We start from the raw sequence: 72,089 nt of genomic DNA, 5'->3' as shown, positions 1-72,089 counted from the left end.
TGAAATTAGATTGAACTACTAACATAGTGAGAGATTTCATACATTAGTATAACAGAGAATTTAAGTCAAAAGTTATCTTTATACTAATTAGTGATATGAATCTTTGGAGACAAGGTGACATATATATTAAGATCAACTAATTTTTCTCCCCAATTACACTTCTCTCAAGAAACAAGAAAAATCACAGGAGCTCTAGAAAAGAAGGTGTGTGTGTGTATGTGTGTGTGTCTGCTGTCTGTAAAGCATGTCTGACTCTTTGTGACCTCGTGGACTGTAGCCCGCCAGGCTCCTCTGTCCATGGGTTTTCCCAAGCAAGAATTCTGGAGTGGGTTGCCATTTTCTCCTCCAGGGGATCTTCCTGACCCAGGGATCGAATCCGCAGCTCTTGATCTCCTACATTGACGGGTAGATACTTTATCACTGTGTCACCTGGGAATGCCTTGAAACATAGAACACTGTCCCCCAATTTCAGGTCTTTGAAATGTGCTCATTTCTCGGGAATCACCTTTAGATGCTTTACTTAAAGACAGAAAGTATGTTTTCTTCTTTTCCCTGTGCAAAACCATGGGAAGTTGTAAAATCAAGTTCATGTGGGCATCAGACAGGCCATAACAAGGAGCAGCTATATAAAATCCCCAGGGTTCGCCACAGAAAATAGGGACAAGCCAAGAATATTTGTTAGTGCCAAGGCCATAGATGCAATGAAATAGTGAGATACAAGACGAAAGGCTAAATCTAAAAGTCTGAAGTCAGGTCAGTATTAAATGAACACATAGGCCTATCTAGAACAGGGATAACTCAAAGTGAGTAGTTTCTGGAAGTTCTGAAGGTAGGGTATCTCTTCCTTCTAGGCCTGAATTTGTGTGAACATGGAATAATTTTACAATAGTTGATAAAATCTAATATTTGTTGAGAAATAGGAAACAGATTATATCATACCATAGGTTTTCCATGTTTGCTAAATTTCCTATATTGTCATTACTTTTTTGGTTGTCTATGGAAATCTAGAAATTCTTTTATATACAATGCCTTTAGGGTATTGGGAATTTTCTTATAAATTCCAGACATTTCCATAATAATACTTCAGATACCATAGCTTCTGCCACATGTACTCTGCAAGACACCCATACCACTGGGCACAGTTTCTCTCTGGCGCCCCTGGAAATCCATCAGAAAATGACCATAAGGACAGGCGGTCTACAAGCCGCTTCTAATATATTCATCCACTGTATCTTTTTACATGCTCTATACCTTGATGAGTATGCATAAAGTACAATATATGAATGCCTATTCCATAGGTTAAGTATTGACTGTAAATCATAGCAAGCAAGCACGAAATCTATCCCAATCACTTTTCTGCCTAACTCAGTGGGCATTGGTTATTTTAAAACAAGAATCAATAGGAGTGACAGATTTCAATGCTATTGCTAGGAATATATATTACTACAAAAACACCCATGTTATACTTGACCCTGTGTCTTAGAAGGCAGAAAATCAATATCCTTATATCCCTACTAGGATTAAATTCTCTTCTTGGAATATGCTAATTAAAAGTCAACCGGAGTGCTAACAGTTTCTGCATAATTAATACAATTTATAAAAGGCAAAATAAATTATAATGAGCAAGCACTTTTGTTGGAACATTAGTACCAAATCACATCCCCAACAGAAGAATTACTTCTTGTAACCCAAGAAGCCAAAACTATGTCAGGCTGTTCTCTTTTTTTGTGTTACTATTACCTATTAATTATAAAAAGATAATGTGTGTGTGTGTGTGTGTATTTAAAACACACAAGCTCACACTGTGGAGGATTGTGAGGTGCCTTTGTCCCTGGATAATGTGTAGGTAGAAAAACAATTTAAAGCAATAGAATGCGTTCTTTAATGTCAGTACAGCTTTCAGTGTGAGTTAAGCTTAATGATTTTTGAGGGGAGAAATAAATGGGTTGAGTTCCATCAGATGTCTACTCAATTTCACACTGTAGATAGTGTTTTAAGAGAAAATTTACTATGGAAGTTAGCAAAGCAGTTACTCTGCAAATACAGAACTATTGTCTTTTTTAAAGATGCATATACAATTTGGCCTTGGCCTCAGAGAAAAGGTATCACAATATTAGGGGAAAGATCCACTAGTACAGAAATACCCAAGTCTAGAAGAAATGGGGGAAAATTAAGATATGCTAAATACTGTCATGTGTGATTTTTAAAACCCTAGATATTTATGACATAAAATGAAAATCCAAACAATCCATCTTGGTCTTTCTTAGCTATTCCCAACTGATCAATACTCTTGATGGATTTTTTTTATTATTTAAAAAAATAGTCTCATAGATCAACCAAACAGCCAACTGCCTTTTCTAAAGGAAATTATGTTCAGCACTTTCAGCAAAACTATCCTTACCAAATTCTGCACCAGTTCAGTTATCTTTATTTTTTATTAGAGTTGACTGAGAATCTTTCTTCCTTTATACTGCAGCTTTGAAAGAGTATAGTTTTCACCCTTTAAACACTAGTTTTTTGCATGCAATTTGAAGCTGCATACATTTTCCTCTTGAGAAATTTATGCAACTCAACCTTGATTTTTTTCCCCCTTCCTTCAAAACAGCAATTTATGAACAAATTAAATTGGTTCTAATGCATTCAACAAAACAACTGAATTGAAGATCTAGCAGTACCATGCTCAAATCTGAGCAACAAACATAAGAAATGAACAAAAGAGACAAACATCCTTGCCCTCAAAAACAGCTTAGACATACTTTTACATACAGTGTCCCTTTCCACTTGAGTGACAACCGCTGGAAGAGGATGGTGTGTCTGTGTCTAAAAAGTCTCCCCTACTCATTAAGCAAGCATTGTCATTGTAGGCTTGGCCCTACCTGGAAAAGGCATTCTACGTGATTTCAAATCACAAGGTAACAATATAGAAAAGGTAAAATAAACATCCTAACCAAAAACAAAATCTGCAATCTCAATGAACTATTTTAAAAGAACTTTAAATTTCTATATTCAACTGCAAATTGTGAGATGTAATTAGAAAGTGAACTTGTGAAAATATTAGATAGAAGGTAGATATCTATACTTTAAATGCTTTAAATGTATATGCCCCACTACAGTACTATCTCTAAAACAAATGACCCAACCAAAAAATGGGCCAAAGATCTAAACAGACATTTCTCCAAAGAAGACATACAGATAGCTAACTAACACATGAAAAGATGCTCAACATCACTCATTATCAGAGAAATGCAAATCAAAACCACAATGAGGTACCATTACACACCAGTCAGGATGACTGCTATCCAAAAGTCTACAAGCAATAAATGCTGGAGAGGGTGTGGAGAAAAGGGAACCCTCTTACACTGTTGGTGGGAATGCAAACTAGTACAGCCACTATGGAAAACAGTGTGGAGATTCCTTAAAAAACTGGAAATAGAACTGCCATGTGACCCAGCAATCCCACTCCTGGGCATACACACCAAGGAAACCAGATCTGAAAGAGACACGTGCACCCCAATGTTCATCGCAGCACTGTCTATAATAGCTAGGACATGGAAGCAACCTAGATGCCCATCAGCAGACGAATGGATAAGGAAGCTGTGGTACATATACACCATGGAATATTACTCAGCTGTTAAAAAGAATTCATTTGAATCAGTTCTAATGAGGTGGATGAAACTGGAGCCCATTATACAGAGTGAAGTAAGCCAGAAAGATAAAGACCAATACAGTTTACTAACGCATATATATGGAATTTAGAAAGATGGTAACGATAACCCTATATGCAAAACAGAAAAAGAGACACAGATGTACAGAACAGACTTTTGGACTCTGTGGGAGAAGGCAAGGGTGGGATGTTCTGAGAGAATAGCATTGAAACAAGTATACTATCAAGGGTGAAACAGATCACCAGCCCAGGTTGGATGCATGAGACAAGTGCTCAGGCCTGGTGCACTGGGAAGACCCAGAGGGATGGGATGGGGAGGGAGGCGGGAGGGGGGATCGGGATGGGGAACACATGTAAATCCATGGCTGATTCATGTCAATGTATGGCAAAAACCACTACAATACTGTAAAGTAATTGGCCTCCAACTAATAAAAATAAATGAAAAATAAAATAAAATAAAATAAAATTTCTACTTTAAAATAAAAAAAAATAAAATATTGTGTCTGTTCTTTCTTTACAGCTCATATTGAATTGGCCGGTCACTCTGTCTGATCGCCCTGCCTCAGGCAAATCCATTATCCAGCTGATAGCAGCTGGAGAAAGGGCCTGTTGGGTCAGAATCTGAGAGCTCTCCCACGTCCTGAGATGCTTCCCTTCATCACCTCTTTTCCTTGACAGTAACAGCCAGAGTGGCTTCCCAGGTGGCGCTAGTGGTAAAGAACCCGCCTGCCAATGCAGGAGACATAAGAGGTGTAGGTTCCATCCCTGGGTGGGAAGATCCCCTGGAAGAGGGCATGGTAATCCACTCCAGTGTTCTTGCCCGGAGGATCCCATGGACAGAGGGACACGACAGAGTGGCGAACCTTCAGAGAGGGTCCTCTTGCCTTATTACTTATTTTTGCATGGGGAAAGGGGCCTTCTCTGATTTGGGGAGTGATGGAAAAGGGCTGGGGTACTCATATAGACTTGGACTGAAAGCTTCTAGGCTTTCAGTTTTCACATGTCAATATACATACTGCCCTTTGCCTGAATTTATTCTTTCCATTTGCATTTTGCCCCTCCCCCCTTTCTTAATCATTTTGCTACCAGGATCCACAAGTTTTGCTTTCTATTATGTAGTACTTGATTATTTAATTGATTTTCACTAACCACGACCTGCATAATTTCCCCACCATTTTTTTTAAGACTCTCAAGTTCTATGCATCAAATATCCTGACTTAAATAAGGAAGAAATCTTTGTTATCTAGTTCAGCTTTTTAATTGTATACACAGGGAGAAACAGACACAAAGGTAAACGCGAGTGTGGAAGATGTGTGTGTGTGTATTAGTCAGTCATGTCTGACTCTGTGATCCCTTGGACGGCAGCCAGCAGGCTCCACTGTCCATGGAATTCTCCAGGCAAGAATACTGGAGTGGGTTGCCATTCCCTTCTCTAGGGGATCTTCCAGACCCAGGGATCAAACACAAGTCTCCTGCATTGCAGGCGGATTCTTTACCATCTGAGCCACCAGAGGTAAATGACATAAAAGCAAAAACCACCCCCTTCCCCTCCAGGGAGACTCCCAGGCTGACTCCTCTGCGCTGCCTGGGCGGAGGAGGCCACACAGGGGCCGCTAGAAGTCCTTCATGAACCGCGCTTCAGGGATCAATGGACAGAGGACCAATTTTCAACAGAACAGTGTGAAACATGAAGAGACGTACCACACCATTTAAGGACAATTACACGCTGCAGTTGTGAGTGTGTGGTCTCGATTCTTTTGAGATCAGCTCTTTTCTCTGAACAGTAGATTAAGTCCATATCCCAAAGGACTTCCTCCATTGCCCCAAGGCCAGGTCCCAGACAAGCCGGGACAGCTCCTGCCCCCCAGAACCCGCTGAAGTTACTCAAATTAGCCAATCCCAAGCCAGTCTTCCTCCTCCCCAGCCCCCTTTACCCCACGAAGTCAAAGTGAAAGTGTTAGTGTCTGCCTCTTTGTGACCCCATGGACTGTAGCCCACCACGATCCTCCATGCATAGGGTTCTCCAGGTCAGAATCCTAGAGTGGGTTGTCATTTCCTTCTCCAGGGGATCTTCCTGACCCAGGGATTGAACCCGGGTCGCCTGCATTGTAGGCATGTTCTTTACTGTCTGAGCTACTGGGGAAGCCCATATGTTTGCCTAATTCCTCACAAATAAAGAAGGTCAAAGTTGTGCAAGAATTTTATTTCTAGACTATTTCACAGCCTCTGGGCTAATCATGCCATCTGGTGGACAAATTAAATAAATGCAAGGAAGATTTCTTGGTACCTGTGTGTGTGTGATCAGTAAGGAAAAGAAGTAAGGAAAGTAGTAAAGGGATTAAAGTCTAGTAAATAAAGCAGCATATTCAATTGAAACTATGAAAAGATCAGTTTCTAAGTAATGGCATTCAGTTCAGTTCAGTTCAGTTCAGTTCAGTTCAGTCGCTCAGTCATGTCCAACTCTTTGTGACCCCATGGACTGCAGCACGCCAGACCTCCCTGTCCATCACTAGCTCCTGGAATTTACCCAAACTCATGTCCATTGAGTCAGTGATGTCACTCAACCGTCTCATCCTCTGTTGTCCCCTTCTCCTTCTGCCCTCAATCTTTCCCAGCATCAGGGTCTTTTCAAATGAGTCAGTTCTTCCCATCAGGTGGCCAAAGTGTTGGAGTTTCAGCTTCAGCATCGGTCCTTCCAATGAACACCCAGGACTGATCTCCTTTAGGATGGACTGGTTGGATCTCTTTGCAGTCCCACGGACTCTCAAGAGTCTTCTCCAACACCACAGTTCAAAAGCATCAATTCTTCGGTGCTCAGCTTTCTTTAGAGTCCAACTCTCACATTCATACACGACTACGGGAAAAACCATAGCTTTGACTACACGGACCTTTGTTGACAAAGTAATGTCTCTGCTTTTTAACATGCTGCGTAGGTTGGTCATAACTTTTCTTCCAAGGAGCAAGTGGCTTTTAATTTCATGTCTGCAGTCACCATCTACAGTGATTTTGGAACCCCAAAAAATTAAGTCTGTCACTGTTTTCATTGCTTCCTCATCTATTTGCCATGAAGTGATGGGACCGGAGGCCGTGATCTTAGTTTCAAACTCACCCCAAATGTATCTAACAAGTTCTACTAGGCAGTGCCACACCCCTTGTGGTCAGTCATGCAGATAAACTTAAGAAAACTGCATCAATTTCTGAGTCTGATTTAATTTGCATTCACAAGAGAAGATTACAAGGAGTATATTAATAATCTCATTTTTTTTAATGAGAAATAAAATTCTATGGCTTGAAACAAATTAGGCATTCTACAGTAGGTAATTCTTCTGGCTTATCAACCCTTTGAATATTGTTTCATTTATTGGAATTTTGGTTAGATGGCACATAAAAACCCATGGTCTTCTGTTTCTTTTGCAATTCTTAGAATCTATTTTACATACGTAGAACTTCTGCAAACCACTCAAGCATCTATGACTTCCCTTTGGACATAAGCTACAATATGAAGCCAACATGAAGGTTTCTAGGGAACAAAGGCACCAGCTTGTGGAAAAGGAAGATAAAGGGGAAAACGTGACACGGCTGTTGGCTTTGGCTGAGCAGGGCTTGGAGGCCAGTGGGTGGGAGGAAACTGCACTGTGGATTCTCGTCTCCGTCTCCGTCCCCTCAGGGTGTGGGTCGTTGTGTTTTGGCTAATAGTCCACAGCTATGTCTCTGCCAAATATATTTTTCACTGTCTGTGGCGTGTCTTCTCCTTCTTTTTAGCTACAGAGTAGAAGTTCTTCATCAGTTTGAGTAAGTTGCCCTCTGTTCCTCGTCTGTGGAGTGTTTCCATCATGGATAAATGCTGGCTTTTGCCAAAGACTTTTCCTGCATCTATTGATACGATCATAAGATTTTTCTTCTTAGGCCTGGTGATATGACAGATGACATTAATTGGCGTTCCAATGTTGAATCAACCAAAGGCTGTAGAGCTTCAAAATAAATCTATTTTGTGCTTCTGTAGATTAAAGAGCAGATTTAACCAATAAAATGGAAAGATTACATTTAAGAACATTGTGGCTATTGCTAATTAGATTGCCTGGAGTCAGAGAGTAACAAAATTTAAGGTCAAAAGAATTTTAAGATGAAATCTCATAAATACATAAATATATATGGCTGAATTTTACCTAGACTTGACACTCCAATTTTGTTAATTATTTACACTTGAAACTTAAAATCTAAGTGATTTAATTAACATAAAATTGTTTTCTAAAGAAAACCCAAAGATTGATTTCATTCACACATTTCGTTTTATGTTTAAAGTGCTTTCTTTTTGTATTTTTTACATGTAGAAATATACACTGCATTTTCAACCTAGTACATGCTTTTTCCCTACCTGCTCTTCATTGATATGAAATTTACTGTAAACTATCTCCTTCCTTGAAACAAAATATTCTGCTTAAATTTAGGAATCAACCTAAGGAAAGATTTGGTTGGAATTGTAATAATCTGTTTCAAATTTCGATAGACAAGGATTGGACAAATGATGTTTTCAACCAAAGAGTATTCTTTGTATTTCATATTTTTCCGTATCTTTTTTCCCTCAAAATTTCTGATCATATTTATTCAAAAATTTTTTCTTAAATTCCTACAAAATGCAATGCCTTTGTCAATAATTCATTTTCTAGTGGACTCTTCTCAGGCAGCCCTTGAGAGTGACTGCTATAGTCATAGCTAACGGAGGCACCGAAATTCTGAAATTCTTTCATTCATGTAATTTCATATCTACTCTGTATTTCTTTTTATTTTTTGCTATTATTGAAAACTGTTTCTCTTCCCAAATCTCTTATTCAAGAAACAGAATCACAATTCCTTCTATTCATCCAATCCATTTCTCTATATCCTTCAGACTCCTCGTTTGCACACATGGCAGCCTAGTCAGCTGAGATCCAAGACCGCTGACTTAAGATCTTCACAAGGCCTTCCCCACCCTTTTGTCCTTCTTCTGAATTCATAGCACAGTTTTAACCATGGATGAGAACAACGGTCCAGTTTTGCTTTGAGTGTAACAAGGGGTCTACATTTCAGCAGAATTTTTATTTTTATTTGGGCATTTTCAATTCTGTGCTCCTCTCTAGGGATACCAGTTTTCCTGATCTTGAGTAATCTTATCTCTTTCCCATATTCCACCATGGGACTCTTTCCTTTTTTTTTTTTTTTTTTTTAATGAATTCATGGTGAATGCTTCACTCCTTTCTTTCAAATAACAAATTCAGTTTTGAACTGTATGTTATGAGCAGTGACCACCATGTTACTTAATCCAGTGCCTCTTCTTTAGCCCTCATCTCGTATGATCTCTTAGGAGCTCGGAACACTTTGACAGCTCCATTGTTCTGGAAACACTTTCCTCTCCTAGCTTCAACGACATCGTATCCTTCTGCTTTCTGCTATCTCTCTCTTGCTATTTCTTACCCTCTGTTGGTTAGACGTCACCTGATCTTTGATGTCAGAGGTCATCAAGAATCAGATCAAGACTCTTATTTTTTTTCCCTATTCATTTTTATTTAAAAAACTCCAAATCTACTCTAAAGAAAAAAGTGTAGTAATAACTTAATGGTTCAAGTTGGTTAGCTTTTAGTTTATTTCTTCCTCTGGTGCACTTGTAGTTTAAGTGTGTTAAAGAAAAACCGGATGCACTGACACCAGCAACACCCAAAGCAAACTGTGTTCTAACAGGTGACTCTGACGAGCCCACGGGGGCAGGGTCTGTAGATTCAGGTTCAGAGTCCAGTTTGGAGACCGTGCGGGCGAAGTTCCCTTCTGCCAGCGCCCAGATCTCTACAAGACGTGCTCCCTGCAGAGCTGCGCTGAAGGACTCCTCAGCCCGCGCCACCGTAAATGCAGCTTCCTTGTTGACCTGGGCAGTCCTCCCCAAAAAGAAGGCCATTCCCCAACTAAGCCAAGACATAATGAAGCTTTGGAAATGAGCTGTGAGTGGAGAAGCAACTTCAAGTTAAATGGAAAATACATCTCTTGGATGGTCTGTGATCAGTTTTTTTTAAATAATGAAACTTATAGGAACTTAAAAAAATTAGAAAATAAAAAGATTTCATTAGACAAACTTGCTCTCTACTCAGTCCGAAAGAGTAGGAAAATAGCATTGAAAATATTCTCAGCAACAAAAGCTGGTGTTGGTCCCTGGGTTAGATGCACCACAGTAGACACGGCCAGAGCCCCATCTGACCCCTCACGTTCCACTTCCGCGTGCCCTGGGCCTCACTCCTTGCTGCCCGCACCTATTCCCTAGAGGGGGAAATGCCAACCCACTCCACTATTCTTGCCTGGGAAATTCCATGCACAGAGGAGCCCGGGGGAGAGGGGGCGGTGTGGGGCGACAGTCCCAGGGGTTGCAAAGAGTCGGACTGGGCACTCAGTACGTCTCTGCCTGAGGGGCTCATCCCACTGCTGGAGCCTGACTAGCGTGCAGACAACAAGCCAGAGGTCCTGGGGGATCGACACTCTTGGGAGCAGCCCTCAGCCCGTGATTGCTGATTTCGATTGTGTCCTAGTGGGGATAAATGAAGGTCTCTTTGTTCACGGTGGTGACTGGCTCCCCCACACCCCTGCAGGTGTTTCCTTCACTTCCCAAATAAATCCAAATACTGTTCTCAGAGTCTATTTCTGGACAGATATAAATTATATGAACTATAATGTCTGCATGGCTTTAAAAATATTTATGCTCATTTAGTAAAATCATGCATCTTCTCACATCTTTAGATAATTCTTTAAATCTGTAAAAATTATAAATTAAATATCTTTATTAGAGTCCCCTTAGGCACCCTAAATAAATTCTGTCCTGTAAATAATTGATATGATTTTTACTTTGATTTCCTTGGAAGGAAAAGCAACATAAACTAAACTATACTTTTCTATGGATAAACAACCAAAACCAAATTTATGTCTTCTACTATAATTTAATATTATAGAAGAGCATAGAGATTACAATATTGAGCAGTTTCATTTAAATAAGGCAAATATAGTATAAAGCAGCATAAAGAGCAGTGGAAAAACCAATAGAAAAGCACAGAGAACTCACTGCTTACACACATTAAGGAATGTATTAAATTTCTTCTTTGTTTTACATTTAAAATCAGTCACTGTATTAATGGGCATCTGAGTTTAGGTGAGGAAATGGCCATACCACATTGAGATGACTCGGATAAATTGCTACTCAAATGTCACATTCTGATTTTAACCTAAAAAAGAGGTTGGCAAACTCTGGCCCCTGGGCCAAATTCTTTGTTTTTGTCAATAAAGTTCTATTGGAACACAGCTATGCCCATTTGTTTACATGTTGTCTCTGATGTTTTCACATTACGGTAGGAGGGTGGAGTATTGTGACAGAGACCAGATGGTCCTCAAAGTCTAACAGATTACTTTCAGAGTTTTACATGAAAAACTTGCAAACTAATAGTAGAAATATCTATGCATCCAAACCTGCTTACCATTCTTTCATTCTTTATCTTCTTTTTTGTATATAAAGAACAAGCCCACTTTCGTATTTAATATGTACAAATTTCATATCTCAATACAATGGGTAAAATAACCTTTGGAAGCCAATTAAACTTGCATTTGCAATGATTTACGAGGCAGCTGAACTCTTCATTTATTTACGGAGACTCACTGTTAGGCTTCCCCGGTGGCTCAGGGGTAAATAATCCGCCTTCAATGCAGGAGTCACAGGAGACGCAGATTGGATCCATGGGGGGGAAGATCCCCTGGAGGAGGGCAAGTCAACCCACTCCAGTATTCTTGCCTGGAGAATTCCACGGACCGAGGAGCCTGCCAGGCTACAGTTCATGGGGTCATGAAGAGTCAGACAGGATTGAAGCGACCTAGCACACAGGCATGCACCTACCACTGCCCTTAACTCTTCAGTCATCTATACAATATCAGCAAATAAAAAAGTGTTCTGTCTTTGAAACAATGTCTTACCTCAATCAAAAGCACTTTTGAAATGTTTTATAGTGGTTGAAAATTTAAACAAATAGTTTCTGATAACTGGTCATTTTGAACTATTAGAAATTTAAGTAATAGCCCATATCAAGTTATACTTGATATTTTTATTCACACATTGTTTTGCTTTCCATACAAAATGCCTGGTTTTACACTGATGGAATGCTATTTTCACCCACATAGAATTAAATGTGCTTTTTCAACTGTAATTATCTGCTAACCTGGTTGTCACAGTTTTCAAACACATCTATCTTGTCAATTTTACGGCCCTTAGAGTAGGAATCAACATTGGTAAAAAAAAAAAAAGAATATTTTGGTTTTATTTATTTAAATAGGATATTAAATAACTTTTAACTGATTTAAGGAATTATTGTGTTCCCAATCAAGCTCTTATACTAGCTGAACTTTCTTAGTTCCATTATTAAGGAAGTATTTTTTGCTATTATCTGGTTTAATTTTATGCATTGCTTAGTCACTTACAGTTCAGTTCAGTTCAGTTCAGTCAGTCAGTCGTGTCCGACTCTTTGCGACCCCATGAACCACAGCACGCCAGGCCTCCCTGTCCATCACCAGCTCCCTGAGCTTACTCAAACCCATGTCCATCGAGTCGGTGATGCCATCCAGTCATCTCATCCTCTGTTGTCCCCTTCTCCTTCTGCCCCCAATCCCTCCCAGCATCAGGGTCTTTTCCAATGAGTCAGCTCTTCGCATCAGGTGGCCAAAGTATTGGAGTTTCAACTTCAGCATCAGTACTTCCAGTGAACACCCAGGACTGATCTCCTTTAGGATGGACTGGTTGGATCTCCTTGCAGTCCAAGGGACTCTCAAGAGTCTTCTCCAACACCACAGTTCAAAAGCATCAATTTTTCAGCACTCAGCTTTCTTCACAGTCCAACTGTCACATCCATACATGACCACTGGAAAATCATAGCCTTGACTAGACGGACATTTGTTGGCAAAGTAATGTCTCTGCTTTTTAATATGCTATCTAGGGTGATCATAACTTTCCTTCCAAGGAGCAAGCATCTTTTGATTTCATGGCTGCAACCACCATCTACAGTGATTTTGGAGCCCAAAAAATAAAGTCTGACACTGTTTCCACTGCCTCCCCATCCATTTCCCATGAAGTGATGGGACCAGATGCCATGATCTTAGTTTTCTGAATGTTAAGCTTTAAACCAACTTTTTCACTCTTTTCACTTTCATCAAGAGGCTCTTTAGTTCTTCACTTTCTGCCATAAGGGTGGTGTCATCTGCATATCTGAGGTTATTGATATTTCTCCCTGCAATCTTGATTACAAAGACAAATTAAAAGTTAAAGTCTTAGATTTTATATCTAATACAGGAATACACTTTCTACGGAAGCATGGTTTTGTATTGAGAGTTCTTTATACATCAGCATTTTATAATAAAATATTATTTTAATAATTATTTTTCAAAAATTTTAAATAAAAAATGTCCTGAATGATAACTTAGCCATCCCTTATTCATCATGACCATTTAACAGACCCTTTTGAAAAATTGCTATAACTTTTTTATAGTTTTAAATATTAAAATATGCTTTAAAGAAATGTTTAGTAAGCTTACTTCATGACCTTTCCAAGGCATGGTTCCCAGGTCCTTGTAAAAGACATTCTTAGATTGTATAAATGGCAAGAAGTTTTAAAAAGATTTATATCTCAAAGGGTTAGTCAAAGAATTTACAATTATAAATTTTTTTAAATGAATGTTGTCAGAGAAGGAAGGTCAGGGTCTCACTGAGCATCAGGAGGAAGTCTATCTAAAGTATAGTCAGACTGAGGGAAACTTAAGACAGCTTCATCAGGTATAAGGTGTAATGGGTGCTGGCCCCGTCCAGGTGTGAGAATTCTTTGTGAATACCTTCTCAGTTTGAATTCTCAGAGCTTTATGATAGGCCAGAATAATTGAGTGACTTGCAGCAAGTTTTCTGCCATCAAACAGTAGAACTTCTACCCTAGAAGATCAAATTTCTCTTTTTGCTATCCCCCTTGCCCACTGTCCCCAGAAAGGGAATTAAAGGTAGAGTCACCACATTTGAAAACTTGAGGGACTTCCTTGGTGGCCGTGATGAAGTCTCCGTCCACTACAGCTACAGCCCTCGTAGCTCAGTCGGTAAAGAATCTGCCTACATCATGGAAGCAACCTGGATGCCCATCAGCAGATGAATGGATAAGGAAGCTGTGGTACATATACACCATGGAATATTACTCAGCCGTTAAAAAGAATTCATTTGAATCAGTTCTAATGAGATGGATGAAACTGGAGCCCATTATACAGAGTGAAGTAAGCCAGAAAGATAAAGACCAATACAGCATACTAACACATATATATGGAATTTAGAAAGATGGTAACGATAGCCCTATATGCAAAACAGAAAAGAGACACAGATGTACAGAACAGACTTTTGAACTCTGTGGGAGAAGGTGAGGGTGGGATGCTTCGAAAGAACAGCATGTATATTATCTGTGGTGAAACAGATCACCAGCCCAGGTGGGATGCAAGAGTCAAGTGCTCGGACCTGGTGGGCTGGGAAGACCCAGAGGAATCGGGTGGAGAGGGAGGTGGGAGGGGGGATTGGGATGGGGAATACGTGTAACTCTATGGCTGATTCATATCAATGTATGACAAAACCCACTGAAAAATAAAAAAGAAAAATAAAAATAAAGGTGTTATAAACAGCAAAAAAAAAAAAAAAAAGAATCTGCCTACAGTGCAGGAGACCCAGGTTCGATTCCTGGAAGATCCTGTGGAGAAGGGAATGGCAACCCACCCCCGTATTCTGGCCTGAAGAATTCCATAGACAGAGGAGCCCAGCGGCTGCAGGCCACGAGCTCGCAAGATTTGGACAGGACTTAGTGACCAAACCAGCACCACCCCTACAAGGGGATCTGGCTCCATCCCTCGTCGGGGAACCAAGATCCTGTGTGCTGTGAGGCACAACTCCCCCCACCCCCAATTTTTTAACATAAATAAAAAGTAAATAAAAAGAAAAACTTGATATGTTTTGTTAAGCTCTGACTTTGATATTTAAATATTTGATGGCCCAATACGAAATTCAAGTGTGATTGCCTTGTCTTCTGCTGACATCTGCTGGCACTTTCATGAAACTATACTTCTTTGCCTTTTTAATTTTTTTTTTTTTTAAGTCCTGGAAAAAAGACAGCCAGGTGTCCACTCTCAGGCCTGACAGAGTAACTCCAGTAACCTATGTGTCTGTCCAAACAAAACTTGGCATTCTGTCGATGAAGATGACAGGGAGGTCTACTCAGCGCTCCGCGGTGACCTAGATGGAAGAAAACCCCCGCAGAGGGGGTGTGTGTGTACACACGGCTGACTCACTCTGCTGTAGACGCTAACACAGCATTGTAAAGCGACTCTCCTCCAATCGCAATTAATTCAAGCAAACAAAGAAAAAAGATGACAGGACCTATTCTCCTTATACCTCCAAGACCTTGAGGAATTCAAATTCACCTGTGACAATTTCAGTTTGGAATGAAAAATATTTGAACCAGAGCTGAGTTCACTGTCTCAATTTTAAGTGATTCAATCTGAAAAAAAAAGTTCAGAGCCCACGATCTGCTTGGCCAACCATCCTACCCCTGGGGGGACCCCAGGCCACCCTCTGAGTGAAGCAGGCAGGGAGCATCGCAGGCAAAATGCTTTGGCTTTGCGGCTACGAGGGGCAGCGATGACATTCTGAGAGGCCTGGTGATGAAGAGGGGAGGTAGAATATGGCAATTCCATGCTGGAGAGGATAGAATGGTGTGAACTGTGTTACACAGTGCAAAGAAAGTGTAGCTGGAAAGATTACTCTGAAGTCTCGCTGCTTTTTTCCAAACGCAGGAGTGGCGCGGATACAATGAGTGAATAACCATGCTGTCCACATCTTTTTCTAAGGTCTAGTTCCGCCCTGTGCCTAGCTACAGCTAGCCAGACTAAATGACCACGTTGAGATCTGCCGGGAAGGCAACAAGAGATCACTACTCTTATTTAAAAAAATGACTGAAGCAGAAGTGCTGTTTCGTATCTTTTTTAAATCTCCCCTCTTTTTTGAATAGTTCTATGTGTTTGTTTATTTGGCTGTGCCAGCTCATAGCTTCTGCACGTGGGATCTAGCTCCACAGCCAGGAATCAAGCCGATGCCCCCTGCTTTGGGATCGCAGAGTCTGAGCCAGTGGACCACCAGGAAGTCCCACGAAATCCCCTCTTAACAGGCTTGTCTGGTCAGTGAGTAAAGCAGACGCCCTGGAGGTTAGGAGCATGGAGAATCAATGGGCGGGATCTTTGATTGCTCCCGCTCTATGGAATGGGAAAAAGGATGAACAAGTCAAAGTGACCTGTGACTTCACAGATCTGGCTAAGGTCTTCTTTTCCGTGCACACTTGAAGCCCAGCCAGGCCCACTTTGCATTCTTTCAGATGGAACTCTGTAGACATTTACTATTTTCCCACTGGGGTGTTTGAATACATGGCCATTTGTCATAATTAGACGAGGAAGGACTTGGAAATGATAAACATTAAGAGCCAGTTAGTGCGCTACATTGATGATATTATCATAATTGCTCCTCGGAGAATTAAGGAGCAGGAGTTAAGAACTGTAGTCACCTGCTTGACAAACAGAGGCTGGCTGATAAATTCTGCTACAATTCCAAGCTCATTGAAAATCCTGGGAAATACGAGGGTTAGAGCAGCCCGGGACATTACCGTTTGGTGGTTAAAGGTGCAGCCCTCTTCTCGGGGCTTTATTTTATTAATGAGAACACTGATCCTTGACATCTTAGGTACAGAGATAATTAAAGGCTGGAAAGAGATGAAAATTCAAGTTTTCTGACTTTCAGTTCATTTTTTCCAACTACTCCAAAAATGAGTTTCTAATTTGTCTAAATATGAAATGTTTTAATCATATAGAAGATGATTTAACAAATTTCCATTCACCCATCATTCAGATAAACAAACCTTAACATTGCTTTTTCCATTTGCTTAATGGTCAAGAAATGTAATTGGCATCTTCACTGTACACGGGGCAGCGGTGTTCACTGCGGCCATCCGTCAGACGTTAGCCCCATAGACCTTACCGCGGGGAGTTTAGGCATTTTACCACTTCCTGCAATAGTTACCAGTGTCCCATGATGCACGGGAGAATTATTGAGAGTAAATTCTAAGACCTCCCATCAGAAGTAGAAAAGTTTTCTTTCCTTTCCTCCTTTCTTTTTACTGTATCTACGTGAGATGATGGATGCTAGTAATCATTTCACCATGTGCATAAGTCAAGCCATCATGCTGTAAACCTTAGCGAAGGATATATGCCAATTATTTTTCAACAAAACTGGGAAAAAAAGAAGCGTCAGTTTCCGTGTTTTGTTGAAATGCTACTTCGACTGCTTCCTGGGTCAAGAAGGAAGTTATTAGTCCTGAAATTGGTGTGTGTCCTGCTCACCCGTTATTTTCACTTTTCTGTTACATATAAAAGAATTCTCAAAAAAAAAAAAAAAAAAAAAAAGAATTCTCACTCTCAGCTCCAGTCATCCAGTGAGATACTGATCTTTTCCTCTGCCATCACCTGTGTCTGAACTACTTGAGCTTTGTAGAAAGTTCTGATATTCGGTAAAAAAGGCAAGTCCTTCCTCCTCATGCTAATTCTTGTGCTTCAGATGACAGGTGTTCATGGTTCTTTGTTCCATTATCAGAAGTTTGAGATCAGGCTATGAAGTTTTGAAAAATAAACTCAAAACATCTGTTGAGAATTTGATTGAAACGTCTTTGAATGTAAAGATTACTTAAGACAGCCTTTCGTTTTAAGACACCGATGAGTCTTCTTTTAGGTGAGCAAACATTGCTGAAGACGACTTGATGGTGTTTTATTTAAAATATACAACTCAGTGGTCACAAGAGTGTTTGGTATGAAATGTAGTTTTATTATACTATTCTATTTTGGTCTTACTAAAACAGTTAGAATACATGTATATTTGAGAGTTAGGAGTCTCTTTCTTTTCTTATTCTGTGATGAAATTATACCACCTGTTTCTTGAGGGTGTAAAAAACCCACCTACAAAAATACCAAGACCCGATGTACGTCTCCACTATAGATAGGACAGCAAAGTTATTGTGGCAACTGATTTAATGTTTTCACTTTCTTCTATTTTTATACTTCTTCTTGAGAGTATTATGGTAATATGTTCTTCAAAATTATTAACATTAGTTTTGCTTTGAATTTTATTATTATTTTTTAAATCTCTATAGAATCTGTATTTGAGGCCCTGTTTCATCTTAAGTGTTAACATGTACTTCTATCCATTTATTGATCATTTTGCCAGAGGTTTGTTTTCTTTATTTAGAATATGAGGAGAATACATCATTTGGCGAGATAATTTCTTTTTTCAGTACTAAACTTATATCAGCAGTATAGAAGTCAAGGATTTTTGGAGGTAAAAGTTTTCATAATACTTACGTGAAAAGTATATAATACTTATTTCTTTTATCAAAACCTCATATTGAAGCTTTGACCTTTAGACACAGGCTGATGACATACATTTCAGACTTCTCCATTTTAGATATATTCTTTATACCTTGAAAATAAAAGGATATTTTCCAAAATGCTCTTCTAACTATATTTAGTTGAAATTAAAAATTGGATTCACTCTTTTCTGGTTGCATGTTTTGTCTAGAGGAAAAAAAAAATCCTGAGGCAACTTTACTTGTTGAATAAATTACAGAGAGAAGAGGAGTTGTTGCCACTTTCTTATTTTTTTTCCCTTGTAGCCCACCAGGCTCCTCTGTCCATGGGATTCTCCAGGCAAGAATACTGGAGTGGGTAGCTATTCCCTTCTGCAGGGGATCTTCCTGACCCAGGGATCAAACCCAGTCTCCTGAATTACAGGCAGATTCTTTATAGTCTGAGCCACCAAGGAAGCCAAACATCTATTCAAATAGCAGAGATCTTTCTATGAATACATTAAATGCTCAGATAATGAGCTCTTTGGGTCAACTGGATACTTTCAGTTCAGTTCAGTCGCTCAGTCGTGTCCAACTCTGTGACCCCATGGACTGCAGCACACTAGGCCTCCGTGTCCATCACCAGTTCTCAGAGTTTACTCAAACTCATGTCCATTGAGTCAGTGATGCCATCCAACCATCTCATCCTCTGTCGTTCCTTCTCCTCCCACTTTCAATCTTTCCCATTATCAGGGTATTTTCCAATGAGTCAGTTCTTCGCATCAGGTGGCCGAAGTGTTGGAGCTTCAGCTTCAACATCAGTCCTTCTAATGAACATTCAAGTCTGATTTCCTTTAGGATGGACTGGTTGGATCTCCTTGCTGTCCAAGGGACTGTCAAGAGTCTTCTCCAACACCAAAATTCAAACGTATCAATTCTTTGGTGCTCAGCTTTCTTTATAGTCTAACTCTCTCATCCATACATGACTATTGGAAAAACCATAGCCTTGACTAGACAGACCTTTGTTGACAAAGTAATGTCTCTGCTTTTTAATATGCTGTCTAGGTTGGTCATAACTTTTCTTCCAAGGAGTAAGTATCTTTTAATTTCATGGCTGCAGTGATTTTGGAGCCCAAAAATAAAGTCTCTCACTGTTTCCACTGTTTCTCCATCTATTTGCCATAAAGTGATGGGACTGGACGCCATGATCTTTGTTTTCTGAATGTTGAGCTTTAAGCCAACTTCTTCACTCTCCTCTTTCACTTTCAACAAGAGGCTCGTTAGTTCTTCTTCACTTTCTGCCATAAGAGTGATGTCATCTGCATATTGAGGTAATTGATATTTCTCCCAGCAATCTTGATTCCAATTTGTGCTTCATCCAGCCCAGCATTTCTCATGATATTTCATTAAATGTTGTGGTAGAGCAAAACATTGTGTACAATAAATGTGTACATTCATTCCCTCAAAAAACTACCCAGTTTATTGATGGCTATACAGAGAATAGAACTGAGTGATGTCAGACTTCTCTATTTAACTTTATTGGCTGATAAGCCAGAGACTCAGCTATAACTGTTTATTAGAATTACTGGGGATGCTTTAAAAACTATTCTGATTACAATCCCAGAAGTTCTCATTTAGTTTGTCTGGGTGGCTCCTTGCATTGTATCAAAAAAAAAAAAAAAAGCTCCCCCAGGGAAAACTGAGTTGAATGAACAGACAGGGTCATGACCCAGAGTTTAAAAACTACCAAAGGCAAAATAAGGTTCAAACACCTGAAGTGCTGAATTCAAGCCAAGTAATCTCTCTCTAATAGAATACTGTAGAAAACTGTGTTTTACTAAAAAGTGAGAAAGAATGCCACCAAGTCCTTGTCAATATAATGCGTGAAGAGTAATCAAATAATGTCACTATATTTTAAAAATTCTGGCTTTGCCTCCTCATGATACACCCATGTATGGCCTTGGAATTCAACATGCTAAAGTCTTGCTTAGGGCCTTCTATAATAATGAATGAATTAACTTTTGTTTTATATAATTGCTCCTGATTTTATGCCATTTTTATATGTGTGTGGTTTATGTGGAATCTGCTCTTTGCATTAAATTATTCTGTACCATTTTCCTCTGTACCATTTCTCTACAGAACCGGGAATAAGAAATGACACATGTTATACCATAGAGAAAAACAGTCCTAAATTTCACTATACTATAGTTATCTAAACCTTGGAGCATTACCTTTGTACAGTTAAGTGCATGACACAGCAATGTACTAGGCATCACTGCATACCTCTCATTTGTGAAGAACAGCATCATCCTTGGCCCAGAAGAGGTCACTGTCCAGTGAGAGAGTCAGTTTGCCAAGCATATCAATGCCATGTCATGTATTCAGTATTATCCATGTCAGGAAACATATGTTAATTGCATTCTTACTGTTGTTCAGTCAATAAGTCATGTCTGACTCTTTGCCACCCCATAGACTGCAGCATGTCAGGCTTCCCTATCCTTCATTATCTCCCAGAGTTTGCTCAAACTCATGTCCATTGAGTCATGCAAGCATCCAACCATCTCATTCTCTGTTACCCTTTTCTCTTGCCTTCAACATTCCCCAGCATCAGGGTATTTTACAATGAGTTGGCTCTTCACATGAGGTGGCCAAAGTATTGAGCTTCTAATATTCAGGGTTGATTTCCTTTAAGATTGACTAGTTTGATCTTCTTGCTGTCTAAGAGACTCTCCAGAGTCTTCTCCAGCAGCACAATTTGAAAGCATCAGTTCTTCAGCACTCAGCCTTCTTTACTCGTCCAACTCTCACATCCATACATGACGACTGGAAAAGTCATTGCTTTGACTCTGTGTACCTTAGCTGGCAAATAGATGTCTCTGCTTTTTAATATGCTATCTAGGTTTATCATAGCTTTTCTTCCAGTTATATTCTTGACACTCACATAATTAGTCCTGGTCAAAATGGTAGTCCTATAGGTCATTCTCATCTTTGTAGAGATAATGGTCTAATTGAATATAAAAAGTATCTATTATTGAAAGAAACATTATTTTAGAAAAAAAAAATCATATAAACAAGGATATATATGTAAGACAGAATTAAGATTCATAGCTTGGTTGATGATCTCCCCAGCCAGTTGAGCAAGAACTTTCTCTTCTGCTGCAGATGAACAAGCATCCAGAAAACCATCAGGCTGGTAATGATTGTATACTGAGCACAGCAGCAGGGTCATCAATGGAGAATACGGTGGAAATGCACGTAGTCCAGGGAAGGGGAAGGCAATGGCACCCCACTCCAGTACTCTTGCCTGGAAAATTCCATGGATGGAGGTGCCTGGTAGGCTACAGTTCATGGGGTCACAAAGAGTCAGACACGACTGAGCGACTTCATTTTGTTTCGTTCTATAGTTCCTTTTGGAGAAGGAGATGGCAACCCACTCCAGTGTTTTTGCCTGGAGAATCCCAAGGATGGAGGGACTTGGTGGGCTGCAGTCTATGGGGTTGCAAAGAGTCAGACACGACTAAGCAACACACACACACACACACACACACACACAGTCCAGAGAAGCAGTAGTTTATGAGGATCACTAGATCAAGAGGAAACAATTTGCCAAGGCTTGACATCATAAAAATTGATGGAATGGTTCAGAAGACAGCCTGCACAAAAAGAATTCATTCTGAGTTTGGAGCGATGTGCTGCACTGCCATTTTTGATTAACCACATCATCCTATCAAACATGTAATTGAGTTTCCAAAGAGCCATAGTTAATAGTTTCTCTATTTCTGCATCTCTGTTGTCATGGCAACAAATGTAGAAAACCCACTGAGTGATCAGTCACCTGAAATGAAGGATAGAAAGTCGGATATGAGTTTCTCTATTTTCCTCTGCTCGAGAAGAAGCAGTCAGAAGCCCATTAAATGGGGTCCTATTAAATACTGGTCTTTCCCTAATTTTTGTGACTCACTCTTAGTTTAAGACTTCAGATAATCTGTCAAAGTAGATGTGCAGATTTTCTGCCAAAGTGGAAGTTTTCCATGTGGTTCTAGTTGCAAAGTATACTCTTTTAATTATATTTATTAAATCTTTCCCTCCTTTATTTACAAAATATTCAACTCAATTATTTGTCTCCATGTATTTTATCATTAGTGATTCTACTTTTAAAAATATCTATTAATAAATTTGAAAATTTGGGGGTTTTTTTAGTAATAGAAGCAATTATAGGCATCTTTACCCCAAACCCAATGGCCGTGGTATCTAAAATAGATACTACTTTTTGGATGAATGGATGAATCCACCATGAACTTTTGGATTCCAACATTTTATTTTGCATCCAGGAGTTCCTGCCTATAGAATGGAGTGAAAGTAAAGTCTATCCATGTTATAAGCTATAATTAATACATCTGGTAAATAATTAATATATCTGGTAAAATGACTATAATAAGCATGGAAAATCCCCCAATTTTAGCAGCATAGTGGCAGGGTAATATTTATGAAATCTTTACCAGCACTCAATATTTTGTGACTACTGTTTGTCTCAGATTGACTCTCTGATCATTGAATCAAATCATTGTATTACTTCAGAAGTGCAACCGAGAACAAAGTAGTCATTACATTGCTTTAATTTTCCAGATTGTTATTTTTTATTTAAAAAATTACAAACAGTAAAATTTACTCTTTACTATATACAGTTCTCTGGGTTTTGACAAAGGCATAGAGTATCGCATCCACCACTACTGTCTCTACACAAAATAGTTTGATCAACTCTTTTGGAGACCATCCCCTCCCACTTGCAACTATTGAGAATCACTCATCTGATCTCTGTCTCCAATAATTTTGCCTTTTCCTACAATTCATGCATAACTTCTTTCACTTAACAAAATGCATTGGAGAGTCATCTATGTTGTTACAGGAACCAATAGCTTGTCTTTCTTACAGAGAGTATACAATGCGATATATACCACAGTCGATTTATCCATTCACAGGTTGAAGGACGTTTGGGTTGTTTCTTGTTTTTTGGTGATAAGAAATAGAATTGCTATAAATAAACATTTGCCTGTAAGATTTATACAAACTTTCCTTTTAGACAAATAACTGAGAGTGGAATTTACTGAGTTTTATAGGAAGTCTATGCCTAAGAAAAGGTCAAATTGTTTTCTCATAGAACTGCACTATTTTGCATTTCCATCAGCAATGCAGGAGAGTTAGAGTTGATCTGCATTCTGGTAAGCAATTGGAATTGCCAATTTTTTTTTTTTTTTCATTCTGGTAAGTCTGAAGTGATATCCATTGTGGTTTTGACGGGGCTTTTACTAATGAATCATTATGTTGAGCATATTTCCATGTGCTTATTTGCCATCTTTGATGAAGTATCTGCTTAGATCTTTTGCCCGTTCTTTAACATCAGGTTTCTTCTTTATCTTATTGCTGGATTCTGAGGGTTCTTATATAATCTGAAAACAAGTGCTTTGTCGGAAACATGATTTTTCTCCCAGTCTATGCTTGTCTTCTCTTCTTCACTGTGTTTTCACAGACTTAAGGTTTTTAATGCTTCCAATTTTTCTTTTATGAATTTCACTGAAAGCTTTTTAACTAACCCAATACATTTTTTCTTCTATATTTTACATATATATATATAAAGTTGTGAGCTATGGGGTCAGGATTGTGCACGTGGGCGGCATCACTAACTGTCTGTTGTTGTGTAGTTGCCAAGTCATGTCCGACTCTTTGCAACCTCATGGGCTAAGCACTCCAGGCTTCCCTGCCCCTCACCATCTCCCGGAGTTTGCCCAAGTTTATGTCCACTGAACCACTTCCTTAAAAGATGATCATCTCTCAATCAACTTATCCTTGAATCTTTGTCAAAACTGATTTACTATATTTATGTGGGTTTACTTTTATATTCTGTTCCAATAATCCACATGTCTGGCTTTTAACCGATAGCACACTGTCTTAATTACTGTAGCTTTATACTAGGTCTTATAATTGGGTTGCATGAAATCAGTCAAAATGCTTTTGATTGACAATAATTATGCCCTCAGAAGCCTGGGAGACTCAGGGCAAAAAACTTACAGCATTGACCCAAAAGTCTGCAATAAAGTGTGTTTCTGTTCTTAGAAAACAAAAACAACTTAAATTTCAGTGATTTTCGTAAGTTCTAAGTGTCACAAGTAAATAGTACCATTTAGCCAGGTCCCACAAAACTACTCGCACATGATTTCATTAGGTGTGTGCGTTATTGTGAGGACTTGTGAATGTATAAGTCAATCAACAAATAACCCAGCTCCTCGTGGACCCTGACGTATACCAGGTCCTAGACTGACACTTGCCTCGTAGTGCTCAGTTAGGAAACTCTGGTCTTGGAGTTACGGGGTGAAAGGTAAGAATAAAATGTAAAGCAAAATGATACGAAGTTGTTCTTATTTAAAAAGAAAAAAACCCACAGAAATGTTCTTTGCTTTAGAAGTCAAGAAAAGAGTAAACAGAGACTAAACAATAAAACTATAAAACAACTCTATACAGTTGGCATTCACCCATTTTTGTCATCTTACTTCCTGGAGGCATTCAACTTTTCAATACAAAGTTATGGTAACAAAACAACTGGAGTATTAGTGGATAGTGTGTGTGTGTGTGTGTGTGTGTGTGTGTGTGTGTGTGTGAGCTGGTCAGTTGTGTCCGACTCTTTGCGACCCCACAGACTGTAGCCTGCCAGGCTCCTCTATTCATGAGATTCTCTAGGCAAGAATACTAGAGTAGGTAGCCATTCTTGTCTCCAGGGATCGAACCCAGGTCTCCTGAATTGCAGGCAGATTCTTTACCATATGAGCCACTAGGGAAACCCTGGGGAAAGTAAATAGAAACCAAATTTAATAAAGGAATAAAACAACTCTATATAGTTGGCTTTCTCACATTTTTGTCAACTTACGTCCAGGAGACATTTAAATTTTCAATGCGAAGTCATTGTAACAAAAATCAAGCACAGTTGAATGATCATGATAAATAATCTGTTCAAACGAAATTTTAATTTATGACACAGTTACTGAATGCATTTGCTGTAATTATGCAAAGATCAATCCATAGCATTTGAGAGGGGCTGAGTAATGCTGACTTTCAAAGTTATCCATAAATCACTGAAATAAAGGACATGAGCTAAAGTTAAATTGTTTGAACAAAGTTGTACTTTTAGTTATGCAAGTTATTCCCTCAGCTCTGTGATCTGGGCAAAGGGAATTAACGTAAAGTATGAATTATGCCAGGCTTCCCCGGTGGCGCTAGTGGTGAAGAACCCACCTGCCAATGCAAGAGACGTAAGAGACGCTGGTTTGATCCCTGGGTCGGGAAGATCCCCTGGAGGAGGAAATGGCAACCCATTCCAGTATTCTTGCCTCGAGAATCCCATGGACAGAGGAGCCTGGTGGGCTGCAGTCCATAGAGTTGCAAAGAGTCAGACACGACTGAAGCAACTTAGCATGCACAAATAAATTATGTCGTAGCCCTGGAGTGGGTTGCCCTGCCCTAGAGGATCTTCCCAACACAGGGATCGAACCCACTTCTCTTAGGTCTCCTGCATTGACAGGTGAGCTCTTTACCTCTAGTGCCACCTGGGAAGTCCTTTAAGCACTTGAATAAATCAAAGACAATTTGGATAGGTATGGTTTCACTTCTATTTCTATTTATGTTTAAATGATTTGACAAATGGAAATATAGGAGCTGAGACAGAAATACTGTGTTTACTACCTGTGGAAACGTAAATTTGCGGTAAAATATTCCCAAGGGACCTCAATGGTAAAATACTGTCAAGATTGCAGAGTTGCTGAGAGAAAATTTGAAATTTTGGGTCAGTTCCAAGTACAAGTTCCAAATGTATGAGATATCTCTGCAGCCAAGATTATTTGGTCTGCCTGGGAATACAGAACCAACCTCAACAAACATAACATTCATTGTCTTGATCCACATGGGTTACTGGTTGTCTCAAAAATTTCCAACTCTCATAAATGTCTCCATAATTCACATGAGTAACCTTTATTCTTACTGTATTTCAGCCTTTAAGACACCAAGATCACGCATGTGCTAAATACAGGAGACAGCCAGGAAAACTCACAAGGGTCAGGGACAATTCACGGATAAAATTTGTATAAAACTTCTTTTCCTGATATAGTTATGTCTCTTCTTTCTAGATTAATATTATATTTTCTAATAAAGTCTGGTCATTTTATAAGAAAGGTGATGTTCTTTGCACTTAGGAAATAAAACTATAAAACCTGAGTATAATTGAAAAATGTTTTATTTTTTTGGCTTTCAGGGACCTTCGCTTCATAAAGTACTGCTAGAATTTAAAGTACTGCTAGAATTTATGGACCACAGCCAATTTAATTTTTTATTTATTTATTTTTAATTGAAGGATAATCGCTTTACAATATTGGGTTGGTTTCTGTCGCGTATCAGCATGAATCCACCGTAGGTTTGCATATGTTCCCTCCCTCGTAAACCTCCCTCCCACCTCCCACCCCATCCCACCCCTCGGGGTTGACACAGAGCCCCGGGCCGAGCTCCGTGAGCCGTACAGCGGACTCCTCCTGACCATCTATGTTACATACAATGCATATGTTTCCTTGCTACTCTCTCCATCCATCTGACCCTCTCTTCCCTCCCGCTCCCTGTGTCTATGAAATCTGTTCTTTATGCTTGTCTCTTGATTGCTGCCCGGCAAACTGGTTCATCAGTACCAATTTGTATGTTAATATATGTTGTATATGCTAATATATGTTGCATATGTTAATATGCATGTAACATATGTTACATATGTTAATATATGATATTTGTTTATCTCTTGCTGACTGACTTCACTTCATATAATAAGGCTCTAGGTTCTTCCACCTCATTAGCACTGACTCGAATGTGTTCCTTTTTAATGACTGAGTAATATTCTGTTGTTTATAATTAAAAACATGGTAAGGTATGCCTCTGGGCTTCCCAGGTGGTGCCAGTGATAAAGAATCCACCTGTCGATGCAGGAGATACACGAGATGTAGGCTCTATCCCTGGGCTGGGAAGATCCCTTGGAGTAGGTAATGGCAACTCACTCTAGTATTCTTGCCTGGAAAATTCCATGGACAGAGGAGCCTGGTGGGCAGTAGCCCATTGGGTCACAAAGAGGTGGACCCGACTAAGCGACTGAGTGACTGAGTGCCCACATACACACACAGATACGCATCTAGATGGACCAGAGCTACTTTTTAAAAGACAATTTTAAGTTATTCTTAATAGGATGGTTCAGAATACTGAGTGGAAATTGCAAGACTGTTTAAATATCCAATGAACTGCAGAATTTAAGTCACAACAGTGCTCCTCATAAATGGTTCGTTAGTTTGAGAGTATGCAGGTATGGTTTGCTGGGCTGTCTATCATTCCTATGTGGAGTTTAAATAACATATCAACATAGCCACTATCACTACTTTATCAAGGAAGTGTCTTTTGCAAAGTCAGGTTTTTTTCTACAAGATATTCCATGTGAGAGTGAAGGTCAGAAAGATTTAATGTACATCTATTCTTGTATTTGTGAAAGGAAAACTAAAATAGGGACCTAGAGATGAGAAACTTCGCAGGAAATTGGGAAAATCAACTCTGATATTTCTGTAAAAATATTTATTAAATTTGTATCCACATGATGCTGGAGATTTGGATTAGGAAAACAGCAGATATGTTTGGATGGACATTAAATATCACTGTTGTTGATCTTCAGAGACATTAAAAATGGCACTGCAGAAACAATTAATTGAATCACTGCATATAAGATTGGTAGAAGCCACAATTCCTTCTAAATAAAAATGCAAGGATCAAAAGGCCAATCTGTCAGCCCTGTCATTCTCTTCTCTAACTCTCTGCTCCAAAATACAGAACATTTCTTCATCTGATTTATTGAAATAGAGAAACAGCATATGTACTACTTTATTTTTTACAGAGACAGAATACTACCACATGATACTGAAAATGATTTGAACTTGGTAAGTCTTTATGCAATGAAATCAACCATATAAATATATATTAACTTACCAAATTTCACAATGAAATTTCTTTCTTTATAAGAGGAGGGACTTCTGTCTTTTTAATTTACTGATGTATTTCAATGCACCAAGAAATGTCCCTGATAGTTGTGGTGGTTATTCGGTTGCTCAGTCATGTCCAACTCTTTGTGACCCTGTGGACTGCAGCACGACAGGCTTCCTGTCCTTCACCATCTTCTGGAGCTTGCTCAAACTCATGTCCATTGAGTCGGTGATGCCATCCAACCATCTCATCCTCTGCTGTCCCCTTCTCCTCCTGCCTTCAATCTTTCCCAGCATCAGAGTCTTTTCTAATGAGTCAGCGCTTTGCATCAGGTGGTCAAAGTATTGGAGCTTCAGTTTCAGCATCAGTCCTTTTAATGAATATTCAGGACTGATTTCCTTTAGAATGGACTGGTTGGATCTCCTTGCGGTCCAAGGGACTCTCAAGAGTCTTCAACACCACAATTCAAAAGCATTAATTCTTCAGCGCTCAGCTTTCTTTATAGTCCAGCTCTCACAACCATACATGACTACTGGAAAAACCATAACTTTGGCTAGATGGACCTTTGTCAGCAAAGTAATGTCTGCTTTTTAATACACCATCTAGGTTTGTCATAGCTTTTTGTCCAAGGAGCAAGCGCCTTTTATTTTCATGGCTGCAGTCACCATCTGCAGTGATTTTGAAGCCCAAGACACCTGTGACTTTCCATAAATTTTACTGAATTAGTGAAACAACAAATACATAAACAAACTTGAATCTCTATATCTATCTCCAATGAACTCATTCCCCTGTCATCATCTTACATAACATAGGATAGAAAAGAATCAAACATTCTAAAGAGAGGATACCATTTATAATATCCCTTTATTATTGTCTTCAGCAATAGATTTTTCAAGTTGGATTTTATATTCAGTATTCAAGTTTATACTGCTGTATCATAAATCTTTCCCAAGTCTTTGAATTTCATCAATAAGATAGTCAACATCTGTTTGTCTTGTGGCAGGATTAGAAAAGACCATTCGGAAAAAATTTACTTTGTCCCCACAGGGCTGGTAGCTGAGCATGACTGTACCTTCCACTATCATCTGTGCTTTAATCTTTGGAGCAATCTGTGTATAAATGCAAATATCATTAAAAAGAAAGTTTACAAATAAATACTGTTCTACCTCCTAGATGAGTACATGACTATCATTAGCTTGAGGTAAATTGCAGGCAATTTAAAACTGTCAGGGATAATTTTTAAGAAGCAGCTTACTACAGAAAAAAAGCAGCCTGTTCTAAACACATATTAACGCTCTTGCTAGTCCATGATTCACAATTATCAAACTCATAAAATAACGCAAGTGTACTAGAATACATTAAAGAAGGTTGTATGACATTTTGTTTACATTTTTATGTCAATCTAAACAGACTTATCCGGGAGAGAGGTAAAATGAACTAGAGAATGGAAAAGTAGGAATAACCTTCTGGTATTCTAACTTTCACTCTTTGAGTGATTACCATACAACTTGAGTTTTTCAACAAGGTCACTGTTTTGCAGCGAAACATGGTTTCCTTGTAAATTCTACAGAGGAAAATTCTACCTTTAATGTGTGCACAGCTCCTAAAACAATACTGGGCGGGTGACGTCAGATCACATAACACTCTTGGGTCATTGTGGATACTACAGGACAGAGTGGTACTGAGACTTGGGGAAAGCAGAGGGCATTCACACATTATTTAAAATGCAGTATGAAAATCATAACCCCCATATCACACGCACACACAAACTTACCTTTTGCAGTTCTTGATCTCTTTCAAAACTTTTCGGGATATGTTTAAGTCTTGGTGGGAAATACCAGAAGCAGACATTGGTGAACTCAGGCTAAATCAAAAATTAACACTTTAAAAGTATTCTTAAAGTTTTATCTACTTCTTTAGTAATTTTATGAGTATTCTTAAAGCCCTACCTAATTTCTTAATTATCCCAGAAGTATTTTAATTACCCATGCCATCAGGCTGCCAAGGGGCTGACTGGCCCTTGAAGAGGAAGATGGATATAATACTAGCAACACTCTCAACTTTACCATTAATATCTATAACTTAGTACCTTAATAATAATTAACCAACCGTTATCAGGTAACTTAAAGATCACTTTTTCTTATGTTACGTACTCTCCAGAAACCCAACTGCATAGCCTAACTTACAAGAAAAATGCTAGGAAAAATTAAATTTCTCTTGATTAAGTGCCATCAAAATCAGAAAAGCAATTATAACCAATTAGTTTTATCTTAATTTTTTTTTAAATAGAGAGCCTGGTGGGATATAATTCATGGGATCAGTAAGAGTCAGACACAATTAAGCATGCACAAAGGCAAGGCAACTATTAAATTAATCTATTAGGCCCTAGGCCTTTAAAAAAGAGAACTTAATGGAAAAGTTTTTAAGATCTAAATGTTTTGTAGCACTTAGATAAAATAAAATGTGTATGATGATTATTGCATGTAACTTTTGAATTATCTCAAAGTGTTAGACAGGTAATAGATTCAAGAAAAAATACTCAGCAAAGAAAGAATAGATACATTAAAATATCACCAAAAAAATGCACTAATAGATTCCTTACCTCTGCGTCAAATACAAGCTTAAAGTTATCTTTTTTCTTTAAAACTTTATATAAGTATTTTGCAAGTTCCATGTATCTGTCAATCTGTACCTCAAAGCCATAGGTTCCCTGTAGTTTTAAAAAAACATCAAAAGCTTTATTCAAGTAAGTGCCTTTAAATTAAACTAAAGAAGCTCTTGAAATGTATTAAATTTATTTAAATGTACTTATTTAAATAAATGTGACTGTTATCTTACTAACAGTAGGTATCATCTATTCTCACTGCATTCTTATTTCTATCTTCTCAATCTGCTTTTACTCCCTACTGTCTGTGGAGCTTGAGGCAAGTTACATAGCCTTGTTAAGCTTCTGTTGCCTAGATCTACAAATGTTTGATAAATATTTTGACATGAGTTTTTAAAATAATTTTACTTATTTATTTATCTGTTTTTGGCTGTGCTGTTCTCCCTCGCTGGGAGGGCTTTTTCTTTAGCTGTGGTGACTCAGGGCTACTTTCTAGTTGTGGGGTGCAGACTCCTCTTGTTGTAGCACATGGACTCTAGGGTGGGTGTGCTCTAGGATCCGTGGTTCCAGGGTGCGTGTGCTCCAGTGTGCGTGTGCTCCAGGGTGCGTGTGCTCCAGGGTGAGTGGGTGTGCTCCGGGGTGCGTGTGCTCCGGGGTGCGTGTGCTCCAGGGTGCGTGCGCTCCACGGTGCGTGCGCTCCGGGGTGCGTGCGCTCCGGGGTGCGTGCGCTCCGGGGTGCGTGGGCTCCAGGGTGCGTGGGCTCCAGGGTGCGTGTGCTCCGGGGTGCGTGTGCTCCGGGGTGCGTGGGCTCCGGGGTGCGTGCGCTCCGGGGTGCGTGCGCTCCACGGTGCGTGTGCTCCGGTGTGCGTGTGCTCCGGGGTGCGTGGGCTCCGGGGTGCGTGCGCTCCACGGTGCGTGTGCTCCAGTGTGCGTGTGCTCCAGGGTGCGTGTGCTCCACGGTGCGTGTGCTCCAGTGTGGGTGTGCTCCAGGGTGGGTGTGCTCCAGGGTGGGTGTGCTCCAGGGTGCGTGTGCTCCGGGGTGCGTGTGCTCCGGGGTGTGTGTGCTCCACGGTGCGTGTGCTCCAGGGTGGGTGTGCTCCAGGGTGGGTGTGCTCCAGGGTGCGTGTGCTCCAGGGTGGGTGTGCTCCAGGGTGCATGTGCTCCAGGGTGCGTGTGCTCCAGTGTGTGTGGGCTCTAGGGTGCATGGCTCTAGGAAGTGTGTCTCTAGGGTACATGGGCTTTAGTAGCCGTGACCCCCGCGTTCCAGAGCGCAGGCCCAGCAGTTGTGGCTCAGGGCTTAGCTGCTCCGCAGAATGTGGGACCTCTCCAGCCCAGGGGTGGAACCCGTGTCTCCTGCGTTGGCAGGCGGACCCTTTACCACTCAGCCACCAGGGAAGCCCTTGACATCTAACTTTTCATTTGTCTAGTATGCAGAGCAAATTTTTTAAAAAGTTTTATACAATGCAGTGAGGAACAGGAGAAATATGAAAAATAAAGCCCTTGGCATACTGGCTGGCATAGGATATCTTAAAACTAACAGTTGTTGACCTCTAGCTATATCTCAGGTACGTAGTTCCGGGCTTTGTACTCTTGGTTTGATTCACTCTTAGAACACTATAAAGTGAGTGATGAAGGCACAGAAAAATCAACCCATCTCTGTCTCCACTCGCCTGCTTTCCCTTGGTGATTTCCGCTTGTCTCATGGCTCTAAGCAATATGTAAAGGCTGATGACTCTCCCACTTATGTTTCCACCTGAGAGCTCATCTCTGAACCTCAGATTCATATGTTTGAGTCCCTATTAATATAACTAACATCTCAAAATGACATGCCCAGAACCGAACTCCTGACCTTTCTCCACAAACTTGTACTTCCCAGCGTTCCCAATCTCCATTCTATCCTTTAGTTGCTGAGGTCCAAACCATCAGCATCTTATCCTTGACTTTCTCCTTTTTCACACCCACACTCAGTAGAGTATTTTGAAAAATTCCATTGGATTTACCTTCGAAAGGTAATTAAATTCTAATATATCTTAACTTATTTGTTGCCACTTTGCTGGCCCAATCACCCTCTCCTGCATTACTGATTTGCTTTCTAATGATCTCTCCTTCTGTCTGTACATTCCAGATATTCTCTGCTGAGGGCACCCATTACTGGTTACTTTAGGGGTATGCAACGTAGCACCTTTACAACAATATGAGCTGGCACTTCAGCATCTTCTCAATACTTAAGCTTTTGTGATCAGGCAGACTAGTGTCCTCGGGGCCGCAAAGAGCCAGACGCAACTGAGCGCACACACATACCTGTGTGAAAGATGGTAGGAAGGACGTCGGCAGCCTGGGAGAGCTTTCAGACTGTGAACAAACACGACTTGTGTGTGTGTGTCTGTGTGTGTGTGTGTGTGCGTCTGTATGTGTGTGTGTCTGTGTGTCTGTGTGTCTGTGTGTGTGTGTGTGTCTGTGTGTGTGTCTCTGTGTGTGTGTGTGTGTGTCTGTGTGTGCGTCTGTGTGTGCGTCTGTGTGTGTGTGTGTCTCTGTGTGTGTGTGTGTCTGTGTGTGTGCGTCTGTGTGTGTGTCTGTGTCTGTGTGTGTGTCTGTGTGTGTGTGTGTGCGTCTCTGTGTGTGTGTCTGTGTGTGTCTGTGTGTGTCTGTGTGTGTGCGTCTGTGTGTGTGTGTGTGTCTGTGTGTCTGTGTGTGTGTCTGTGTGTGTGTGTCTGTGTGTGTCTGTGTGTGTGTGTCTGTGTGTGTGTGTGTGCGTCTGTGTGTGTGTGTGTGCGTCTGTGTGTCTGTGTGTCTGTGTGTGTGTGTCTGTGTGTCTGTGTGTCTGTGTGTCTGTGTGTGTCTGTGTGTGTGCGTCTGTGTGTGTGCGTGTGTGTGTGTGTCTCTGTGTGTGTGTGTGTGTGTGTGTGTGTGTCTCTGTGTGTGTCTGTGTGGTGTGTCTGTGTGTCTGTGTGTCTGTGTGTGTCTGTGTGTGTGCGTGTGTGTGTGTGTGTGTCTGTGTGTGTGTGTGTCTCTGTGTGTGTCTGTGTGGTGTGTGTGTGTGTGTGTGTGTGTGTGTGTCTGTGTGTGTCTGTGTGTGCGCGTCTGTGTGTGCGTGTGTGTGTGTGTGTGTCTGTGTGTGTGTGTGTGTGTCTGTGTGTGTGCGTGTGTGTGTCTGTGTGTCTGTGTGTGTGTGTGCGTGTGTGTGTGTTAGTCGCTCAGTCGTGTCTGACTCTGCGACCCCAGGGACTGGGCCCGCCAGGCCCCTCTGTCCGTGGGACTCTCCAGGCGAGAATGCCGCAGTGGGTTGCCATTCCCTTCTCCAGGGGATCTTCCCGACCCAGGGATTGAACCCTGGTCCTCACATTGCAGGCAAATTCTTTGCCATCTGAGCCACCAGGCAAGCCCAAACATGACTCTAAGTGAAGGGAAAAGATGGGCAATGAAATCTAAGATTTAAGAAGGCCTTTAGGACCTCTTCACATCAACTCAGCTGCCAGGAATAGTCTGCTGTCTCTCAGGAGTGGTTGCCTTAGACTCCCTGCCACGCTCAGCCACTGACGGGGAAAGCGGGAAGCCCAGCCTCAGGGCAAATGCAACCGTGACTTTAGAAGGAGCAGATGGGGCTCCTGGACATTAAGCTCCCGATAGCTTTCTCCTGGCCAAACACAGGCATTTTATGAATATGAAACTAGTCCAACCCATGTAGAAAATCCATCCAAAAAAAGAAGCTTGTGCGTTACATTTGCTTCTGCACAATAATTAATGTTTGTGGAATCTTATATTTCTATATGATTTTATTACTTAGTTTTATAACCTACCACAGTATTTTATGGAATTAATTTTACTTTAAAGAAATATGAATTTCATTAAAAATGGCTCCTCTTTTCTGTAATCAATGAAGTATTCATTCTGTAATTACAACAAATGAGGAAAAAAATATAAAATTTTCACTTATATCTCTAGACTTTATTAATTCCCATCATCCTGTCAAGAGAACTGATGGAGTCTCACACAGCAAATGTTTAAATATTTAGTAGTTATAGATCATGCAACAAACTTGCAAGTCAACTCATCCCTTTCAAGCCTGCCATGGATATTTACCTGAACTTTCATTTTAACATATAAAAATGCTCTTAAATAGGAAAATAATTTCCATTCCACCATATACTGGGATTTTGTTTCCCTGCTCTCAGGAATGGCCTTGCTTACATAATATCTGCTTATACACCTTTTTTTATAACATAGTTTCCGTATGCAAAAGGTGATAAACCTGCTTCTTCATCACTACTCTACATGAGTTTTAGCTTTCTCATGGTGCTATGAATTATGTTAAGAAAGATAATATGGATTCGTGGAAAAATAAATTTTTAATTTGAGAGTCAGCTGTGCTCCTTAGATTAAGTTCTCTTCATCCATCAGCAAGTTAATTTCTTTACCTATTTACCAGATATAACCAGCTCAACTGTTGGGACACGTAAGCTAAATAATATAAGTAAAGCTTTGTAGACTAATATATGTTCAACGTATGGTAAACCCATTACTACTGAAGATCTATACTATTGAATAGATATATTTATTATTTCAATGCCTTATTATCAAAAGAATTTAAGGTAAGTTTTCAATATATATACATTATTCAAAGTGGATTTTTAAATGCTTATTTCAAACAAGGTAATTATAAGGTTAGGAAAAAGCAGGTGATAAAAGATAAATTTGTAAGAGAAAATGCCACCAATGTATTATAGATTACTAAAGAAGGATCATGAATTTGCCTCTGTGATTCATGTTACAGAACATATTTTTCTATTTGTGTTTTGTACTAGGAATTCTATATCCACCAAATAAAAAATCTAAGCAACTTTTCTGGAGGATAACTACCTGTAATATACACAAGAGCCCCCTTGAGATGCAGAGGGTGGGTGATGTGTTGTGGAGGATCAGGTTCCCATTGTAACAAAGAAGCTGTTGGTTCATGTCAAAGCTCATCTTCACAGAACCTACTGTCCATCTTCCTATAGAGGATTGGGAAAGAGGTGATAGAAATAGCTTCCTAAAAGCATTTCCATTATTTAAGTTAAAAATTATAAATAAGGGGCAGAAGGAGGGTATAGAACATGATCTGCTGTTGCAATCTTCAGAGAGACTGTATCTGTTGTCCTTGACTGTGTGTGTGTCTGTGTGTCCGTGTGTGTCTGTGTGTCTGTGTATATCTCTGTGTGCGTGCCTGTGTGTATGTGTCTGTGTGTGTCTGTGTGTGTGTCTGTGTGTCTGTGTGTGTCTGTGTGTCTCTGTGTGTGTGTGTCTGTGTGTGTCTCTGTATGTGTCTCTGTGTGTGTCTCTGTGTGTGTGTCTGTGTGTGTCTCTGTGAGTGTCTGGGTGTGTGTGTCTCTGTGTGTGTCTGTGTGTGTGTCTGTGTCTGTGTGTGTGTCTGTGTGTGTGTGTCTGTGTGTGTGTGTCTGTGTGTGTGTCTGTGTGTGTGTCTGTGTGTGTGTGTCTGTGTGTCTGTGTGTGTGTGTGTCTGTGTCTGTGTGTGTGTGTCTGTGTGTGTCTGTGTGTGTGTCTGTGTGTGTGTCTGTATGTGTCTCTGTGTGTGTCTGTGTGTGTGTCTGTGTGTGTGTGTGTCTGGGTGTGCGTGTCTCTGTGTGTGTGTCTGTGTGTGTGTGTGTGTCTGTGTGTGTCTGTGTGTGTCTGTGTGTGTGTGTGTCTGTGTGTGTCTCTGTGCATGTCTGGGTGTGTGTGTCTCTGTGTGTGTGTGTGTGTGTCTGTGTGTCTGTTTGTGTGGTGTGTCTGTGTGTCTGTGTGTGTCTCTGTGCGTGTCTGTGTGTGTGTGTCTGTTTGTGTGTGTGTCTCTGTGCGTGTCTGTGTGTGTGTGTCTGTTTGTGTGTGTGTCTGTGTGTGTCTGTGTGTGTGTCTGTTTGTGTGTGTGTCTGTGTGTGTCTCTGTGCGTGTCTGGGTGTGTGTGTCTGTGTCTGTGTGTCTGTGTGTGTGTGTCTGTTTGTGTGTGTGTCTGTGTGTGTGTCTGTGTGTGTGTGTCTGTTTGTGTGTGTGTCTGTGTGTGTGTGTCTGTTTGTGTGTGTGTCTGTGTGTGTGTCTGTGTGTGTGTGTCTGTTTGTGTGTGTGTGTGTGTCTGTGTGTGTCTCTGTGCGTGTCTGGGTGTGTGTGTCTGTGTGTGTGTCTGTGTGTGTGTGTCTGTTTGTGTGTGTGTCTGTGTGTGTGCGCAGATGTAGTAATCGCCCAGTCACGTCTGACTCTTTTCAACCCATGGACTGTATCCTGGCAGGCTCTTCTGTCCGTGGGATTCTCCAGGCAAGAGTACTGAAGTGGGTTGTCATTTCCTTATTTAGTGGATCTTCCTGATCCAGGCATCAAACCTGGGTCTCTTGCATCGCCCACATTAGCAGATGGATGTTCTACCACGGCACCTGGGAAGCCCTGGCCTTCACTCAAAGGTAGATTGAATATTCAGGTAATTAATAAGTGTTCACATCTGGGAATCTATATTGGCTTCAAGTAGCTTGACCTATTTCCAATTCCAATTAGATTAAAAAAAAAGTTGTTTTTTTTAAACCTGAAGGCACATCTATATTCCTAAAGATTTTAGGAATCTGCTATTTAATCTGTTATATAATTCCTACCACACAATTGCACTCATCTTACACGCTAGTAAAGTAATGCTCAAAATTCTTCAAGCCAGGCTTCAGCAATACATGAACCGTGAAATTCCAGATGTTTGAGCCGGTTTTAGAAAAGGCAGATGAACCAGAGATCAAATTGCCAACATCCGATGAATCATTGAAAAGCAAGAGAGTTCCAGAAAAACATCTATTTCTGCTTTATTGACTATGCCAAAGCCTTTGACTGTGTGGATCACAACAAACTGTGGAAAATTCTGAAAAAGATGGGAATACCAGACCACCTGATCTGTCTCCTGAGAAACCTGTATGCAGGTTAGGAAGCAACAGTTAGAACTGGACATGGAACAACAGACTGGTTCCAAATCGGGAAAGGAGTACGTCAGGGCTGTATATTGTCACCCTGCTTATTTAACTTATATGCAGAGTACATCATGAGAAATGCTGGGCTGGAGGAAGCACAAGCTGGAATCAAGATTGCCGGGAGAAATATCAATAACCTCAGATATGCAGATGACACCACCCTTATGGCAGAAAGGGAAGAAGAACTAAAGAGCCTCTTGATGAAAGTGAAAGAGGACAGTGAAAAAGTTGGTTTAAAGCTCAACATTCAGAAAACTAAGATCATGGCATCTGATCCTATCACTTCATGGCAAATAGATGGGGAAACAGTGTCAGACTTTATTTTTTGGGGCTCCAAAATCACTGCAGATGGTGGTTGCAGCCATGAAATTAAAAGACGCTTACTCCTTGGAAGGAAAGTTATGACCAACCTAGACAGCATATTAAAAAGCAGAGACATTATTTTGACAACAAAAGTCTGTCTAGTCAAGGCTATGGTTTTTCCAGTGGTCCTGTATTGATGTGGACTGTATGTATGGAGTTGTATGTATGTATGTATGGACTCCTGTATGGAGTTGGACTATAAAGAAAGCTGAGCGCTGAAGAATTGATGCTTTTGAACTGTGGTATTGGAGAAGACTATTGAGAGTCCCTTGGACTGCAAGGAGATGCAACCAGTCCATCCTAAAGGAGATCAGTCCAGGGTGTTCATTGGAAGGACTGATGCTGAAGCTGAAACTCCAATACTTTGGCCACCTGATGCAAAGAGCTGACTCATTGGAAAAGGCCCTGATGCTGGGAAAGATTGAAGGCGGGAGGAGAAAGGGATGACAGAGGATGAGATGGTTGGATGGCATCATCAACTTGATGGACATGGGTTTGGGTAAACTCTGGGAGTTGGTGATGGACAGGGAGGCCTGGCATGCTCTGGTTCATGGGGTCACAAAGAGTCAGACATGACTGAGCGACTGAAATCAACTGAACAGATTTTACTCCTACCATTTGATAGAATGCATATTAATGGTAAAACAAGCTAACATCTTATCCACCTCAGTAGAATTTTGAGCTCAGAAACCAAGCTTGTCATTTGCAGTTAGAAATAGAACAGTTTCCCTGACAGAAGTTTAACCAAATAAGAGGACCACAGGGCTTCTCTGGTGGCTCAAGGGTAAAGAACCCTCCTGCGAACGTAGGAGACAGGGATTGGATCCCTGATCTGGGAGATCCCGCACGCCACGGAGCAAGTAAGCCTGTGCGCTGCAACTACGGAGCCTGTGCTCGAGGGCCTGCAAACCGCAGCACTGGGCCCACGTGCTGCGCCTACCGAGGCCCCATGCACCCAGACCGTCCGCTCGGCAACCAGAGAAGGCACTGCAGGGAGAAGCCCCGAAACTAGAGCGCAGCCCGCCTCCGCCCAGCTAAAGAAAAGCCTGCGTAGCAGTGGAGGCCCAGCACAGCCAAAAACAAACAAATAAAATTTTAAAGCGAGAAAATCTTAAAATAATAAAAGGGCTTTAATTTGGGAAAAGACATCCAAAGTAAGCTCTAAAATATGGAACTAGTTACATCAGGTATCCAAGTACATAGGACCTAATAAAAGATGGTAAATTCCTACCTTCGCCTTCCACATTAACCAGAGCTTAAAGACATCAACGTGTCGGCCACACTGAATGGTTTTATCCCCAGTGTCAAAGTTACTATTGTAGACTTTATCAGGCTGGAAAAGGTATTCAGCCTGCATCTGGTTGCATGCTCCCAGAAGACCCTGAAAAAGGAATGATATATCTACTGTGTAAGCCATCCACTTCTCAATAAGAAGCCACAATCACTTATTTATTTCAGTTCACTTAGCATTTCTACTTTACAGGCACATTTAAATAGAATTTTTGCTTACTTTACATAAAAATATGTTACTTAGGATTTTCACGGATTCAGTTGTTCTTTGGATTTACCTGGAATGGTAGATGGTGTAATTAGATTACCAGTTGTCTATATGTCTTTAACTTTTCTTAAAAACCTTGAAGTTTCGCTGCTCTTTTGAAACTATGTGACCAGCCTGCATTGAAGTTAATTAGAATTGAGTGCCTGGTTCACTTTAACTAAGCTCCCTCATGAATCAACCGTTTAGATGCCAGTCAAGCAAACTGCTCTGATGGCCACGGGCGGTAGAGAATGAAATAGCCCATTTATTTAATTTTGCCCTTTCCTAGCCATTTCCTCCTACATAAAAGGTGTCGAAAAATTCCTCCTTGGTATTGAAGAATGGAGAAATATTCCTTTTGAATGATTAAATAATAATCACTAGAGAAAAGAAATGTTTTCCATCAAGCAGTTGAAAAGAGGCTTTTCTCAAAAGACATGCATTGCCACAGCATCACAAAGGCTAAACCTGTGAGCACTGACTGGGTAGAGTTTAAATATATACCAGCTATAACCTTTTGAATATGAAGCAAATAACGTATTTATCACGTGCTTATTATATGCTGGACACATCACAAATATACCATCTGATCCTCACGGACGACCTAGGGTGTAAGTGCTGCTAATAGATCATTTTATAGATTGGAGAAACAGAAACTTCACCACGGTAAGTAGTTTTCAAGATCATATATCTATACAGTGGTAAGTTTGAGAGCTAACAAGAGGGTAGTTTGTCTGGGAGTCTGTGGCAATCCAATTTCCGAGGGAAGAAAGCTCACACTCTCATTTAGGAGCAGCTTATGGATCTAAGGAAAGGATCACAACTGGTGATAAGATCTGAAGTACTGGGGTGAAACAGAGAAGAAATGATGCCTCGCAAAGTGAGTGCTTTGTGTGTGTGTACAGTGTGTGTGCATATACATTATATACTATATACATATGCACTACATACACTGTTGTAAAATATTTTAGCTTCCAGTTCCTATCTAACAAAATATTAAAGTAGAAGAATACCAGAGTGCGTAGCCATTCCCTTCTCCAGGGGATCTTCCCAACCCAGGGACTGACCCATGTCTCCTGCGTCTCCTGCATTTCAGGCAGATTCCTAAATTCTTTACTGTCTGGCTCAGGAGAATTCCATGGACAGAGAAGCCTGGTGGGCTAAGTCCATGGGGTCACAGAGAATCGGACACCGCTGAATGACTAATACACTACACACTATAGGGTCCAATTTACACATGAAAAATATTTTCCATTAGTTTACTTCAAACTTCTACTTTAATATTTTGTTAGATAGGAACTAGAAACTAAAACATTTTAAAATAGTGTAAACAATGTGACTTTTAACTATAGTTCTTAGGTAAAGATTGTGAGCATGCTCAGCTAGGTCTGATTCTTTGCGACGCCAGGGACTATAGCCCACCAGGCTCCAATGTCGATGGGATTTCCCAGGCAAGAATACTGCAGTGGGTTGTCATTTCCTTTTCCAGGGATCCTCCCAAGCCAGGGGCTGGACCCACATCTCTGGCATCTCCTGCAATGGCAGGTGGATTCTTTAGACCGTTGTGTCACCCGGGAAGCAGCTGAGATAAAAATTAGGCACCTAAAATCTGACATACTCTGTGCTGGGACTGTGGATTTGTGAGAAGGAAAAACTCTAGCCTTGTTGAGTTTACAGTCTGGGTTGTAAGAGGCTGAGCAGAGAACGGCAGGGCTACTTCAACATACTCATTATGCATGAAGAAATGAAAAATTGCAGAAAATTTGTTTTCAAGCCCTAAACATAAAAGTACCAGAAATCTGAAAGTGGAATACAGATCTGTTAGCAAAGGGGAGAGGTTGCTGCCATGCAGCCAACTGAGCAGAATCTAAAGTAGAACTAATGGTTCCAGCCTGAATTGCTGAGAATGCCTAGGGTTAAGAGAGAACAAAGACTGTCTTAGAGCTAGAGAAGAGGTGTGTATTTAACACTCAACAGAAAGTGGGGAGTGCCAGCTCGGGCAGTTTATAATGGGAAGACAAGCACTTTATTTTTAAATTCAAACCACTGAATTGCTTGTGAACAAGAGAGAAAGAAAACAAGGCTATAAATGATAGCTACGTCAAGTGTGTCTGCACCTCTGACAACTAAGTGGAGATAGGCAATATTCAAATTGAACTTTGTAATTGTATCTCTTCTTGCTCCTGCAAGAAGATCACAGACTTATCTCCTTGTGTAGCATTACATTTACTATTGGCAGAGATAAAATACACAAACTTATAGGCAAAAATTAACTTCATACAACCCATGATTTTTTGTCTTTTATGCTAAATGTATATCACCGTTACTGATAGTCATCCCTACTTAAAATGAGTCTTATTTTGGTCTTATTCTCTGAGGTAAGAAATTGGTCAGCAGGCCAAATCTGACTTCAAAGAGACCTTCCATTTGTTCATGGTGTGTTAGAAGGTAGGTCACAAATGACCACATTTTCTATCATCTATTCTATTTCTCATCACTGTCTACTGTCTTATCCCAGGTCTCAGTCACACATTAACTTACGACCTGTTGCCCTACAGTCACTGGATTCTGTGGCACTTTAGTTGCCCACCGCCAGTGTTACTCGCTCAGTCGTGTCTGACCCTTTGCGACTCCATGGACTCTGTCCATGGGATTCTCCAGGCAAGAATACTGGAGAGGGTTGCCATTTCCTTCTCCAGGGGATCTTCCCGACCCAGGGATGGAACCCGGGTCTCCCACATTGCAGGCAGATTCCTCACCATTTGAGCCACTAGGAAAGCCAGTGGTTGCTCAGTAAGGATCAGCTTTCCTGTGTAGGGCAAACGGTCCTGCAGGACATTAATTCAGTGAGGTCAGAATGATCTTGGCTCTGAACATACACAGTGAACCAGTCATGACCAAGACACCCACTACATCACCACTTGAAAACAGAAATCATTTACTTTTTCCCGGGTCAGGATAGCAGAGCACTGAAGGGGAACACCCATGAGTTTGTGGGGATTCCAGGTCACGGAGTCGGCCCTAGGTGATAAAACAGTTCCCGTTAGTGCCACAGTCTAAGGAGACAAGACAGAAGCCTGAAGAGGTTCTTTCACTTGCACGAGCAACGGCCCAGTTCTCACCTTTCAATGCCACTGAGTTTATAGGAATGGTTTCTGGACAACAGCAATCCACCTCCCCAAGCTGCCTACAATGGACACAGAGGATTTGTGTTTTTACATTATTTCTTTTTACATAGCACTGACTGCTCTTTCCTATGTTATATTTATTTCAAAAGTTGATGAAGATTTAATTGCTATGCTAGATAATTATAAACTTGGCTATAATTATCTCACTTAAAAGAACAATGCAAAAAAAAAAAGAACAATGCATTTAAAATTTTCCTCCTATGAATTCTCATTGTCTATTCATGACATAGTAAAGCTTTAGGTTTCTATTGATAATTAATTCAAAGAGACACCTTCTGTATAATTTCCAGAGACAGAATTTTTTTAAAGTTGTCATCAGATTTGGCAATACTACAGAAAAATTAAAATATCTACCATATTATATAACTTTACATTTCTCCAACTCTAATCAAAGCCAAAGACATTTTTGCACAAAGTCATTGTACTAATAGCATCAAAAGTTTTTATTTCCATAACAGCTATTAATTAAGAAATATATATTAGAGTAAGGGGCTAAGTCTCTTTGATTTAAAATCAGGTTTAACTATTTCTCCATATTGATCTTCTAAATTGTTGGTTGAATATTGATAGGCATTTAGACTTTTTAAAAAGTATTTGATATATATGTAGCTCTTTCTATGGCAACGTATTGTATATTTGAAGGTAATTTATGCAAATGAGACTTTTCTCTTGATTGAATAGTATAGAATTAGTATAGAATATAGTATATAGAAATAGTATAGAATTCATTATAAAAATTAGAGTTACAGAGAAATTTTAGTCTTGCTTGTAATGTCAATTAAGAAATTATGAGGGCTGCTCACAGGTTACATTTTTTTTAAAGGGGAAATTATGAGCCAGACTCTAGGACATGACTTACATCCACATGCATCCAGAGTTTGTGTATCTCACAAATATCTGCGATGTCATGGAGCGGGTCGAAGGCCCCGAACACGGTGCTGCCAGCAGTGGCCACAACACAGAAAGGAGTCTGGCCCTGGGGACGACAAAGCTGCGTCATTCTTACAATCTCGTGAAACCCATTGTTGTTTAGCCGCTAAGTCATATTCGAATCCTGTGCAACCCCACGGACAACAGCTCACCAGATTCCTCTTTCCATGGGATTTCCCAGACAAGAACACTGGAGTGGGTTGCCATTTCCTCCTCCAGGGGGTCGTTTCAACTTGGGGATTGAACACACGTCTCCTGCATTGACAGGTGGACTCTGCTGCTGAGCGACCAGGGAAGTCCTTGACTAAGGACATTAGGTACCTAATAACTTCAAATATTTGGAGGCACCTACAAAATGGAAGGACTGATGCTGAAGCTGAAACTCCAGTACTTTGGCCACCTCATGCGAAGAGTTGATTCATTGGAAAAGACCCTGATGCTGGGAGGGATTGGGGGCAGGAGGAGAAGGGGACGACAGAGGATGAGATGGCTGGATGGCATCACCAACTCGATGGACATGAGTTTGAGTAGACTTCGGGAGCTGGTGATGGACAGGGAGGCCTGGCGTGCTGCGATTCATGGGGTCGCAAAGAGTCGGACACAACTGAGCAACTGAACTGAACTGAACTGAACAGTAATGGAAAAAGTAGCTTAAGCATAAGATGAACAAATATCACTGCCTCTGAGTCCCATTTATTGTTATTTCTCTCTGAATTTATTTTCAGAAAATCATACCACAACAATAAAGATGATCAAACTCCTTTAGTAGTAAATATACTGAAGCAAGATAATTAAACGACATTGCGATATTTCGCTGATCATTTTGTTTCTTTTGATATTTAACAGAAACAAAATGATCAGGGAAGCATTGCAATGCCACTTAATTCCCTTACTTCAGCTTTAGAAGAAATTTCCTGCATTTTGAGATTATTTCCTGTAGCAATTCTCTTCAGTTTCTTGCCACTAATGAAAGTCAGTAAAGGAAATCAAGATGCATTTGCAAGTTAAATGTGGAACTTCAGAACTTACCTTTCTTTTAGCTTGTAATATATTTTTCTCTAACTCAGCTGGAATCATCTTTCCCCTTAAAAATCAAATACACGTTGTTTTCTTATGAGTGAATAAACATATCGATTCTACCAATTAGAAGAATTAGTAATATTCAAGATTAAAAAATTAGTTCTTAATGTCTCCCAAAGGCATTTATAGGTGTAAAAGAAAGTGTTAAGCAGTTCCCTAAAACCAAGGTAAAATATCATGTTATTTGAGTTAAAGGAAGTTGAGTTTACTATTCAATCATCTTAAAAACTACATTATTTACATATCAGAAGATTCTGATTTTTCTAAGATACACAATGGTTTTCTTCCTTCCTTCTTTTCTTTTTTCCTTTCTTTCTCTGATGATTAACCTTTAATTATAAAGACTTCTTAGGGCTTTCCTGATAGCTCAGTTGGTAAAGAATCCACCTGCAATGTGGGAGGCCCCAGTGGTTTGACTCCTGGGTCAGGAAGATCCCCTGGAGAAGGGAAAGGTTATCCACTCCAGTATTCTTGGGTTTCCCTGGTGGCTCAGCTGGTAAAGAATCCACCTGCAATGTGGGAGACCTGGGTTCGACCCCTGGATTGGGAAGATTCCCTGGAGAAGGGAACAGCTACACACTCCAGTATTCTGGCCTGGAGAATTCCGTGGACTGTATGGTCCATGGGGTCGCAAAGAGTCGGAAACGACTGAGCGACTTTCACTTTCACTTTCATAAAGATTTCTTGGCACTAAGGTAGAAAAATCAAAGATACAAATTGGTGAGGGGAATGTGGCAAAAATTCAGGTAGGCTCACATTTTTCTTCACAGCAAATTTCTGGGACAAAAAACCAAAAGACAGTATTTTTCTGCTCCATCCAGTTATCAGACTAAAACACAGTCTACTATTGATTCACTAGAAACATTCCTCTTAAAGTCCAGAATCAAATAACAATGCCTACTACCATCAATAATATACCATTTTTTCTGAAGAAATACCTGTTATCTAGGGAAGTAATTATGATGATAATAGATGATAGATAGATAGAAATGAAAATAAATGAAATGAAAAGAAAATAAAAGAAATGAAAAATTCCTCATTTAAGTACATATGGTTGTATACCTGGAGTACCTAGCATTGTTTATTGAAAAACTTTTGAAAACTATAAAAATGTTGAGCAATGGGAGGTTACAACAGTAAATTAGGTTCCTAATTTTTTAAAACTAATTTTTCTGAATAAAGGCAGAATATATCCTATTCCTAGTAGTAAAAACAAATATAAAATATCTGGGAAAGAGATTCTCAGCAAATGTACACAGTTTATATAAAGAAAACCAAACAACTTGAAATAAGTATAGAATGACAAATTTATGAAGCATATTTGCAAAATATTTTATATTCATATATTTTGCATTTCAAAACATCTCAATATATAAATATTTTTACAAGCCAATAAATAATAGACTACCAATAAACGATTGGCAAATGAAAATGAACAGACATATTATGGTAACACTCAGCTGGTTGGTCAGTATACTAGACATATATAGTTCTAAACAACTAAATGTCATCTTCATCTATCAGAATTTTCAAGTTCAGTAGCATTGATAATATTCAAGTTTCTCGCATATTTAACTCAAAAATATTTGAAGAGCAAATGAAAATATATATGACATTTAAGCGCAGACAATCTTTGAACCTGTAATTTAACTTCTAGGGATTCATGTGAGAAATATTCAAACACAGACATTCAAGTATACTTGTATAATTATATTCATTAAATCAGGGCTTCCCACGTGCTGTGAGCGGTAAAGAATCCACCTGCCAATGCAGGAGACCCAAAAGACTCAGGTTCGATCCCTGGGTCAGGAAGATCTCCTCGAGAGGAAATGGCAACCCACTCCAGTATTCTTGCCTGGAAAATTCCACGGACAGAGGAACCTGGAAGGCTATAGTCCATGGGGTCACAAAGAGTCAGACACGACTGAGTGCGCACACATACACATACACACATTCATTTAATCATTGCCTTTATAAACTAAAATCTAGGTGAAAATCTTTTAAATAAGATGTGTGAAATTAAATTTACAAAATGGGAAACTCCAAAGTAATTAAAAAAGAATAAGGAAAGTCTGTATAAATTCACAGGTTAAGATTTCTAAGATATATTCTAAAGCCAAAAATGTTGAAAAGATAAGTTGCAGATTGCAACACAGAATTTGATATGTATAAATATATTTAATATGCATCAAAATGATCTTCCAGAACATATGTGTAATATAGTTTATTCATGAAAAGTAAGATTCAAGAGAAGTGGAAATATATTTTCACTCTGTAGATTTGTGATGCAACTGAAATTTTCACCTCCAAACATCATTATATTGCTACTTCAATATACTTAAAACAAAGAAGGTATGTGACACTCTCACTTGTATAGGGCTACATTCAGTAAGGAAATCTTAACAATAGGATAGGATAACTTTGGTGCTTCTTACATAATTACTTCTAGTTAAAATTATTGAAACTAATCTGGGAAGGTATTCTTGCTAAAAATTGGGATAATAGAAAAATGGGATTTTAATCTTTATATGAAGCATAATGATGATACAAATCTTGAGAATGTGTTGAGAAACATACCTTTCATCACATTTTACTTCAATTACATTATCCGTTCCAATACCAAGGGTTGCTGCAGCTTTTTTTATGGAATAATGACCCTTGGACAAAAATGAAAACATGAAAGGCATTAATTTTTCTGCCTAAAATCATCACTTACACTAGTGCATCACTCAAATTAGGGCATATATGCATACCTCTGAATGGATCTGTGTATATATTTATACACACACACACACACACACACACACACACCCCTAGAAATGTAGTTCTCAAGGCATACTTCCAGACCCTTATCATGACATTAGCTGAGAGGAAGAAGGAAGCATCTCTTTCTAGGAGGCACTGTCACTCAGCAAAATAATTTAAATGCAAGTTTGAATATTCTTATTCTAGTTTTCAGTATCCACATGAATCATGTCACTTATAAATTTAGTGACAATATCCTCCAGCTAAGTCCTTACATGCTATGGACAGCTTTAAGTCTTGAATTTCCAATCTTTTTTTTTTTAAAGAGAGGCCTGAAGAAGTGAATCAATTTTTCCTCTGCTTGTAGTTTTTAATTTTGATTAATAGAATAGACAGCTCAAAGAGAAACTTCCTGGGTTATTTTTAGTTGCCTGGAAAAGACCACATATATGAGAGAGAAGAGAAATTTAAAACCCTTACCATGTTTTTATTTCAATGGAGAATATCAATACATACATTAAATAGGAAATGATTTTTTTTTAAGAAAATCTACATTATGGGAGTTCAGTTTATTTGCTCATAATATTGAAAAAGTACATGTCAAATGATGAAAATGACATTTGTAAACAAGTATCTTTGATTGCATTGTTTTATAGTAAAATACATTAAGTATGCAGCAGTGGGACTCAGTGGTAAAGAATCTGCCTGCCAATGCAGGAGACTCTGGTTCAATCCCTGGATCAGGAAATAGCAACCCACTCCAGTGTTCTTGCCTGGGAAATGCCATGGACAGAGGAGCCTGGCGGGCTAGTCTGTGGGGTCACAAAAGAGTCAGACAAGACTTAGCCACTAAACAAAAATAACAATGCAGCAATGGTCCCAGTTTGATAATATGCATTTATATAATGCTAATTTGAGTTTAGTAAAGGGAGGACATCGCAGACATAGGGACTTCTTTAGAAAATCCAGTGTTTCCAAGTACTTTTAGGTACAATTCTCAAGCTGGGACTTCAATTACACTTAAAGATTATAAATGTTACCATGGTGGAAAAGAAAAAGTGATCAGATTTATCAGAAGGATTAACTGATTTTTTTAAATGAAGTTTTGATACTATATAGAGTCGGAACATGAAAGCTAAAGGAGACCTCAGTGGATCTATTGTCAATTTCATAAACATTTAGCTGAGGGCATATAAAACAAAGCTTTCTCTTCAACCAAATTCTTCAGGCCTAACTGGAAAAACAGAATATTAATCACTTTCTTGTTCTCTTCATGAAATGTTAAAAAGAAGCATTAAATATTTGAAATTTTTATGCCTTGATTTTTTTTTTTTTTGGTAAAGGTAGCAGAATGTTTTATATTTACAATCATATCATTTTTTCTGTTAGTTTCTCCTATGTTTAAATAAAATTTTTCCTGAATTATTTGTATTGCTAATCTATATAGTCTGTATAGACTAGAAAGCTGTTTTTCTCCTTTCCAATATTAATATATAGATCCAAACAGAGATTACAGAGTATTTTTAACATAAAAATGAAGCTAATATTCTCAATGCTTAAATTACTTTATCAGTATATCTTAGAAGATTCTTAAATCTTAGAAAAACCTAAACTTGATACTTACTTGTTCAGAAACAAACAATACAATGTGTGGAAGGACTGTCATGCCTTTTGTTTTTATCTCTGGATATTGCTTATAACGAGCTACTAATATACCATAGAGGTTTGATATACTCCCACCTATGGAAGAAAAATTGTGACTGTTAATCCAATTTCAAAAATCAGAAATGTTGATTGAGACGATTTGAGTTATCGGAAACTAAAATGGTGCCAAATTACTGATGTCATTTTTAAAATAGTCTTCCTTGAAAGTATTAAGAGAAATCATGAACAACAGAATCTACAACTTCTAGATTTCAAAAAAGTTTGTTCATGATTCTAACCAACAATATGGTTTATGAACATGCAAATTAATTGAATGGCTCAAAAACAACCATATTAATTGAAATACATTTTGACTGTCTCCTATTATTTCTTTTCACTTATAAACCTTTTTCTTACCAGGTGAAAATATTCCCTCTGCTTCTGCTTCTCTCCAGCCAATAATTTCACACATTTTCTTAAGAAGAACTGCTTCCATGACAGTAAATACTGGAGCTACTTCATAGGTAAACCTGTGATGCATGCATAGAAATCCCACTGTGAGTCATGTTACAGGAAAGAGGGTAAATAGAATCATGTGCTAGGTAAGATTATACACACTTTTGTATTCTACAACAGACTGTGCAAGAAATGGTTAAATGTTATATGTTCTTGTCCCTCATCAAGAGTATGTAAGTTCTACAAAGTGTCAAGGCTTCCATTGTTTTGTGCAGTACCTGAGAATTTCATTTGCCACCAAAAGGAAATTGAAAGTGGCCCCATCCCCTCAGCACACACACAACACTGTTAGGGACAGGAAATGCCCAGTTATCAATATAGTATATACACATTTCCTGAGGGTCAACATATTTACAGCTACAGATAATGATTTGCAGAATAAGAAAGCGCATCTTCTAAACACTGATGGATAAATGTTTTCTAGCTAAAGATTGTATTATGAGCAAACACATCAAAAAAAAAAAAAAAAAGGCTAAAAACTGTTGTTTCCAATAACAGCAAGTAGATGGCACAGGCAAGAACACCTCATCAAGAAGAATTCAAAGACGACTGTTGTGGGGGACTCTCCTCTGAGTCACCCTGTGAAATCAGCTCTACAGAAAGGAGTTGAGATTAAAACAGAAGACTCAACACTTTTCTCTATAAACACCAAAATGCTATAAATAATAATGGATGTACTAAGGACTCCCAAATCAAACAGTGGGTCCAGTTATTCTCAAGAAATCCTTGTTGTTTGTCTTCAAAACAATCTTAAAGACCCTTTTAGGTGGAGTTCCACGTGGGTCCCTGAACCAGGCACCAGCTGTGTGCCGTTTCAGAGGCGCTCAGCTTTCGCTCGCTCAGGCCTTGGGACATGACTCAGGCCCAGCCGCCACGACCACTTTCACCCATAAGACGATAGAGAATCACACACCTGCGGTCCCTCACCTTCAGCCCTGGGACTTCCTTTTGCCCTTAGTGTGACAAGTCATGGAATCAGCTGGGAGTCCCAAGAATGCCCAGTGATGATGTGTGGGGAACGTAACATCCCATTGTTTGGTCCTTTGGTCATAAGAGACGTGGTGGAGAATAACTTTGTTCCCTTGCTCCCGACAGAGGCCTGATGGTAGAAGCAGATCTCTACAGGGGGTATACATCCCCAGAGACCATGCACTCGCTTCTGCTTATTCTAAGGGGTAGCCAGGTCTAAAAGACCCCTCAAGCTACCCTCTGCCTTGTCCTGACTCCCTTCATTCCCCCTCATTCCTGCTACCCTGGATCGCATGCCCTCATAAAGTGATAATACATAAGCTCTGGCCCAGGGCTCTGTACAAAAATCCAGACTGAGAAAACCCACTGCCTATTAGAATTAAGCTTCTGGTTCTAAGAGGAACAAGTTTACAAAGTGAGCCTTACAGACTTCTCTTTCAATGAGGCTCGTTTCTGCCAGTGCTGTGGCAATTTCAGCTTCTCACACACACTATTTTTTGATCCTATTTCAATTCCATGGAGTAGACATTATTATTTTCAGACAACAGTCAGTCAGTCAGTTCAGTCGCTCAGTCGTGTCCAAATCTTTGCAACCTCATGGACCACAATACACCAGGCCTCCCCGTCCATCACCAACTCCTAGAGTTAACCCAAATTCATGTCCTTTGAGTCAGTGATGCCATCCAACCATCTTATCCTCTGTCATCCCCTTTTCCTCCTGCCTTTAATCTTTCCCAGCATCAAGGTTTTTTCCAATGAGTCAGTTCTTTGCATCAGGTGGCCAAAGTTTTGGAGTTTCAGCTTCAACATCAGTCCTTCCAATGAATATTCAAGATTGATTTGCTTTAGGATTGACAGATTGGATCTCCTTGCAGTCTAAGGGATTCCCAAGAGTCTTCTCCAACACCACAGTTCAAAAGCATCATTTCTTCAGTGCTCAGCTTTCTTTATAGTCCAACTCTCACATCCATACATGACTACTGGAAAAACCATAGCTTTGACTAGACAGAGCTTTGTGAGCAAAACAACTTTTCTTCCAAGAAGTAAGCATCTTTTAATTTCATGGCTGCAGTCACCATCTACAGTGATTTTGGAAAAAATCAAAGTCTACCACTGTTTCCCCATCTATTTGCCACGAAGTGATGGGACCAGAGGCCATGATCTTCATTTTCTGAATGCTGAGTTTTAAGCCAACTTTTTCACTCTCCTCTTTCACTTTCATCAAGAGGTTCTTTAGTTCTTCTTCACTTTCTGTCATAAGGGTGGTGTCATCTGCATATCTGAGGTTATCGACATTTCTCCTGGCATCTTGATTCCAGCTCATGCTTCCTCCAGCCCAGCGTTTCTCATGATATACTCTACATACAAGTTAAATAAGCAGGGTGACAATATACAGCCTTGACATACTCCTTTCCCTATTTGGAACCACTCTGTTGTTCCATGTCCAGTTTTGACTGGTGCTTCCTGACCTACATACAGGTTTCTCAAGAGGCAGGTCAGATGGTCTTGTATTCCCATCTCTTGAAGAATTTTCCATGGTTTGTTGTGGTCCACATAGTAAAAGGCTTTGGCATAGTCAACAAAGCAGAAGTAGATATTTTTCTGGAACTCTTGCTTTTTCGATGATCCATTGGATGTTGGCAATTTGATCTCTGGTTCCTCTGCCTTTTCTAAATCCAGCTTGAACATTTGGAAGTTCACGGTTTATGTACTATTGAAGCCTGGCTTGAAGAATTTTGAGCATTACTTTACTAACGTGTGAGACGAGTGCAATTGTGTGGTAGTTTGAACATTCTTTGGCATTTCCTTTTTTGGGATTAGAATGAATACTGACCTTTTCCAGTCCTATGGCCACTGCTGAGTTTTCCACATTTGCTGGCATATTGAGTGCAGCACTTTCACAGCATCAGCTTTTAGGATTTGAAATAGCTCAACTGGAATTCCATCACCTCTACTAGCTTTGTTTGTAGTGATGCTTCCTAAGGCCCACTTGACTTCACATTCCAGGATGTCTGGCTCTTGGCTGGTGATCACACCATCGTGCTTATCTGGGTCATGAAGATCTTTTGTGTATAGTTCTTCTGTGTATTCTTGCCACCTCTTCTTAATATCTTCTGCTTCTGTTAGGTCCATACCATTTCTGTCCTTTATTGTGCCCATCTTTGCAAGAAATGTTCCCTTGGTATCTCTAATTTTCTTGAAGAGATCTCTAGGCTTTCCCATTCTATTGTTTTCCTCTGTTTCTTTACATTGATCACTGAGGAAAGACTTTCTTATCTCTCCTTGCTGTTCTTAGGAACTCTGCATTCAAATGTGTATATCTTTCCTTTTCTCTTTTGCCTTTCACTTCTCTTCTTTTCTCCACTATTTGTAAGACCTCCTCAGACAACCATTTTTCCTTTTTACATTTCTTTTCCTTGGAGATAGTCTTGATCCCTGCCTCCTGTCACAAACCTCCATCCATAGTTCTTCAGGCACTGTCTATCAGATCTAATTGCTTGAATCTATTTCTCACTTCCACTGTATAATCGGAAGGGATTTGATTTAGGTAATACCTGAATGGTCTAGTGGTTTTCCCTACTTTCTTCAATCTAAGTCTGAATTTGGCAATAATGAGTTCATGATCTGAGCCAGTCAGCTCTCGGTCTTGTTTTTGCTGATCAGAGACCCATTAAAGGGTAGAGTTAGGACTTAAATTTGGTTCTTCCTTTAATTCCATCTCACATGCTTTTCTATTATCTCACTTTATGGTTGGGATTTCCACATGGCTCCAGGGGCAAAGCATCCACCTGCTAATGCAGGGCATGCAAAAGACAAAGGTTTGATCCCTGTGCCAGGAAGATCCCCTGAAGGAGGAAATGGCAACCCATGCCAGTATTCTTGCCTGGACAATCCCATGGACTAAGGAGCCTGGAGAACTGTAGTCCAAAGAGTTGGATACAACTGTAGTGACTTGGCAGGCATGCACACATCTGTTGACTGAAGTAAGAAAAATTCAAAGGTACAGAACCCTCTCTTAAATCCTTTCTCTTTGCATTTCTCCTAGTATTTCTCTATTTAAACCAAAAATCTATATTTTCTTCATACAGAGAATGATTGTTTCATAGCAATAGGATTCCAACTAATGGAGTAAGATTTGTAAAATGATTTTTATGTAATAATTTATATAAAATGCATCACATTTTATATATCACAATTGATATAGGTTCTTTAAGGGTCTCTTGCATTGCAGGTGGATTCTTTACCAACTGAGCTATCAGAGAAGCTCCCAAAAGTGTTACTCTATGTGTGTTCAAATAAAGGGCTACAATCAAGCAATGAAAATTAAAACTAGCAATAAACTATGTAGCTTATTTTTCTATGCATTTCACATTTATAAAACCCTGTGCACCATTAAGATCCCAACACAACTAAACAGTTAAAATAAACCACAGCTTTCCTACACAGTAAAGCAGTCACTTCTCATAACTGTTTAGTTCCTGGTTTTAAAGTTTAAATTTCTACCAGCTATCTCTTTTGATTGTAGTTAAATTATATTAACATCTGAGACAGACTGTCTCTTCCAATTTCATATCCAATCATTTCCCTATCCCTTTAAATTTGAAATAGATTGCCCTAAAATTAATTTTACTTCAAAACATTACAGTGGTGTATCTCATTTTCACAAAACTGAAAGTTCTGCTATGGCAAAGGTCAAAACTTTTAAGGAATCACGTTGGAGTTAGATTTAACTTTAATAGTTTACTTTCTTCACCTTTGAGCAGATTGAAGTTCTAATTAATATGCAGGCAACTTTTCATACACTGGCGTGTGTCATTTTTGGACTCTGTGCTCTGGGCTGTTTTGCGTAGTATTGCAGTGACTTCAGTCCTGGAGCTGGACTCCCAGTCTGCACACTAATAACTCAGACTAGTCAACTGAACTTTACTATTTACCAGGAAATTCAGATCCTAAGAGTTTCTAGAGAGGAGAGATGGTCCAGAAGACCAGTTAAAATGTCCCCCAGGGAACAGGAACCATCTTCTTTGCATTTCTCTCTGGTATCGCCTACTTGTTTCTGATAGAGCAAACATCCTGTCCAGCAAAAGGGAACTTCAACCACGGACACCTTCACTCTTGCTCACATGCCTCACAGTCTCACGTTCCTTAGATCCAGAAGGATACTCACATGTTGGTATTTGCAGTGGCTGTCAACCATTCCCCTGCAAGTCCAATCACATCTAGCCCACTGGAGAGCTGGTTAAAATAGCGAGGATGTCCTGGGAAAAAAAGACAAAATTGCACATGGGTCAAAGTTTAAACATAGGGCTGAAATGTGGTTAAATGTTATAGAAGTTTCTCAGTGAACAGGTATTATGGATCAAGTACACCATTTCATTCAGTGAACACTCCTGAGTGATTATCATATGCTAGGAGCGTTCTGGGTGTTAGGGCCCAGTGGTCATACAGGGTGGACATAGCCGCTACCATGGGGATCTCACTTACTATTGAAAGAAGGAGATGATAATCAAGCAATGACACAAATGTATTTAAGTACAGTCAAAAGCAAAAATTATGAAGCAAAGGATCAGGATGTTATAAGACCATTTCTAAGGGGTCAGGAGTAGGAGAGGCAGTCTCCAGAGAAGGCTTTTGGAGGAAGTGATCTTTCAGGGAAGATCTTAAGTCTATCCCCAAACAGTGGAGGAGGAAGAGCAGCTGTAAGAAGGCACCAAAATGAGAAAGGGCTCAGATACCAGAGTGAGGAACCCAGCTGAAGCAGAAAGACCGAGGGTGGGTGTGGGGAGCTACCTCAGTGAATGGGGAAAGATCACCTAGAAGATGAAATAATTTTCCCTCCAAAGCTGCATATACATTTTTTGGATGAAATATCAGGTCCCTAGAGATTATCATACTAAGCAAAGTAAGTCAGAGAAAAGCAAACACCATGTGAGAGTTGGACCACAAAGAAGACTGAGCGCCAAAGAATTGATGCTTTTGAACTGTGGTGTTGGAGAAGACTCTTGAGAGTCCCTTAGACTGCAAGGAGATCCAACCAGTCCATCCTAAAGGAGATCAGTCCTGGGTGTTCACTGGAAGGACTGATGCTGAAGCTGAAGCCCCATTATTTTGGCCACCTGATGCAAAGAGCCAACACATTGGAAAAGGCTCTGATGCTGGCAAAGATTAAGAGCAGGAGGAGAAGGGGGCGACAGAGGATAAGATAGTTAGACAGCATCAGCGACTCAATGAACATGTATTTGAGCAAACTCCAGAAGACAATAGAGGACAGGAGAGCCTGGCTGCAGCCCATGGGATCACAGAGTCAGATGCAACTTAGCGGCTGAACAACAAATACATGGAATCCAAAATACTACACAAATAAACTTATCTACAAAACAGAAACAGAATCACAAACATAGATAACAGACTTGTGATTGCCAAGGAGGAGAGGGGTGGAGGATGAACTGGTTTGGGAGTTTGGGGTTGGCAGATGGAAACTGTTACATGTAGGATGGATAAACAGCAAGGTCCTAGTGTAAGCACAGGATATTCAATATCCTGTAAGAAACCATAATGGAAAAGAATTTTTTTTTAAATACAAGCAGCAAAAAAAGATAAATAATTTCAACTATAAGAATACCAGGTTCCTCTTATAATGATTTTTTGAAATTTTATATTAAGGAAGAATCACCAAACACTGCTTGTGAAATTGAACAATCTATATTCAGCTCAGTTTAAATTAAGCTTCTCCTCCTTAGCTCCACAATGGATTGTTCTGTGCTCTGGTTTTACACTCTATCTTAAAGATAATGTGTGTGACAGCTCTTTGTGAACCTCTGTTTTGCCTCTAGAATTCTTTTCAAATATCGTTTGCTCCTGGAAGTACCATTGTTTTAAGAGATTAAGAATTAAGTTATAATAATGTTATTTTAATCAGAAAACACTTTCTAAAATATAGGCTGCATATATAAATAATACATATATCTAATTTTAGCAGTCTATATTTTATTGATGTACAGAGATAATAAATCAAGTATCCAGTAATGAATATGATCAAATAAAGCAAAAAATGGAAAAGGTAAATAAAAACTGTATGTTATTTGCCATTGGGATATATCCCTCCAAACCAAAATCATTTTGTTAACTTTCTCTGTTAATTAATAAACAATTCATGTATGAAAATACCAATTTAAAATAAATTAGGCAAGTGTTTTAAATAAAAATGAATGAAATTGGGGTATTTTTCAATGTACACTCAAGGCTACTCATTCAGTCTCCAGTTCGGGCAAACAAATTTGAAAATTACCTGTTTTAACACCATATTTTAAGGTGTCTGTGCAGTCAACAAGCAACTGCTCCAGAGATTCAGGATGGTCAGACAGTTCTAAGTCAAACCCATCCAAACCTTCAAGAAGTTGATGAGGGTGATGAAAGTCCAATATTTTACTTTTAACATCGAAAGTTTTCTCAATGTAGTGCAGAAGAATATTTACCACTCGCAGCAGAAAACATCTTGTTAAATCTTCGCCCTCCTTGGATGGCAACAAATCTAGAGAAAAAAAGAAATAAACAACAAGGTTGGTATTTAAAGAGTCAAAGAAACACACTATCAGATAGAATTTTGATCATAGGATATTAAAGATATTTGAAGGCCATGTCAAATAGTAAATAAAGCAGCATTTGTCCAAATCCTACAAATAGTTTTCATTTGAAGTCCCACTAGATAACAATTTTGACCAAAAAGTAAGCCACTTTGGGTTAACGCCATTAAAGTAATCGGCCCTTTAAGCTCTACCAGCTGGTCCCTATTTGACTGTTGTCAAAAATGAGCTGGCAAGCTGCACTTTTAAAAATCAGTTAAAGTATACTTGTAAAAGTCAGTCTGCAGATCTTAAGAAAATCAAAATTACTTCAATAAATATGTAGGTAACATAGAATTTTATAAAAGAATAAAACAAATAACATTTGTTAATAGTATCCATACCTGAAGCATAGGCATTTGATAAATTAGTCAGTAAATTCTCAGTGTGAGTTTCTTTTATCACATCTTTGTCAGTTGATTGACAATGATGAATGGATTTTTTTCTCATCTGTTTCCTATCTAAGTTGAGAAAGAAAATATTTGTAATTATCAAAACATGCTAATAGGATGTATTACTGTAATCAAATCTGTAATCAAATCGATGTCTCGAAAAAACTCATAATATTTGAAACTTTTATTTACACGTGACCTCTGGTGGAGAGGGATAAACTGGAGAGAAGCATGAATTCTAGCAAAATTATGTAAGGTTCTTTTATCACCACACAGAGAGCAATGATACAACTTTTACATGTTAGCTTCATATCAGCTTAGCATAGAGGATTATTAATTTAATAATAAAGACCTATCATAAAAGTAAAGTGAAAGTGTTAGTCACTCACTCTGACTCTTTGCCGCCCCATGGATTTTCCAGGCAAGAATCCTCGGGGGGACTGCCATCCCCTTCTCCACGGGATCTTCCCAGCCCCGGGACTGAACCCTGGTTTCCTACATTGCAACTTGATTCTTTACCATCTGAGCCACTAGGGAAGACCTGCTACCTTTAACCGTAAATAACAATGCCTGCTGCAGGGTAAGATCCTTCAGTGCCTTGCTTGTGTATTAACATTTAAGCATATATAACCATATCTACTGCATATTAAGAGTCCTGAGTGCTGTGCACACAATTTGATCCTCACTGTAACCACACAATATAGGAACATTTCCCAGTAAGTAGATAAACAGATTTAAAGTTAAGTAATAGTAATAAACTAACTCTTGTTGAGCACTTATTATGACCCAGGCACTGTTCTACATACTTCACATGTATCATTCTATTCAATCCTCATAATATAGGCTTATGATACAGATACTATTATTAACAAAAATAACTTTATATATGGTTGGACTGGAATTTATAGACAAGTGTTTGAATCCAAAGATCAATAAGTCTTTAAAAGATCATCATCTTTAAAATTTAATATTTGAAAATAAGTCAGAATCTTCTTCAATAAAAGTGTTAAACCAAATATCCCATCAAGCAAGCTATTTCATTGTTAAATATCATTTCATGTCCTAAACAATGTATGAAAAAAAAGAAAGTACAAACTGTAATTTATAAAATCTACTTGCTTACCAATAGTTATAAAAAAAAAACACAAAGTAATCAGAAAATGCCCTGGAGAAGGAAATGGCAAACCGCTCCAGTATTTTTGCCTGGGAAATCCCATGGACAGAGTAGCCTGGTGGGCTACAGTCCATGGCGTCGCAAAAGAGTCAGACATGACTTAGCAACTAAAAGACAACAGCAAATCAGAAAATGATGTATGGTTAAATTTTGTAGCCTCTATTTTGTAAGCTTAGTAGTATTGTTTCGAGTTCTAATGGATTTTTCTTAAAATAATATAAGCTATTCCGCTATACAATCCAGATTGCATTTGTTAAAACTGCAGCATGATTAATTTGGTTTAACTTTTAAGCACTGATACATTTATCAGTTTATAAAACATAGCATTTTAAATGTTTATGTACAACAGACAAAAGTATTTCAGTATAGCTTTCTCTGTAAATAAAATCCTAATACATGAGAAAATTGCACATAAGGAAAGACAGCATAGATTACAGAAATGTGAGATGATTTTGCAGAGAATTCAGTGTACTTAAAAACAGATTTTCATATTACATGGTGATCCAGTAGACATAAATTAATACATTGTACAATTTTTTTTTTCTAGAGGAAAATTGCTTTTTCCAAGTTTCAGTGCTATAGACAATGAGTAAGTAATAATTGATAATAAATAAATTTTAAAGTACTAAAGCTTTATATGCATCACTTCTTATAAATAGTGGAAACAAAAATCACAAGAAAAGTGAAAAAAAATTCTATACATGAAAGAGTATTACAGAACATTTATTAAAAAGTTATGTAGCAACTAAAAGATTTGATATAGTGGAATAAGAATTATATTCCATTAATAGTTCAACTACACATTGACTCTACAACCTGAAACTAAATTAATACTTAATAACGAAATGCTTGCTTTAAATGCATAAGACAAAGATTGCTAATATGCTCTGTCAAAATATGTTAATAACTAATAATCATAGAAAATAAGCAAGACTTGAGAGTCTGAACTTTTAATTTTCACTTTTTCTCACAAAATTTCAACTTACTTGCCAGGCTATATCCACACTCCTTGAGGTCCATGTACAGTGAAAAAAACAATACCTACTTTAAGAGAATTCCTGCAGCCGGAATGCACTTTTAATGTAACAGAAAAGAACTTGACTATTAAAGATGAGTAACTGCTGTAATTTATAAGGGGCCCTTTCAAGGTCTTTTTTTTTTTTTTCTTTTGATGGCATAGAAATTTGGAGCAATTCCATTATTTGTGAAACAGGCCACAATACAATGCTCTTATTTGTTTAGAGAATTTACTGAGAGCATTGTATGTAAGGGTTAGTCGCTCAGTCGTGTCCAATTCTTTGCAACCCCATGGACTGTAGCCTGCCAGGCTCCTCTATTCATGGGATGCTCCAGGCAAGACTACTGGAGTGAGTTGCCATTTTCTTCTCCAGGAAATCTTCCCAACCCAGGGATCGAACCCAGGTCTCCTTTGCAGGTGGATTATTTACTGTCTGAGTTACCAGGGAAGTTATTATTGTATGTATCAGTGTTTAAACATCACTCGCTTTTTTAAGGTATGATTTACTGGAAAAAAGTGAATTTCAACTTCCCTTTAACAATTACAACTTTTATCTATAGATCGATAGGTATGTTAGGTATATTAACATTCTAGGGTACAAACAAAAATAGCACATGGGCATATTAAGAGTATAATTCACATGTTTGTAATACAGGAATTATTTTCTACTTTTGGATTGAAAATTCTAAAATAATCCAAAAATACATAATGATCATCATTTCTGAGTCCCATTTCCAGGTGAACCTTTTCTCAAGAATTTGTCAACTAGTCCCTTGGAATTTACAACTATTAAATAACGTGCCGTTCAACATTGCTATTTTTTTAAATTAAGCATCTTTAGGGCACGCTAATGAAAGAACACGAAAAGATGCTGCTGCTGCTAAGTTGGGTGGTTCACAAAACAGAAGGACCTGGAAATAAGTTAGCTTCTCTTCTGTGCCTTTGGTGCAGTCTATAAAAAGATTCAGTGATGTCTAATTCACTCTGAAAATGATAGGAGGAAAAACGAGGGTTGTCAAAAGCCACTGACAAATTTCAACCTAATCTGGACCCATTATTACAATATTATCCTCATCAAGGAGTTCACTAGAGCCTCTAACAAATTAAAAAAAAACATATTGGATGATTTGAAGCCCATTTTCGCTGTGTCTTTCTTCCTCCGTTCATTGCTTCCCAGTAGAACTGACTGATGATTGGGAAGTGACATAGAAGGGGGAAAAGAGAAGAAATAGCTGCTTTTCCATTTCCTTGAAGGATCGGCAAACCTTCCTTGTGCTATTAGCGCCGCCCCATCCCCTGCGCGGTGCGAAGCCGCTTCCGGCGCGTCCGACTCCGTGCGACCCCACGGCTGCAGCCCGCCAGGCTCCTCCGTCCTTGGGATGCTCCAGGCGAGGACACGGAGTGGGCTGCCGCTTCCCCCTCCAGGGGATCTTCCCGACCCAGGGCTCGAACCCAGCCTCTTAAGTCTCCTGCACCGGCAGGCGGGTTCTCCACCACCGCTGTCACTCCATCCGCTAGGGAAGGTTATCTCCTTATCTTCACTCGAAGAAGATCGACTCTGCTCTTGACTCCGGGACACCCGCTCATGTCTGTGAATAAGCCCGCCTCTGTCCCTGCCTGCAAACCCAGCGCATCTCACCTTCCTCCTCCTCCTCCCCCGCTCCTCCCCGCGCGCTGTAACCACCCGCGCTGCGCTGCGGACCCGGACAGTCTCCCCGCCGGGGTGCTCTGTCCTGCATTTCTTCCCCTTCACGTCCCGATGATTAGACCTTTACTTCTAAACTCACTGAGGCGAAGCTGACCCTCCCCAGCCCGAGGGGAAATTAATGTTGCTGTTTTTTCACTTGTTTCTACTTTTGTACATTTGTAAATTGTATATATATATACATACTATATATATATATATACACAATATATGTATATATATATATATATATACAATTTACAAATATATATAAATTGAAATGGAAACTCAATAATTTTTATGTACAAAGCATGTGAAAGATTTCTTGTATTATATTACACTATATTAGGTAGGACTTCAAGAGGAAATTGAGATAACACTTTTAGAAGACAGTCACACAAGGTTAAACCTATAGCTTTCTTCCTATTGGACACCTACTATATTTAATACAGTGCTAGATATATTTCATACACTGAGTCCTCATAGAACTCGAGTGATTCAGACATTATTACTACTGTGTTCTGTTTCACATCCTCCCTTACTCCAGTCCTCCCATCAACAAAGTGGGCACCATAGTAATACCTACTCATGAGCTTGCAGTATAAAAAGAGATGTTGCTTTTGAAGTGTTTATAACAAACTATGGATTCACTTCCCTGACAATCTTGACACAGAACAAAAACTACCAAAAAATGATTCTGATAATGCCATTGCCTTCACCAAAAACATCCAATGACACTATCTACTATAAAGTCCGTAAGTTGACACTTTTCTTGCCTTACCTCCTACCACTCACCTAAGAAACCTTCTGCATCTCACAAATAGTTCCCTCACTCTCTCCTATTAACTTCACCTCTTCTTACTTCCTTGCACTTTATATAGAGCAACTTCATATGTTTTAAGTGACTTCCCTCCTCCTTTCTCCTAATTTGAAGCCGGTGCATCACGCATTTACTGAGTACCTATGTGCCAAGCACTCTTCTAACATAGATTCACATTAATTCATTTAATTCTCCCTGCAACCTTATAAAACACTGCTATTTACTTCCCTCATTTTACAGATGAATAACCTAAAGCACAGAGAAGTCAGCTGTTTTCCAGAGATCACAGAGCTAGTAAGTGGCAGACCCAGGATTCGAACTCGATCATTCCTATTGCAGAGTCCACTCTCTTAGCCCCTCCTCTGTCACATCCTAGTAACTCCATAAATATTTGCATAATTCCACCACTGAGCTGAGGTGATCTTTATTTCCCTCTGAATTATTGCAGCAACATTTTTTCAATTTTTGTATAGATTACTAGGCAGTTTAATGCATTTATTAGAAGTTCTATCTTGGTGTTGGAGGGGAGGTACAAAAAGTACAATCAAATCCACCCTCAAGGAAGTTACAATTTAGCAGAAAGGAGAGTAACAGACAAGAAAACACTCTACGTAGTTTAATGATGTGAAAAATGCCACACTTATAGTAAAATTATAGTCAAGAGTTCTAGGAGTGCCCTGGGATGGGGTGGTCCATGAACGTGCCCCCAAGTCGCTCTTAGAGAATTAGGACTAAGACAGCCCGAAAGGCTGCCTGCAGCTCTCTGAAGAGGGTGTGCACGAGTTGAAATCTGAACTAAGTGGCATTTAACTAGGTGATGAGCCAGGAAAATCACATTCAGGAAAATTTTTGAAAATGCACAAAATCTTGAGATGCTAATTGAGGAAATAAGGGAAAGTAAGTGCATGTGACATCCCAGAAAACCAACCGGGAGAAGTTATCAACAGGGGAAGTGGGAAAGACACATAAATGTGTTTGGCGTTTAGCGTTACAAAACCACACAAGGATTTGGGCTGTGGAATGACGTGATCGTGGTTTCCTTATGGTTGTAGAAACAATTGTGAAGGGATTGTGGTTGAAAATAGTCAGTCTCTTGGTAAAACTTAGAACAAGAGTTGGTTTTTTTTTTATTGTCTGTGAGATTAGCAGAGATGCTAGAAACAGGAGCATAGGCTCTCTGACAGATTCTTCAAAATGAATCCCAATTAAAAGCATGAAATTGAACGATGATGGCACTATGTAACACAAATATATAAAGTGGGCTATAGGGCTATGGAGGGTGGAAATTTCTTTCGATTGGAAATATATTAAGCATGATAAATCTTATAAGCTTTGAACTTCTGGCATACTGTGCATGTGGGCTTAGTTGTGTCCGACTCTTTGGGACCCCATGGACTGTATCCCACCAGGCTCCTCTGTCCATGGAACTTTCCAGGCAAGAATCCTGGAGAGGGCTGCCTTTTCCTACTCCAGGGGATCGTCCCAACCCAGGGATCAAACCCACATCTCTTGCGTCTGCGGCACTGGCCGGCGGATTCGTTACCGCTGAGCCACCGGGGAAGCCCCGGGCTTCAGTACGGCAGACTCTAGCCTGAGTTCTTCAGGAGCGTTAATTCATTCAATCCTCTCAACAAATCGATGAAGTAGTTTATTAGTTAACACACTGCATGGCTGCCTTAACAGAAACAAAAATAAGAGTGTTTGAAACCAATAATTTTATTTCTCTTTTACAAAGAAATCTGAACTGGATGGAAGGTGTTCAGAGTTCTGCTTCATGAGTTCATCCAAAGACCTGCGCTCCTTTCTTCGTGTGGCGCTGTCATTCCCTTGATCTGTGCTGTCTATTTTATATGGCACTTAAAGGTAAGAGAGAAAAAATGCTCATAAAAACTACATATTTAAAATTTTAAAAATCAGGTGAAATTAACTTTAATAATATATTTAAGTTTTATCATTTCAAGCATGAACTGCTTCTCAATGAGGATGTTAAATTTCATTTGAAATACTTAGCCGGTATTTAGATTTCATGAAATTTTCTTTTTTTTTTTTTTTTTTTTAATTTTTTTATTTTTCAGTGGGTTTTGTTATACATTGATGTGAATCAGCCATAGAGTTACACGAATTCCCCATCCCGGTCTCCCATCCCACCCCCCTCTCCACCCGATTCCTCTGGATCTTCCCAGCCCAACAGGCCCGAGCACTTGATACATGCTGTTCTTTCGAAACTTCCCACCCTCCCCTTCTCCCACAGAGTTCAAAAGTCTGTTCTGTACTTCTGCGTCTCTTCTTCTGCCCTGCATATAGGGCCATTGTTACCATCTTTCTAAATTCCGTATATATGTGTTAGTATACTGTAATGTTCTTTATCTTTCTGGCTCACCTCACTCTGTATAATGGGCTCCAGTTTCATCCATCTCATTAGAACTGATTCAAATGAATTCTTTTTAACGGCTGAGTAATATTCCATGGTGTATATGTACCATAGCTTCCTTATCCATTCATCTGCTGATGGGCATCTAGGTTGTTTCCATGTCCTGGCTATTATAAACAGTGCTGCGATGAACATTGGGGTGCACGTGTCTCTTTCAGATCTAGATTCCTCAGTGTGTATGCCCAGAAGTGGTATTGCTGGGTCATATGGCAGTTCTATTTCCAGTTTTTTAAGAAATCTCCACACTGTTTTCCATAGTGGCTGTACTAGTTTGCATTCCCACCAACAGTGTAAGAGGGTTCCCTTTTCTCCACACCCTCTCCAGCATTTATTGCTTGTAGACTTTTGGATAGCAGCCATCCTGACTGGCGTGTAATGGTACCTCATTGTGGTTTTGATTTGCATTTCTCTGATAATGAGTGATGTGGAGCATCTTTTCATGTGTTTGTTAGCCATCTGTATGTCTTCTTTGGAGAAATGTCTGTTTAGTTCTTTGGCCCATTTTTTGATTGGGTCATTTATTTTTCTGGAATTGAGCTTCAGGAGTTGCTTGTATATTTTTGAGATTAATCCTTTGTCTGTTTCCTCATTTGCTATTATTTTCTCCCAATCTGAGGGCTGTCTTTTCACCTTACTTATAGTTTCCTTTGTTGTGCAAAAGCTTTTAAGTTTCATTAGGTCCCATTTGTTTATTTTTGCTTTTATTTCCAATATTCTGGGAGGTGGGTCATAGAAGATCTTGCTGTGATTTATGTCAGAGAGTGTTTTGCCTATGTTCTCCTCTAGGAGTTTTATAGTTTCTGGTCTTACGTTTAGATCTTTAATCCATTTTGAGTTTATTTTTGTGTATGGTGTTAGATAGTGTTCTAGTTTCATTCTTTTACAAGTGGCTGACCAGTTTTCCCAGCACCACTTGTTAAAGAGATTGTCTTTTTTCCATTGTATATCCTTGCCTCCTTTCATGAAATTTTCAAATAAAGATAAATGAACATACATAAATTGTTTCAAAGATACTCAAAAGTTCCCAATAACTAAATCGAGTATGAGTTTTTATATTTAAACTAACTATAAGGAAGTAAAATTTAAAGTTTATCTCTTCAATTACACCAGCTACATTTCAAGCACGCAAAAGCCACACGTGGCCACTGGCTGCTGAACTGGACAGCACAAGTCAAGACTGCTTCTTTCACCTGCTTTTTACCCACAGAGCCAGCTTATCAGCACTGTACCTGAATTCTAGACCAAGGAATGGGGGGGAGGGGGGGCGGGCAGGAATAAAAGAAATCAGGCTACTGTTTAAAGCGTGAGTTAGAACTTACACACATCCCATTGGCCAGATCTTAGTTCCGTGGTCAGAGATGGCTGACCTGGTCATACAGAACTGCTGGGAGACTAGGTTAGAAACCACAGTCACCTTCTGAACAGACTTTTTCTTTGCTAATACTTTGTGCATAGGGTAAGGAGGAGGAGAGCGGGGGAAGAGAGGTTTCCCATTTCTAAAACAAAGAAGAGAAGAGGGATACTGGGAAAAATTAGCAGTCTATGCCATATGCAGATACTATTGTAGTACTTTCTTTAGATAAGTAATGCACAAAATGATCATGCACCTTGGGCACATTTATAGTTTTTAACAAGTATAGTTGAAAAAAATGATATTTGGACCATGATAAAAAGGATGTTTGTAATTTCAATATATTGTTAAAAAAATAAGGTTGTGGATCATTGTTGTTTAGTGTTTTTTTTTTAACTTTGCCTGTGTTGATATTCTATCCCTTAAATTGCATAAACTTTGCAGACAGAAAAAAAATATTTAAGAGTATTTTTTTCTGTCTTCAGAAAATCATTTAATTATTTTCATATCTATATGATGCTTAGTCATACTACAAAGTCCAAAGAAGACTTGTCACCCCTCTCACTGAAAATATTTATTAGCCTTTCTTTCCATATAATGTCTGATTATCTGGGTTCAAATAGAAAGATAAATTTGAAGATAGAGTAAATAAATAAGACTATGGAATAGAAAGATACAAATAACACCCAGAAGACATATTGATATGTGTTTACTTTGTAAGTTTTGACTTCATTTGTTTGCATTAGTCACTGATTTCTTCTGGGAGAATTTATTTTCATCTTTGAGAAACTATTTTAACAATACTATGAAGCACAATATTCTAAATACACAAAGGGCAGGAAGAATAGCTCTTGCTTTATGGAACAATCTGGTCTTTACAATTATGTGATTCTTTCATCTTACATTTCACTTTAGTTTTCTCATAAGCAGTTGCAAACTTACTGTTTACACATTGTAAGGAGAAAAGATTATAATCATTCAATATACTTGAACCAATATTTTTCTTTGTACTTTTTGTGTCTAGACTACAGGGCATCTTTCTTTTATCAGCTTGCTTTGTAAAGCAGAAAAAGAGCTTTTTGTTTTGCTTTGTTTTTTGTAGCAAAGCAAAACAAATGCCATTCCCATTATTCAGATATATAATTCTAACAAAATACCAACAGTGTAGAAACTATTCTACAGAAAACTTAGGGAGTTTGCCCCCTACAAAGTATAACTAACAACTTTCAGAACAGAGATTCAACCCCAGACCAAAACGCAGATCTTCCAACTTTACCCTCTTCATTTTATTAAAACAACATAGTCTACCATTTCCCATTTCTTTTCACCTCATGACTTTTTAAAATACAGTCTATCATGTATCAATGTTTTATATTGTGTTCAGTTGGTGTGTGTTTTCACTTCAACATAAAATATGAATATATAAAGTAATACTGATCCTTGACTTTCAAAATTCCTAATTTACCCCCTTCTTCAGGGTTCCTTCCCAACCCAGGGATCAAAGCCAGGCCTCCTGCATTGCAGGCAGATTCATTACCATCTGACCAGCCAGGGAAGCCCCTCATTGAGGGAACTGAATTGCCACTTCACGTTTCTACATTCTATTTGTTAACACATGGACTTTATATTTCTTCTCTCAGAAGTTCCTACATTTTCTCAAAGTCTACATTTTGAAGCATGATTTTAGAATACGGACTAATAGCAACAAATAACTCCAAGTTGAATTTCACAGAGTTTAGTGTAACCTGGCTTGAACCGGATCTATAACATCTGTGCTAACTGACCGACAGCGGCTTTACAAAACAAGGCAAATCTCAAGCTCTCCCAGTCACGAGAGCCAGAAATCAGCTAGGTGTTAATAGCATCCAGTTTGCTACCAATCGTTGTTATCGTGAGTTTTAAATTGGTTTTGGAAAATAGAATTATTTCTTATAAAAACCATGCTGTTTATGTTAATATATAATATGCATTGCATGCAGATTCTTTACCCTCTGAGCTACCAAGGAAGTGCCATATATATAATAGATTTATAATTTTTACTTTAAAATAAACTGATAAATATTTTAAATTTACTAATTTTAATTTGGAATATTTCTAGTAGAACCAGATTATTAGATATAACCCACATAAAGCAAATTCTCTGAGGTTTTCACTAATTTTTAAGACTATATGTAATGGGATCCTGAGACCAAAAAGTTATAAAGTGCTATGCTTGTAAACTTCAATGTAGATACAAAATTGTTCTGAAATACACAACAGGATTTCAAATGGTATTGTCTTATTTAAAAGGAGGCAATAAGTTATTTTTTTTCCTCATGAAGATGTATTATTCATTTTTTAATGATGGACAGATATGACAACTACACCTAGTGTTTGCATTTGAATCTCAATTGATCATTACTGAATACAAAGAGGAAAAAAATAACATCTGGGTATCATGAAATAAACCAGTAACACAAATTGGCTCATGAATATTTATTTGTGCATTAATTCATCTATAGATAAAACAAATGAATAAACTCATAAATAGCCCCTGAATTATTTATCTATGCTTCTTTTTGTAGAAGATGCTTTTACAAAAATTTTGCTCCTTATATAAATGACATTTGAATAGTTTAAAACATCCTCTCCCATTATAATCACTGGATACCACTATGCTAATAAAAAGCAAAGATGAAAGATGGAGATTTGCATAATTGAACACTATTTGAAGATGAGATATTAGCTTGATTCGTGTTTACACATTAGAAAGCTTTAAAACTGTCAGAGATAGCCATGATTAACCAGAAAAGAGCAGAGGACAATACGTTTATCTCTCATCTCTCTAGTTTGCAGTAGCGATGAGGATGGAGTTCTCTTCATCTATTAATTGTCATTCACTTAGTATACAGTGTGAACTATATATACAAGATGAGAGGACCTTAGTCACTTGAGTTAATTAATCATTAAATGTATTTCTTTTGCTTTTAACTCAATTTTGCATGTCTTCCCCAAATTTCCTTTATTATTTGTAGTCTCACTTATTCTTACAGGACTCACTTATTCTTTCTCAATACCATAAGATGAAATCATTTTCTGTTTCCTTATTATTGATACAGGATATTTTTTCAGTATTCTGGGTGTTTACCTTAGTGTTGATTATCTTGCAATGTAATTGTTTTTATACTTTCTGCTTCATTGACTACGTTGTCAGTTTCTTGAAGTAGCTACTATTGTGTTTTTCTCACCTTTGTCTATATTGATCTAGTGCAAAACTGAGAACTTAGTAGATGGCTATTTTGTGTTAATGAAGTGAATTAAACAACCTCAGAAAATTCTATCAGCTTAGTCCAAATCTCCTGGTGTGAGGACCAAAAAATAAATTTTAACCAAGGAAATAAAGCATCAAGAATACCATCTTTATATTTTGTATTATTATTGAATAAGAATTTAAGAACATGTTATATCTTACCATGAAAGATGAAATATAAAATGTATGTTTTTGAGTCTTGGAATAAGTGCAAAATATAGACCTAGAATTGAGGCATCTACAGTATCTGTGACACCGAGGTTCCATTTCTGGGAGTCAATTTTAATCCTATCTTTGTCTCATTTTCTTCTAAGTTGCCAGCAAGATTTCAAAAGTTTCCTAACTGAATTTATTCTCTGTAATTATATTTCTTTCTTTTTTCTTTTTCTTTTTTAAATTATGAAGGTATGATAACACATTTACAGGAAATTTGGAAAATTCAGAACAAAGTAACATTAATTATATTTTATTCAATGCTCACAAACCACAGCAAAGTGAGTGTTGTTAGTTCATTGATTTCTTCAAAGGGCATTTATTGACTGTAATGTGTCTGTAGGGGAGGAAAAAAATTTTTTTCTTTCCAGAAAATTCTAGGTTCTTGTCTGAGACTCGCCTGTAATAAAGACATATTAAAACAATAATAAGTTTAATAACTCGTTTACCTCCTGCATGCATAAGATTTAGCCAGGAAAACCTTTGTAACTCTCCAAATGGCCCAAGCCACCACCTTAAATACCATCTTCAGCTAAAGATAAAAGAATATGTTGAAAGTCTGAGGGGAGACCAGTTGTGGGGGGTTGTCAGGAAAACCCAGAGTAAGGTTGTCATGCAGATTTACCCCAGCGCCTTCTCCACCGATAAGAATTTCTAGAGGTGTGTGTATGTGTGCATGCCCAGTCATGTCCGACTCTTTGCAACCCCATGGACCGTAGCCTGCCAGGCTCCTATGTCCATGGAATTTTCCAGGCAAGAATACTGGAGTGGATATCCATTTCCTACGCCAGGGGATCTCCTGACCCAGGGATCGAACCCAAGTTTCCTGCATTGGCAGGCGGATCCTTTACCGCTGAGCCTCCAGCGAAGCCCCGTGCTGCATACCTGATGTGATTCACTATAAAGCAATACAGCTGAAGCCGCTTGTTTACAAACGCCATGTCCATCATTCGACAGGTACTTTCTCAGTGTTATGTAGGATCCCAACAATTTCCCTTTTCTGCTATGCTTAATTCTTCAAAACTCAATTATCTTAAGGACTTCTTTAATCTTAAATGGCCACACAAAGATTAGGTATTTCTTCCTGGAGAAAAATCATGGGGGAGAAACATTGCCCATTCAGAGCAGATGTAAACAATGTTTAAACAGTCAAACACTTCTCTGTGTCCCTCTGTATTATTCCCTTTGCCTGGAATACTTTCCTTTTTTCACACCTAGCCAATTTATACTTCAAAGGCAGTTCTAATCTTATTTATGAAGATTCCCTATTTCTTACAGTATTACTGACACCTTACTCCTCCCAAGATACATCTGAACCACTACGATTGGGTAACTGATTGAGCCATGGCAACCGATAAATTCAATCCAAGTAATACCTTTGGCTAGACTGTGACCTTTTCAGAGTTAGGAATAATGCTTGCTTTATTCCATATTTTAGGGCTCTGGCATATGCCTAGGGCCTAGTACACATTCAATTAAGACTTTCAAATGAACAAAAAAATTATTTCAGCCTCAGAACTGGATCAGAATTGCTTCCCTTCAAATAATCTGTGAGGAGGATCCCTACATCCTCCTCTTTTTATTGAATTGTACCTGACTTTCTGCATCCATCCCAGAACAGATTTTCCATCTGCTCAAACTGATCCCCATAAAGCAAATGTGAATGAGCCCAGCTGATGAATCCAAATTCTAAATTTGAACCCAAATTCTAACTTTTAAAATTAACACTGATGCTCAAAAGTTGCTTCACTCTGAGGTTCAGATTCCACTTACGTTCATCTCAGCAGGATCCTTGCATCCATGGAAGGCTGAAGGAATGTAGCTGAGAAAGGAATCTGAAAAAGGGTGAGGAATGCAAGAGTGGAGCTCTTTGAAGTAAAGACTCTGGATGAGCATAACCATGCACAATCCATTTAATTCCATTTTCTAAATCATCAAACAGCTTATTTCTTTGTCATCATGGGACAGATGGAGCAGGAGTAAAACTGCAAAATCAGGAGATTGAAGGAAGACTCACATTTCACGAGAGACATTTGTGAGTTTACATCACACCAGCAACAGTGGTCAGCAAGCAGTAAAGATGGTCAAAGTGCGGATCATCAGTGGAATTTTTGTATCACATGAAACGTTAGCTGTATTTTTGGAAAATAATTTTTTTAAGAATACACTACTTGACATAAATGCTTAATAAATTCATATCTTAGTTTTATTGCTTTAATAGTATGAATTTTAACAGACTTTAATAATTGTGCAGTACTAACTTACAAGTAAGGAGCTGAAACACAGTTTAAACTATATGAAGCTGACTTAAAATAGACATTTACAACACAGTTATAATTATGGTCACTCCCTTTAGCCCTCATTTTATTTACTTTGCTGCTCTTGCAGGTG

At 39.0% G+C, this 72,089-nt stretch overlaps 1 protein-coding gene across 1 annotated transcript; it reads right to left on the bottom strand.

Moving 5' to 3' along the window:
* Positions 1–29,087: 29,087 nt before the first annotated feature.
* LOC136167407 (glutamate decarboxylase 1-like) lies at positions 29,088–61,649 on the bottom strand. The gene is made up of 15 exons (XM_065934997.1): positions 61,550–61,649; positions 57,671–57,787; positions 56,993–57,235; positions 54,872–54,962; positions 49,636–49,748; positions 49,199–49,314; positions 47,407–47,486; positions 44,779–44,833; positions 43,679–43,795; positions 42,754–42,818; positions 42,574–42,652; positions 39,326–39,475; positions 30,755–30,862; positions 29,927–30,016; positions 29,088–29,261 (listed from the first exon to the last, which is right to left on the bottom strand). The coding sequence occupies exons 1-15, from the start codon at positions 61,647–61,649 to the stop codon at positions 29,088–29,090; spliced, it is 1,698 nt and encodes a 565-aa protein (XP_065791069.1).
* Positions 61,650–72,089: the final 10,440 nt, after the last annotated feature.

Source organism: Muntiacus reevesi, chromosome 4 (genome assembly GCF_963930625.1).
Source record: "Muntiacus reevesi chromosome 4, mMunRee1.1, whole genome shotgun sequence".
In the NCBI taxonomy this organism is placed as follows: Eukaryota; Metazoa; Chordata; class Mammalia; order Artiodactyla; family Cervidae; genus Muntiacus; species Muntiacus reevesi.
Note: the sequence above shows the minus strand (reverse complement) of the source record. Positions and strands in the feature narration are given on the sequence as shown.

Excerpts from the sequence above, each read along its gene's own strand:
- LOC136167407 (XM_065934997.1), bottom strand. The coding sequence starts at position 61,649 with ATGCAGGACAGAGCACCCCGGCGGGGAGACTGTCCGGGTCCGCAGCGC. Across the intron at positions 57,236-57,670 it reads ATCAAATGCCTATGCTTCAG|ATTTGTTGCCATCCAAGGAG; the intron begins GTATGGATACTA and ends TTTTTTCTCTAG. Across the intron at positions 47,487-49,198 it reads TATTGTTTGTTTCTGAACAA|GGTCATTATTCCATAAAAAA; the intron begins GTAAGTATCAAG and ends TTTTTGTCCAAG.